The 72,089-nt window shown below is 38.5% G+C and overlaps 4 protein-coding genes across 4 annotated transcripts in view; 2 read left to right on the top strand and 2 right to left on the bottom strand.

Moving 5' to 3' along the window:
- Positions 1–3,239: 3,239 nt before the first annotated feature.
- Positions 3,240–14,216, top strand: LOC139742295 (cyclin-dependent kinase 10-like). The gene is made up of 12 exons (XM_071652874.1): positions 3,240–3,330; positions 4,191–4,387; positions 5,105–5,177; positions 6,643–6,714; positions 7,166–7,268; positions 7,963–8,165; positions 9,065–9,194; positions 10,004–10,127; positions 10,756–10,895; positions 11,456–11,508; positions 12,856–12,931; positions 13,726–14,216. The coding sequence occupies exons 2-12, from the start codon at positions 4,241–4,243 to the stop codon at positions 13,796–13,798; spliced, it is 1,194 nt and encodes a 397-aa protein (XP_071508975.1). The 5' UTR covers positions 3,240–3,330; positions 4,191–4,240; the 3' UTR covers positions 13,799–14,216.
- Positions 14,217–20,680: 6,464 nt separating this feature from the next.
- On the bottom strand, positions 20,681–34,679 carry LOC139742282 (adenosylhomocysteinase A-like). The gene is made up of 8 exons (XM_071652860.1): positions 34,542–34,679; positions 33,415–33,605; positions 31,327–31,555; positions 30,740–30,852; positions 29,815–30,022; positions 27,197–27,399; positions 24,132–24,326; positions 20,681–22,381 (listed from the first exon to the last, which is right to left on the bottom strand). Exons 1-8 carry the CDS (start codon positions 34,567–34,569, stop codon positions 22,250–22,252), a joined length of 1,299 nt encoding a protein of 432 aa, XP_071508961.1. The 5' UTR covers positions 34,570–34,679; the 3' UTR covers positions 20,681–22,249.
- Positions 34,680–37,641: 2,962 nt separating this feature from the next.
- Positions 37,642–57,508, top strand: LOC139742297 (V-type proton ATPase subunit d 1-like). Its single transcript, XM_071652875.1, has 7 exons — positions 37,642–37,830; positions 44,185–44,356; positions 50,648–50,826; positions 51,831–51,988; positions 53,859–54,035; positions 54,867–54,944; positions 55,944–57,508. Exons 1-7 carry the CDS (start codon positions 37,710–37,712, stop codon positions 56,103–56,105), a joined length of 1,047 nt encoding a protein of 348 aa, XP_071508976.1. The 5' UTR covers positions 37,642–37,709; the 3' UTR covers positions 56,106–57,508.
- Positions 57,509–62,403: 4,895 nt separating this feature from the next.
- The window catches only part of LOC139742298 (cathepsin Z-like), a 19,684-nt gene continuing 9,998 nt past the window's right edge, over positions 62,404–72,089 (bottom strand). Inside the window, exons 6-7 of the mRNA XM_071652876.1 lie at positions 63,740–63,829; positions 62,404–62,751 (exon numbers count right to left, since the gene is read on the bottom strand). Of these exons, the coding sequence (XP_071508977.1) occupies positions 62,638–62,751; positions 63,740–63,829 (204 nt within the window). The 3' untranslated portion in view covers positions 62,404–62,637. The remainder of the gene's footprint in view (positions 62,752–63,739; positions 63,830–72,089) is intronic.

A 72,089-nucleotide genomic window follows, 5' to 3' on the forward strand; every position in this document is an offset into this window, starting at 1 on the left:
TGGGGGGTTACCGTCCATCCTAACGAGTAAAATCGGATTTAAAATTGGCGTTTTTTTGGCATCGTTGCACTGTATATCGCCATTGACGCGCGCGCGGAATTTCAACTTTGACGGGCCCGTATGACGTCATATTGAGTCGGATTGACTTGAAACTTGGTAGAAATATTCCTTGACATTTCAGGCATCCGATAAATGTAAAAAAACGGGAAATTTCCATTGCATATGAGCTGTGTGTGCGAATATGTGCGCGCGCGTACGCGTCCGTCCAATTTTTTCAATTTTTCAAAAAATGTTCCAAATGGTCTGAAACGTGTGCAAAAAAAATTTGAGCTCGATTTGAGAATACAAATATTTCAACGCGCGCGTACGCGCACGTTTTAAGAGAAAATATGAATTTTGAGAACATGAGTAGAATGCGCATAACTTGATTTATATGTGACGTAAATTTCATTGCAAAATTCCATTCCATTAATGAGATATGAATGAAAATGTGTTTTCATATAATGACGTCATAGTGACGTCACGGTCGACTGATCACTATGATTTTACTTGATCTGCCGTCTTTGGGACATGATACATATATGGTATAAGTTTGACATTGAAAGGCAATGCACTTTCTGAGCTAACCGCTGCACAAATTTTGGTTAGAAATAAAGGAAAATAAAAAGAAGAACAAAGAATCAGTACAGATACAGAAGGTGATCCGAGAGGATACTCGGATCACCTAAAGAATAAAGAATCAGTACAGATACAGAAGGTGATCCGAGAGGATACTCGGATCACCTAATAAATTAGAGTGTATAATAACTTGTGTATTTGGAGCCTTAAATAAATCTACTGTGAAACAAATCGCCCTTATGGTAAATGCTGCTGAACTCGATTTACCAAAGATGATCGCTTTTTATCGAAAAAGCGAAAAATTTTGTCAGACAATTTAATTAGTAGACAGTTGTATTAAAATTGGGAACTTTAGATCATTTATGCTTATTTATATCCCAAATTTAGTCATATGTGAAGCAAAATTTGAAAATGATTGCCAGCTGGAATGAAATGTGGTGTTTGCAAGCACTTTCTACCGTGCATGAATTCAGACTAGCAGTGCCCAGGGCAATCCACATGAATTATTGATTAAGCATTCATGTGCCAGGGAGCGCGAGACTGACGCCTAGTCAACAGGTGGTTCAGGCATGTCCATTGTTCAGGGCCATTGTCAGCACACACTCACATACACATCATTGGTTCCTGCATGTGCGAAGTTCAGTTTTTGTACAGAGGGTTAAAATTTGACCAAAATCTGAAACCTTACTTCAAAATCAATCTTAGATCGAATGAAATTGATTTATGCTTTTACGTGCAAATTACCTTCAACCAAATTGTACACTATCCAGCTATTACTCATATCAATGACATTTTTATCGGATGAATAGTTTTTGAACTATTAAGGATCAAAAGTGGGAAATGTTTTTTGAAACACCTAGTACAACCACCTGTCTTAAAGAAAGAAAGAAAAAAAAACAGCCACATCCTGAAGAACTTGAAGAAGAAGCATGAATATTTCTTTCTTATAGGGGCCTAATCCCCATATAAATCCGTTATTGCACCTATAAGCCCTGATACCCACTGAAAACAACGAGGATTCAATTTATCATGCCAATAGCTCTCCTGGTTTTTTTTTTATTTTCCAACTTTGGCCTCTATTTTGCCTTTATCATTGTAGGGCCACTTGAACACAGTATCAGAAGTCTTGTCCTCCTTCTTTCCTTCCTGTCTATCCACATACACCCCACACTAAACCACACATAATACCCCATCATGACCAAGCCCCCATTACACTCCGTCCATTTCTTACTCTAATAGACAATTTATGTAGTATATATGATATCAAAACTTAAGGATGTTTATTTTCCTGTACAGCCTACAGTTACGAAACATTTTGGGCCTATTCACCACTCCCTGTAGTTAAGTTGTTGTTGTTTTTTCTCCAGAAAGCTTTGCAATTGTCAAGGCGATCTTTTGTAAACAAAGCATTCATAGAATTTGAATAAATGACAGAAACCGACTATTCATATTGTCTCGACGCTTGTTGCTATACTTTTGTGTGCTATAGGTGGACTTCAACGAAAATGGAAAAGGAGCACACAGTGTGGATACAATGCACTCCTACACTCTTAAAACTTCCGAGTCAGAACTGACCCGGAACTGGGTCCGCTGGGGTCATACACCGTTCCGGGTCAGAAATGACAAGGAATGGGGTCACATTATGACCCATTCAGAGTCATGAATTGGGTCAGGGTGATCCCATACGGGGTCTTCATAACCAAATTCCAAGTCATTTTTGACCCGGAATGGTGTATGGCCCCAACGGACCCAGTTCCGGGTCAGCTCTGACTCGGATGTTTTAGAGTGTATAAGGCGTCGAGAAGGCATAATTACTTTCTTATCATGGCTGATTTCAATCTCTGATTGTATGATTTTTCTTTTTCTCTTTATTGTCAACAATCAGAACACCTAGTAGAATTTTCAAAAGGAGAATTAAATACTGAGCAAACGAACGTACTCCAGGCAAGTCGACGCCTTAAGAGTGCATTTTGTCTACATTGTGTGCGTGCTTCTTTTTCCATGGTCAAACCAAGGATGATCTTTGTTAAAGCCTGCCCCACATAGTAACAAGCGTCGAGACGATATATATTTCTTTTCTTTTTGATGATGGAAATAAATACACTATTGAATTGAATTGAATTGAATTGAATACACCGCTTCTCCGTAAACTTCGGCGATTGGAAGATTCTTATTAGGCGTTTTCACATCAGCCCGATAAAAATCCAAGCTCGAGATATTTTTCGCGATCGCAAATTAGCGCGCTATTTCAGAGGGGGTGCACCCGGCGCACGCCCCCTTTATTTCTTTAAAAATAAAAAAAATAAAAAAATATTTAAAGAAAAAATGAAATGAAACCCGGAAGTGGCACCAGAAATATTAGTTTCCCCTCCCCCCTTTACAAAATTCGTGGATTCGCCCCTGTGGTGTGACAAGATGGTGCCAGACCCAGGGGATCGATGTAAAGCTGAGAGGTCTGTGGAGATCTCAGTGTTGATGTTCAGCTGGTGATTGCTGATCGTGTAATATTCGTCAGTAATTGAAGCCCGCCCTCTACGCACGCTTGCCGCAATGCACCGTAAATGCAATATGGCAGCCTCCATGTAGAATTGTGTGTTGGTTCTGCTACGAGCTGGACTGTTATTCAATTGCCACTATCTCTGCAACCAATCCGCCTAGATATCCCTTGTGACTCACCACGCAAGTACTGACATCACAAACACTAACGCTCAGGTACGAATTGCATTTTGTTTTGTAGGTTAGGTCTAACATTTAGCAGGTGTTTGAATAGGAAACGTGAATCAGTGCAATGCCTGGCCTGCACCTGTGCTTTCGTGTTAACGCCGCCCCGCGCACCCCGCGGCGCGGGGCGCTGTAACTAGTAACACGGTACAAGTAAGTGTTGGGGTCGCTGCGCTGGTGCGGTTACTCTCGTGTAAAGCCCGGTGAGGTGATCGCGAGATACCGTGCTCGAGCTATCGAGCTCGCTCGCGATCGCGCGCGGTATGTGGGGGTGTTTATATAGTAGGGTAGAAGTAGAACCCTCTACTGTAATGGTGTAGTGTAGCAAAGTTCTGTTCTATTGTTAGATGGATTCTACCAGGTAGACGTGGTCTACACTGTAGGCCTTAGGGGCACATCTCCAGGCCTCCTGTTTTACTGTTCAGTTTGGTGACACATACGGTATAGCTCTGCCTCTACTAAATTTGATACTCCCCTTTTTTTTTTGGGGGGGGGGGAGGGGGGAAATCATGATAGAAACCACCTAACGGTTACAATATTTTATGGGATTCCCTGACTGAAGCCAGACGCAGTCTCGAGTCTCCGCGGAACATATCTTATCAGTATCACTGACAACAAGATAGCCTACAGACCGATCTTTTATTTGGTCAAAACGGCAAGACATTGTCACAAAATTGTGTAGCGAACAGAAATATTGCAACCATGCCGACCAAGTTAATGTATAGGCCTACTAGGTAGAGTTGTCTAGATCACTATGATATGAACTATTTGATATTTATTGCATGTATTCTTTGCCCAGTGCAATGATACCATAGTATGAGTGATCACTGCTTGGTTTCCATCAACTGAAGCGGTCATCTTCTATCATTGGCTGATCTACTGAAACACTGCACACTGCAAGATGACTAGCCACGACAACCAGTCATCCAGCAATCTAAGGCGCCAGTCCTCAGAGAACAGCATGTCTCCAACAAGCCTGTCTGAAAAGGTGACCCACCTGACCTCCATAGCAACCGGTCAGCAGATGAAGATTCCTGACGAAGACAGAGTAAGGGAAAATTTTTAGGCCTATTTTGGTAATTTGTACAGAGTAGAACAGTGTAGATCTTTGATTTACCCCTTGGACTTCTAACGTTACATTGGACTGGATATTTCATGATTTGCCTCACTGAAACCTGCAACTTGATTGACGTACAGTGTACGTAAACTTTGTTGTTTAATCATCACTTGTGGTTTTATGATCTGCTTATTTGGCTTTCAAAAAAAGGAAGAATACAGAGATTTCTCTTTCTTAATGACATCTTTTGTCACATGACTGCAGAAGTTCATTTGAGCAGTCCCTCAGACAGTAGGCCTAGTGATTTAGATTTACCTGATAAACACCACAGTCAAAACATGTACTGAGAATGTACCTTATTGAATATTACATTATATTATTTCTTAGGGTTTACATGTTTTCCATGCACTCAGCAGAAATATTGCTACATATTTTAGACACTGCTCAATCTGTGGCATGAGCTTTGTCATAATTGATCACCTACATTGTATAGGAAGTGCCATGTAAACTATATAACGACCTGTGTTGTGGATCTCTCAAGCTACTTGCAGATTAAATGTACAGTTATACGTTCAAAGATTTGAAGTTAGGATGATATATTTGTGAGGCTTCCTTTCATGAGGTATGAGAATGATCTTTGGAAGTGGCAGCAATTTGATAAGTTATAAAATGTTAACTTCTTGTTTGTTTGGTGTTTTTTTACTCCAGCTTGGACTCTGCAGAAGTGTCTCTGAGTTTGAAAAGCTCAACAGAGTTGGTGAAGGGACGTATGGCATTGTGTGTGAGTACCATACATGGATCACATATTCCATGATGCAAATATTACCCACTTTCCTTTGTAGCTACAAGCAAAAAGTTAAGTATATTGTGAGATTTAAAATGGAAAATACTTGACCTTAAATTTGCATAGTTCTACTTGTGTGATGCTGGTTTGTTCTTGAATCAGCCATACAACTGTGCATGCAAACGTGAGATACATGAAGTTACCGTAAGATGTCAATTAAAATGTTTGTCATGTCCTAGTGAATCATGTCTACAGTAAGAAATATGTGCCTGTCACTCATGTATTAAATGCATGCCAATTGTTGTCCCCGCCGAACGAGTTTGAGCAGGGGACTATGAAACGGGCTCCGTACGTGTGTGTGTCCGTCTGTCCGTCTGTCCGTCGTAACGTCCGTCCGTCCGTCTGTGCGTCCGTGTGTGATCAAAATGTTCAAAATGCTACTCCTTTGCCATTTCTAACCCGATTTTGATTCTGTTTGCTTTATATGATAGCACTACATGGGAGCTTTGAAACTTCTATACAGAATTTCAGTTGTGACCTTTGACCTTGACCTTTGACCTATATTGTACATTTTGCTTCAAAATGCTACTCCTTCGCCATTTCTAACTCGATTTTGATTCCGTTTGCTTTATATGATGGCACTAGGTGAGGGCTTCAAAACTTCTACACAGAATTTTGACCTTTGACTTCTTTGACCTTTGACCTTGATTTTTGACCTATATTGTACATTGCCTACAAAATGCTACTCCTTCGCCATTTCTAACCATATTTTGATTCCGTTTGCTTTATGTGATGGCACTAGGTGAGGGCTTCAAAATATGTACACAGAATTTTGACCTTTGACTTCTTTGACCTTTGACCTTGATTTTTGACCTATATTGTACATTTTGCTACAAAATGCTACTCCTTCGCCATTTGTAACCCGATTTCAATTCCGTTTGCTTTAAGTGATGGCACTAGGTGAGGGCTTCAAAACTTCTACACAGAATTTTGACCTTGGACTTCTTTGACCTCTGACCTTGATTTTTGACCTGTATTGTACATTTTGCTACCAAATGCTACTCCTTCGCCATTTCTAACCCGATTTCGATTCCGTTTGCTTTATGTGATGGCACTAGGTGAGGGCTTCAAAACTTCTACACAGAATTTTGACCTTTGACTTCTTTGACGTTTGACCTTGATTTTTTACCTATATTGTACATTGGCTACAAAATGCTACTCCTTCGCCATTTCTAACCCGATTTCAATTCCGTTTGCTTTATGTGATGGCACTAGGTGAGGGCTTCAAAACTTCTACATAGAATTTTGACCTTTGACTTCTTTGACCTTTGACCTTGATCTTTTTACCGATATTGTACATTTTGCTACTAAATGCTACTTCTGGCGGGGACATATATTACGCACCGCGTAATTTCTACTTTTTTACTGTGAGTCACAAACTTTCCGATGTTTCTCTTCTCAGATCGTGCTCGTGACATGAAGAGCAAGGAGATTGTTGCCCTCAAAAAAGTGAGGATGGAAAAAGAAAAGGATGGTAAGGCATTTCTTAATGAGAAAGTTGACATCTGTCATTGTGTGCCTTTCACCTTGTTGTATAATGGCATTGGTACTTAACACTTGTTTGAACTACATGAAATATTATTAATTTTTGCCCTCATGTAGCCTGTTCATTAAAATTCTAAAATTTGTTGAAATAATAAAGCATTGTAACTCTTATCGTAGGAAGAAAATAAGGTGTGTTTTGAAGCAAATGCAAGTGTTATTATCAAAGGACATTAACTATAGAAGTGACTAAAAGGCATGACTTTTTTTTTTAATGTGAAGATGTATCTGCTTTAGTAATCTCATTCCTGAAGAAGTATTGAATACACAAACAGTGAGACTTAAGATATCTGACATGAATTGCAAATAATCAACATTGTGGAAGGTTAGAGTCATACTGCCGATGACACACATGTTGAACCATTGACCCTAATTGCATGCAGGTCTACCCATAAGCAGTTTGAGGGAGATCCATCTTCTCATCAACCTGCGACACGAGAACGTCGTGGAGCTGAGGGAAGTGGTAGTGGGACAGCATCTAGACAGGTCAGTGACCTTGTCCAAAAAATTAAAGTCACATTTGAGACCAGAGTTTTCAATGCTTATTTGGGACTTTCTTCTCCTCAACTTCATTATTTTGTTGTTGTTTTTTGGTCCTCTCTACCTTGTATCTCCTGTTCTCAACCTTCCATCCATTCTTGAGGGGACCATCAGAACATGTTTCTTCATCTAGGATAGTATTTATCTCAAACAAGTTTAGATGTAGGTGCAGCGTTGTCCTTGCTCAGATAAATGCCAAAATAGCGCACAAAATAACACATAAAATAATGCATAAAAACAAATGCCAGCTTATATAATTATAAGAGTTCCTGTAGAATTTTCTCAAAGGAAAAAAGAAAATAGAGTGAAGCTTGTGGAAAGCAAGGTCATCAGCTTAAAGATAGATGGGTGCAAGATGGTAAAGACCCAAGTGCTCGTTTGCCTGAAATTCTTGGCAAGTAAAATAGGATGGGCTACTCTCCATGAAATGTATAGGACACTTTTCCAATAATCCATTTAGGCAAGTGAGGATTTTTTATTTATTTTTTTTTTTTTTTGGTGTCCTGGGGTGTAACTCTTCAAAGCCTTTTGAGACAGTATCCTTCTGATCCTCAGTATACAATGTTTTGATGTGTTTCTGCATCAAAATAGCTGAAAATCACAATGATTTCATTTCTTTCCCCAAAAAATAATAATGTAGCATCTTCCTGGTGATGCAGTACTGTGAGCAGGACCTAGCCAGTCTCCTAGACAACATGCCTTCACCTTTCACGGAGGCACAGGTCAAGTGTCTCACCCTCCAGATGCTGCGAGGACTGCGCTATCTCCATGACAACTTCATCATCCACCGTGATCTAAAGGTGTCCAACCTCCTCCTCACGGATAAAGGTTGCATGAAGATTGGTGAGTACAGGTGGAGCTTGAAGGGATTCAACAGATATCAGGCAGCATTTCATGAAGTGTTCTGTCACATTTTTTTTTTCTGACAAATTTGCTATCAGCCAATCAGAAGCAAGGATTTCAGTAGCTTTTCATAGTTTGCCAGAAAAAAAAAAAAAAAAAATCTGACAAAACACTTCATCAAATGCGTCCGGTAGTTGGTGTGAGTGAGTACGGTAAACTGGTGTTTGTCTACACAGCAATATGGTGTGTTTTACCTCAGTATTAACATTTACTTTATGTTGCAGTTAGATGCCTATATTATATATTTTTATGTCAACTGTCGGGGAGGAATATTGTGCTGTTAAGATACAGAGGACTTTGTCACCTTATTGCGAAGAATGACAAAGTTAATGGTAGTGATCAGGTTGACAGATTGAGTGGACTTCCTTTGACCCTTTTTTATGTGTTGTATTTCGTGTATGATCCCAACTCAAAAAGAAACATTCCATAATGCATCAAGTAATTTCACTCAAACATGGCCATCTTGTGATAGTCTTGTTTATTTGTGAGTTCATTGTCATGTCTCTGATTTCACTGCTTTCACTAGAAAATAGTTATTAGAGAAGATGTGATTTTATGTGTGTTTTGTCTGACATTGTTGCCTTGGTTATATTCCCTTTTGTATGGCACAGAGAGGATGTGATGAAGTATGTGTATCATCACTTTATTGGAATTTATTATATGACAAAGGAAAAATAAAAACATTGAAAGAAATAATGCAATAGAAATAACAACATTAAATAACATTATTATGTCGATGCATTTTGCTATTATTGTTGATTAATGAATTCCTGCTTGTTATATTGGCATACTTTCCAACAATGTATATCATACTTTTGTCTATAACTTTTCTCATGTAGCGGATTTTGGTCTTGCACGAAAGTATGGTCTCCCAGTGCGACCTATGACCCCAAAGGTGGTGACCTTGTGGTACAGGGCACCAGAGCTCTTGCTTGGTTCACCAGAACAAACAACAGCCATCGACATGTGGTAAGGAAAATGAACCAGATAATATTCCCTGTGATATATTCATGCATTGACAGTGTTCATTCATGAATTAAAATTTTATTCGTGGTCATTCATTCGGATCGTTGGATAAAAAAAAAAAAGGCAATTGCCACAAAGATTATGTTATAGGTAGGAGAAGTAAACAACCAAATGAACTATTTATTTGAAGTGAAAAGCTGTTGACATAAAAAGGTTTTGATAATTATACTGTAGACAATGTTATTTCATGTTCCACACAAACTGAACACTGCAGCTCAGTGGAACAGTTATTTGCAGTATTGCAAACATTCAGATAATTGTCTGTACAGGAAATTTCTAGAACTGACCCAGCTGCTTCAAGATCTATGCAGACTTCAAACAACAGATTTCAAATTTGATGTGCATGTAGATAGCTTAGATCGCATCATATGTGATAATTCAGCAAAGAGCTGTTGGTATTCTTCACTTCTGATGATGGACAGTCAGTTTGTCAAAACGATTGAGCCCCATAGTGTTCTGCACAGTCCTTCAGAGACCTCGCATATGAAAGAATACCTCAGCAGTCCTCTTCAGAACTGTGAAATGCCTGATGAGCTTCAATCTACATCATACCATCTCAAACTAACATATGAACTATTTGAAGACTACATTGAATTTACACACACACACACACACAAAGAAGTCTCTGACAGGTGTAACCACTACTTAAAAGGATTGTGCTTGTGGTGTTGTTTTAGTAGTTGTTTGAAATGTGTTATGTATACCCTGTTTTTTGTTTGTTTGTTTGTTTGTTTTTTTAAATGCAACTCCAGGGCAGCAGGATGCATTATGGGTGAACTCTTGGCCAATAAGCCCCTCATGCCTGGAACATCAGAGCTCCATCAGATCAACTACATCATTGACCTCTTGGGGACGCCCAACGACAGCATCTGGCCAGTATGCTCACCTTTTCTCAGTGCACATATACTATTTAGTGTAGATAGATACATACATAGGTTGGTGGGTAGAGCAGATAGGAATAGATATAGTGATATAGCCATTAGTGAATTCTATTATGTACTGTCAAAATCATTTTAGCATATGATAATGAGAATATGAAAAATTCAGATAGTACCTATGACCAAAATTTATCTAAGTGCTTTACAAGGAAAAACAAAAATTTAAATCAACAAGTACAAAATAATCCATAAGTTGCACATATTTCATTGCTATTGTTCTCCAAATAAGTGGGTTTTTTTTTTCCATTTTGAAACTTTAATGGAGGTAGAGTAGGGAGGTTGTTCCAGAAAAGGGAAGCACAAACAGAGAAAGGATGATCACCATAACGAATGTGGGTGCAAGCATATGTTTATCTTTGTGCAAGATTATATCACCTGTTCAGATTTTGACTTGACTTTACTCACATTACATGAATTTCGCTTTCAATCACCCTTCCCTCTCCTTTTTGTTCAGGAAAAAAACAATTATTCATTTTTTTAATGTATCAAACTACAAAACAGTCAAACAGGGACACAACTATGATTTTATGTATGTGAGGATGTGTGTATCTGTGTTCTATCATCAGGGATTCTCAGAACTGCCGCTGCTCCAGAACTTCACCCTCAAGAAGCAGCCATACAATAACCTCAAGGCCAAGCTACAGTGGTTGTCTCAGGCTGGCCTCCGACTGCTCAACTTCCTTTTCATGTACAACCCAAAGAAAAGGTCTGTGCACACCAAAGGATACTGAGAGACATATTTGATAAAAGGGGGTCTTGGTTTAGTTTAATGAGCTGTAACCTGGGTTCACATTTTTTTTTTTTTAGGAAACCTAAATGTCAACCACCCCATGTAATTCTTTCATAGTAATGAATACAGACAATATTTCACTTTAGTCTTGTCATGAGCAGCTGTGAATTAGAAGAGGTGATAATTTCCTGTCTAGACTGGAGCATTCACACACAAAAATGGTACAGTTTCCATAGGTAAGCACGTTTCCTTGTAATGGCCAAATTTGTTATTGTTAACTTAATGAAATAAACAACACTTCTACAGACAAGTGCTCATAATGATTTTGTCAAATTAGTTAACAGTAGCAGCTTCAATTGTGCATGAAAATGAATGGGTACGCCTTTGTCATGTTATCGTTTCATCTCAAAATGATGTAGGATTTTCAGAAATCTTCACTTTCAGAGTCTTTAGCTTAAGAGGTGTTTGTACTCAGAATAATCCTTGCAATGAATATTTCTTTTCTTTATCTTTGTTGCTGCTGTTTTGATCTGCAGAGCAACAGCTGAGGAAAGCTTGCAGAGCTCTTACTTCAAGGAGCAACCACTTCGTAAGTTTGCCTTCTCTTTGTAATATGTCAACCTGCTATAGTATTGAGGGAAGACAATACTTGCTACCATTGAAGCATATCTCTGTGTGCGAAGTGTCATATAGAGATTACTCAAAGAAGGAAATAAAACATTAGACTGAGATAGGATAGTGGCAGAGGGCCTAATTCTGAAATTTCAAATCAACTTTAATAGGCAACTAAAGCAAGGGGGAGTCTTTGCAGCTCTGATATTCTGTGCTTTGAGTATACGTATGTGTAGTGCTATTATCAGAAACACTCATCTGTTCTTCAACTTATTGTGCTTTTAAATTAAAGCATGAATAAATAGAATTTTATCATGCTCTGTCATAAGTGTAAGATAAACAGCCATGCGTAAATTCAGAGGGTGTGCATGTTTATAATAATCTCTCATGTTTTAAAGGGATGGTACAGTATTGGTGGAGATGAAAATTGGGCTTTAACTTTTTTGCGAGATACCAAGAAAGCACTTATGAAATAGTATAGATCATACCATTTTAAGAGGAATTCAAAGTTTATTTCATGATAATCGGGTTTGGAATAGCTGAAACATCCAAAAACAAAGTAGAACAAAATGATCGTAATAAAATGTGGGTCCCACACTTTATTAGGATCACTCTGTTTTGGATATCTCAGCCATTTCAAAATCAATTTTCATCAAATAAACGTTGAAATCCTCATGGAATTACATGCTCTTTCATATTTCATATGAGGTTTCTCACTATCTCACCAAAAAAATGATAAAAACCTGAAGTTAAGTCTCAACCAAAACTGTACTATCCCTTTAAGGTGACTTCTTTGTTTTGTTTTATTTAGGGGTTGTTGTTTTTTTGTCCCTTTTACAGGAAAAATTTAAGTTCTGTTTTAGAAATGTGTTTTGTATTTTTTTTTTCTTCAAAATAGCATTGCAGTAATGTAATAAACGAACAGATTGCTTTATTTTACATATGAGGATATTGCTGTTATTTTGAACATTCTGATTCACACTGGAGATTTGATTCAAACTTTCACTGGTTGGGAGGAAGGACTCCTTCTTATGACACATTTACTCCATCTTGCACAAATTTATTTTGTGAACCCTTTAGTTTACCTGTCATTTACACACACACACACACACACATGTATACACATGCTTGCATGCATGCAACTACTGACCAGTTACTGTGATAACTTCTAGTGTAACCATTGTATAAAGTGCTATCTCTGTAGACAGTAAGTGGGATTAGCATGGCTCTTCCAGTCAGCTTCAGATAAGCCATATGAGCTAAATAGATTTTTTTTTGGTTAATCTGTATGTATCTGATTATCTTGTATCTCTTCTGTTTACAGCCTGTGATAAGGAACTAATGCCAACGTTCCCTCAGCACCGTAACAAGAGGAAGTCAGCCACTCGACCAGAGCATCGGTAGGTTTATATCCAGTTGTCCATATCGTTCTACCTTTATCTACTGTAAAACCAAAAGCAGTCATGACATAGAACTTTCACGAATCGGAGCTGATGGCTTTTTTGGCGGCATGAAACTTTCATGAAGTGTCTCTGGCCTTCAATGCATTGTGCAGACAAAACCTTTTGTGTGCATTTTACGTTCTCAAATCTAGGCTCTTTGCGAAAGTTTCATGCGTGCGTAAATTTCTGGTTAAACAATATTTCAAGTCAGTCTGTCTGTTATTGTTGTTGTTCTCTCAAACTGCCTATTCTATTTCCCTTGGACAGTGTATTGTGTGTTTTTATGCATGTAAGAGCACTTTTAAGTGCATATAAGAGCACTTTTAAGACTTTGAATAATGAACTTGTCGGTCTAGTCTAAGGTATAGCATGGTTTTAATTAATTGAGTTTTGTATAAAATGTATCACGATAAATTGTAATTATTGAAACTTGGCACTCCATGGAGCACGTGCTAGACATTGTCTAATTATCTTTGACAATCATGGAATATTACTGAACTTCATTCCACCCCCTGCAAATGATAATTTACAAACATATTGCTTTGTGTAAAAGGAAATTGATCATATACAGTTATCCAGACCACATGAAATCCTCTGTGCTTTTATTATTCTTATATCTGTTGACTTCAAAATGCATCACAAAATTACAAATCTCCAGAATACACACATATCACCAGGGAAGGAATTGGTTTCAGATGTGATATGTATACATTCTAATTGTATTGGAATTTTGTCTCCATTTTCCTCTGTAGGCCTGCACCTTATGGCAAGAATGAGTTTGGATTGGCCTTTGGGTCAAGTGATTCCAAAAAGAGCAAGAGATGATAGTGGTCCATGAAACTTTTGTTCAACAACACTTTGTTTGGTTGGAACATCTGAACTCGTTATTCTACGAGGAGTCGCTACACTCCATTTCCAGGCGGCTTCTCATCCTTGGTGGAGATTGAGGTGTTTGATACTGTGGGACTTGTAGGTTCCAAATGTTTGCCCTTACACCTGCTGTGAACATGCATGAAGAAGATCAGTGCCAGATGAAAGGAGTTCAGGTTCCATGTAATCGCTCCCAAATAAGGACCAAGAATTTATTGTTATTTGTGACCCCCTATGATATACTCAAACTGTCAAGGTCATCTAATCAGAAATGCTAACTTGTGACGAGTTCCCACCTCCAGTCAAACTCTATTCAACTTTGACACAGCAATTCTTTGCATCTGATGGAAAGAGATCTTCACCCCCAAGAGTTTCCAACCCTAGAGATTTTGCATTTCATACCATTTTTCTTTTGTACAAGAGGCAGTTGGAAGGTAGATTTCTCTTGATTTTGCAATGAGGTGAAGAACGCTGACCAGAATTGTTTGAAAATGCATCAAACTGACTGCATGTTTGAACTGCTACAAAGTACAGTAGGATGTTTGATATGGCATACTTTACCGCAGGGTACTGTCAAACCCTGGGTTACAGTATTGGTTAGTACCATCTCATGTTTGTTAGATGTACCGCTACTTGTTTCTCTTGTGGTGGCCATATTTTAGCAATTGCGATAACTATCCCAATGCAAATTCAGCGCTGTTATGATGTGTTTAATGTAATCACAATAATGATGTTAATGCCCTTTTTATACAATCATTGAGGGAATTATATGGAAAAGGTCGGGCCAGTCATTTGATCTGTGCAAGAAGTGGTATGAAATTCCTGATCTTTTCCTACAGATATGTAATTGATTATAATGGCTTACAGGGTTTTGAGGGAATGCAAAGGAAGTAACACACTTTAACTATAGCATTGCTGTATTACATGAAAGAAATTGACACTTAGAATTCTACTTTTGATAATGAACAGAATGTAATGCACTAAAAATTGTTTCCCCCCAGTTTTTTGTAACCCAGGGTACAGCATAAAAGAAAAGGTTGAAATCATTCAACAAAATCATGGACTTCCAATTGGTACCCCAGGGTATATCGTTTGGAAGGTACTTTATACACATACTGTAAAAGTGAAGTTTTCGCGGTGTTAAAGTTTTCGCACATTTCGCGCAATCCAAAACCAGCGCGAAAATAAAAGCATGCGAATATTTTTGCTTGCCATATGTTCCAGTATTTGATGTCTGGATTCCGCGGAATTAAAAACACATGAAACTCTTCTAACCCAGCTGAGCGCGAAAAATTAGTAGCACGAAAATATCCACTTTTACAGTAGTCTAGGAGAGAACATACACTCATACAGTGGCACTCTTAAAAAAAGCTAGATATTAATTTCTCACAAGACAAACATATGAGAAGTTGACTTCATTATGTTTACAATTTTTTGAGTGGAGTTGGTTGACAGAGATAAAATTATGGACATGAAAAAAGTGTCATGTAATTGTCATTGCACAGTAAAACTCTTTCAGAATAAATACGGCCATATGAACATGCAGTGGCCTCTGTAACTGTGAGTCATTTACAGCGGTTTTGTGATATGAAGTGTGTTTCTTGATAGTGGGATTGATAAGTGTGAAGACATGCTGGATTTTTTTTCTTTGCTTTTATTTTGTATTGTTTGTTTTTGTATCTCTGGCTTGTTACCAATACTCTACTATCACTAGGAAATCCTGTCATTACAAGGTCATCAATCCCTCACAATCTACTTTTCCACATCTACTTTGTTACTGTTCCTATAGTTTGCTTCTTTTCCTCAGTTATAATGTATCAAAATGTCTCATACTCTCTATGTGCTTTCTATTTGCATTAGCTGATGCAAAGATATTGGTTAGGTCAATGACAAATTCTGTCATTAATTGTGATGATAATTTAGTCCGACAAAGCAATGCGCTGATATAACATGGTATACAAATAATGAATGTTTATGAATGCAATGGACAGAATATTTCATGAGGTGAAAGATGAAATGTGACCTCACACCACAAAACAAACAAAAAGTCGCACCCCTTGATTTTATGTGAGGACTCAAAACAGGTGAAATGGGTCAACTATGTCAATCTGGAGTTTTTCATGTTTTATGAAAGAGCTATCTTTCTTCTACATTATTCTTTAGTTTGCTATCATAACACGAATGGGAAAGTGTGTTTTCAGCAGTTTTTCTACAATCCCTTTTTGGGGGAGAGTATAGAATCTAGAGGTGCCTTTTCGTTTCTTGAAATCCTTTGTACACTCTTCACTTTCACGTCCAATATAACCTTTTGAAAGGATAATGCTACTGCTTTGTAAGTTGGCATTAATCATGGACAGAAAGTGTTAATAGAACATGCTTAATTTCAGCTTAATCTTATAATTCCTTCATTGTTGTTGCTCCGGTGGTTGACATCCTGTGTTTTGTCCCTTTCATCGCCCAGCTAGAGCGGCTTGGTGAAAGATTAAGCGCTAGAATAAACCCTGTACTTCAGAGCCTCTTTTTTCAGTTCACACTTTTCCAGAGTGTTTGCTTTCTTTCCAGTATTTAGGTAGGTTAGGGTAATCCATTTGAATTGAGTTATACATCATTTTAAAGCTTAGAGTCTGCTCTTTCAGAATCTGCCCTTAACTAAAAATCCATTTCTTGCGACTTTTTGTTGGTTTTGTGATGCAGGGTCACAAATGATCCATTCAACGAGGCAAAGCTGAGTTGAATGGATCAATAATTTAATCTTTCACCGAATGAAATATTCTGTCCATTTCACCAGGGAGGTGAACCTCCCTGAGTGCACGAATATATTTGTTTTATATAACACCTAAAATAGATCCTTGTTTATTGATGTTTTATTAATTTAGAAACAAAAAAGAATGTTCGGGATCCAAGATCAAGAGAGTGCTCATTGATTGCTTTACGCCTGTGCAATGTCGCATATGCACTACAAACGCAAGCGTTTTACATGCATAGTGTGCCAGGCTCTCGGCATGCGTGTAATGGAGCAATATGGATCCAATATTGCACGGTTCATGGAGCCACAATTGCACGAATGATGACGTAATAGTAAAATGGGATGAATTATCATGAGCAAACAACCAATCAAATGACAAGGATCTATCTAGGAGTTATATAAAGATTGATATGTGTGTGAGGGTCTGGTTAGAGATCATGGTTGAATATCAACTATCAATGAGGAAACTTAATATTGTGGTCATCTATTGACCAGACTGGATACATGTCTAATGGCGATTAGATCTCAAGATTTCTTCAAGCCTACAAAATCGGCCATGACTGGCATATTGGAGCAATCCATGCTTCAGTTTATATACCCTGGGGGGGGGGGGGGGGAGTGTGTTTCATAAAGCTGTTCTTAAAGTTACGAACGACTTATGAATGACTGGAACATGTTCTGATATGCTATACTTATCAGAATTTCTGTAGTTCAGCACAAGAACTGATCACCAGTCGTTCTTAAATCGTTTGTAACTTTAAGAACAGCGTTATGAAATACTCCCCAGATGCTACCACTTGTGACACTGTAAGAGTTCAGAATTTGTACTTGAAGTGTCCTAACACCTCAGCGGTGCAAGTCCTGTGCAGCAAAGAAATCATGCACTAGGCAACAGGTTTTTGAATGGCAGTCACATAAGCAAAAGGAAATGCCCTACTGTAGCCTAGGTATCAAGATTACTGAGCTATATTTGGGCATATCTAACCTATAATGGCAGAGTATGACCCTCAAAAACTTCAAAGATGAAAAGACGTCATTGCCCTTCATCACAAATACCTGCAATACATGTCATAGTTCTGTAATCAGCAATTGAGTTGAGTTTGAGTTTGAGTTTGAGTTTATTTTATTTATACACGGAAATAAAAGCCTGCTTTCAGCTGGACAGCTGTTTTTCAGCAAGGCCGTGTTTCACATCGAATAACAAAGTATACATACACACGGCGAAAATGCAAACATATGCAATGATATACAATAATATATAACAAACACTGAACAAGTTACAAAGAAGATCAATGAGAAAAAAAGAAGAAAAAATTCAGATATTAAAAACAAAAGAGAAAATCAATATACTTCTATGGACACATTAAGGGATTTCCGCTAACTTCATGATCTCTCTCGAGAAACTTTTGATGTCACTAATTCTTCTTAAATGAACAGGAAGGTTATTGAAAGTTTTACATGCAACATATAATGGGCTATTTCGGACAAAATTAGATCGAGGTTTTGGCATCACAATTTGAGTATTTGAGTTTCGTAGAGTGTAATTTTCAAATGATCTGAGTTGAACACTAGAGGACAAAGTTGTTGGAGCAAGGTTATACAACAGTTTGAATATAAAGATTAAGGCTTGCTTTCCTCTTCTTTCTTTGAGTCGGTCGACCTGAAGAGAAGAATAAAGAGTTTCCCTATTGTAACGGGTGCCAACACCTTGCACCATTCTTAGGCATCTGTTCTGAATAACTTGCAATCGATGTAGTTGACCCGAGTGACCAGTCCTCCAGATTACACTACAGTAGTCCAAATGGGGTTGGATTAGAGTTTTGTGTAACAACAGGGAGGTATCCTTATCAATGTACTTTCTTATACGCTTGACTGCATGAAAGACTTTAAGCGTTTTGCTTCTAACGTTTTCAATTTGTGGGGTCCATGTTAGGTTTTCATCGAGAATGACCCCGAGATATCTGCATTCTGAAACTCTTTGCAGAGGTGTATTTTGAATGTTAAGATGAACATTCTGAAAATTTCGCAAATTCCGTTTAGATCCAATCAACATAAACTGACATTTGTTTACATTTAACAATAATTCGTTACTTTTAAACCATTCAAGAAGTGACACTAGGTCATCATTGATTGTTTTCTGTAAACAAGACGGATCCTTCGAAGGAAAATATAAACAAGTGTCATCTGCATATAGGGAAAGCGCACACTTCTTGACAGATTTATGCAGATCGTTTAAAGCTAAGATAAACAAAAGGGGCCCAAGAATGCTTCCCTGTGGCACTCCGCTTGTAACCGTCCTACTTGCTGACAAGTTTCCGTTTACCAAGGTTGACTGCTCTCTGTTAGTGAAATAATCACTGAACCAATGCAATGCTTGTGAGTCGAATCCAAGATATCTTAATTTCTCAATGACAACATCAAAGGAAATCAAATCGAACGCCTTTTCTAAATCCAGAGTAACGACACCAATTACATTTCCATTATCAATTTGTTTACACATTTCATCTGTTAAATACCACAATGCGGTTAAAGTGGAATGACCAGGGTGGAAACCATGTTGATGCGAGCTGAGTATGTCATTTTGACACAGGTAACAATATATTTGATTAAATACAATTTTCTCTAATATTTTGGACATTACTGGTAAAATTGATATCGGTCTATAATTTGATGGGTTGTCTTTATCACCACCTTTGTGGATAGGTGTTACACGTGCCCTTTTCCATATACTTGGAATTTTACCAGTTTTCAATGACAGATTTAGAATGTGGGTCAAAGGTTCGACAATAAAATCAATAGTATCTTTTATGATACAGGCAGGAATTTGATCCAAACCAGTAGCTTTGTTCCTCGAAATATTTTTTGTAACATTCATTACATCATTTGGAGAAATTTGAGTAAAAGTGAACTGAGATCTAATCCTAGATAAATATTGTTGCATATTTTTACCAAATTTCGTATTAGACTCCTGTTTTCTTCTAGCAGCCAAGCTTACAAAATGATAATTCAAAGAGGCCGCTATTTCTTTTGAACCTTTAACTTCATTTCCCTCAATGATCAACTTTTGAATGGGAGTATCACTGTTTTTCTTTGGCATTATACGTCGTATTGATTTCCACATTGCATTTGTATCACCACTATTCCTTACAATGCTTTCAGACACATAAGCTTGTTTTGCTCGCCGTATCATATCAGTTGCACATCTGTCACATGTGTTGTGTTGTGTTGTGTTGTGTTGTAGTTGTGCAAAGGTGGTGGTGTGGTGGTGGTGTTGTGTTTTGACGTTTGCCATCGGGAGAAATAGTTTGACTTCACGAGTCGTGACTGCAATGATTTTGAGCTGGAGAAATGCAATGGTGCTGTTGTGATGCATACCTACACAATTGCATGAAGACAACACATTACACACACAGACATGTACACACTTGTTCAGACATTTGTTCACTGTGTAGGGAGAGTTTCTAAGATGGTCTCAAATACAGTACATGCAAAAGAGATTTTTACTGCAGATTGCAAACCTCCTTCACATAGTCCCAAGTCTGTGTTTTCAAGTCACTTAGGAGCAATGAGCCATTTCAAATGCTTTTGTTATAATATTACGATCACCAATCTCATGCCACTATTTAGCAAGCGAGGACATCCAGTGACTATGGGTCCACCAGCAGCATATGAGTAGTGGTCCTCATATGCAGGCATTTACAAACATACACACATGCGCGCGCAACTATGGATCTAGCTTTAGGAAGACATCGCATGCTCATATCTTTTAAAGATATTATGAGCATGCGATGTCTTCCTAATATCAAGGAGACACATGACCTTGGGACGACAATTTGTGTTGCCTTAATGTTTTCAACTATCAGCATGCTTTACTGGCGGCATCGCTTACCTACACAATGTCCCCTTATGCAGAGTTATATATATTTATTTACATAAACATATAAATAAATATATGAAAGAAAAATCTAAGTTTTTCTCCTTGCCATCAAAAGTGGATTTAGCACCTTTTAGAAAAAAAAACAACTCTTCATATACAGTGTGTATATTAAGTACAAAACAGCATATACTCACTCTAAGGACACACAGTGATCTTGCAGGAGTATTGATAATATTTAATCAACAAGAACTGTAAATCAACAATAAAACAGACGCTTCTATGGCCAAGGACACAATACTCTTGGCCGTAGTACCATGAGATTACGAAAAGATAGTCCCTTTACCATTGACATGTTGGAATACAGCTCAGCGAAAATTTGGCTACATCACGAAAAATACAGTATAACAAAAACCAATCGCTTTACATTGAGCTGCCCAATTCTGTCAAATCACTTTTACAGAGATTACCACTCCAACAAGAAAGTTTCATACTCCACTGATGCATAACAAAATAGCAGCAGAAAAGTTAACATTGGTACAAAATCAAACAGGTATTGAGAACATCACAGACCCAATAGAATACTATGCAAGAAATCCAACATGGTATCCAGTTAATCCCTAAAAAGACCCTTCTAGGTCAAATGACTGTCATATTGTCTATGTAATATTCCAACTTTGGTCGAGTACACAAATACCCCTCTAATTTTTCATTTATTCATTTTTCTTTTTAACAGGAAATGCACTGAATAAGATAATGGAAGGTGATTCCTTCATGGGGAAAACACAAATGGAAGTAAAGTTGTGTTCCATTTCACTAGGTTACATGAATGGATTAACTGGTTGTGACATCATTGTTCCATTAGGGACTTTTGGGAGGTCCATGTATTACGTCATGAATTACCAAAGCGACATAAATACTATACTATAGTTTTTATGTCGCTTTGGTAATTCATGACATATTACATAGGTTCTGCCTTGGTACCTATCAAATTTTGTCCAAATTTTGGTTCAGCTGCAGCATTGAGTCATCAATTTCATTCAAAACACCTGCCTTCGAGGTAATCTCTCCTCCATAATATAACAAAACGGGCAAAACTTTCTGGGTTCATCGACATCCCACCAAAGTAGCTTTCTCAAGAGAGTATTCTAGAGTCCATATTCTTTGATTTGCTTTTGCTTCATTATTTTGCAAATTGGGCAGTAAGGAATGTCAGTAATCATATAAAACATGTAAGAAGCAACTCATCCTAAAAGTCACTCAGTGAAGCGGCAAGTGTACTTGTAAATTATACATTTGCTGTTTGTCTTTACACTGTCGGCGTATAAACGGATAATATCATTGACTGTATGTCCTCATTGTATTGTCCATTTCCTTCCACTTTGATTGGGAGATTGCAATGAGGCTATCAATTTAATGTGAAATCCTGATAAAAATATGAATGAAAAAATACTGCTACAGCATGTCTTCACATTTTTATTATCACATACCATTCACAGTACCTATGCAACTATCATTTCAGAGCAAACTGTACCAAATGGTGACTAAAAACACAAAACAGCCATAACTTTTGTTTAGTGGAAACCCAAGGACAATACACACACTCGGAGCTTGTACTTGCTTGGATCAGAGTTCTGAACTCTGCCACATGAACTGATGTGGGGTAGTAATGTTGTGAACATCAATCAACCCTTTAAAAAGTGCACAGCGGCAGAAGTTGCTTATAGATTTGGAATCTGGGGTGAAGCAGGAAGGGCGTTAGAGGGGATGGCTGTGGTTTGGGTTCCTAGTAGCGGTAGTGGTCTGGCTTGTAAGGACCTTCCTGGGGAAGGCCAAGGTAGGTAGCCTGGGAGGAGGTCAGGGACGTCAGCTTCACATCCAGGTGTTCCAGGTGGAGACGGGCGACCTCTTCATCAAGCTGAGCAGGGGAGGACAAAATGGAATGGAGAATAACTAGATATATCGCTACGGCGACTGATATGCCTCCACCATAATGCATGGTTCTCCTAATAGGTCTATAGTACAATGTCTTGACAATGTGTGATGACAGTTTCACACAATTGGCAAAATATTACAATGACAGGTTTGCCACAAATGTGCTGAATGTTCACTTTCCTAGAACTAGGTTCAATTGGATGAATGATTAAAATGTCAGAGTGCAGGTATTTGGGGAACTGATGATTTTTACTTGACTTTTGACCCTTTTATAAGTTTATGCATTGAGTAATTTTCAAGGTATTGAGAAAAAGTATAATTTCAGTATCAAATGGGAAAATAGCATTATCTAAACCTGGCCTTTGACCTTTGACCTCACAGTTCCAAAGAGGTTGAACATGCATAAATATGTAAGTTTCATGATGATATCTTGAGTTACTTTTGAGATATGGAGGAAAAAGTGCAATTCAGCACTTTCACTTGACCTTTGCCCTTTTGACCTTTTGACCTTTGACCTTTTGGCAAGAAACTTCCCACAGAATATATATTGGGTAATACATGCATACATCAAGTTAAAAAAACAACAAAAACCTTCAGGCATTGCATAAATATAAGGAAAGTGGTGATATTTTGAGGAGTTGACCTTGACCTTTGACCCCCTGACCTTTGAACCATGACCCCCAACTTCCCTAGATAATCACTGCTCATTGGAACAAGCATATATACTAAGTTCCATGAAGATACCTTGAACCATTTGCGAGATATGGAGAAAAACATGAATTTTCAACCTTTTTTTTCACAAAATAACCTGTGACCTTTGACCTTTGACCCCATGACCCTAAAATTCAAACAAAGTATTATCCCCCCAGGATATACCCTCATACCAAGTTTGATGTAAAACCACCACACGGTTCTTGAGATATCGACAAAAACAAAACGGGACGGACGGACGGACGGACGACCCGAAAACATAATGCCTCCGGCCACTTCGTTGGCGGAGGCATAAAAATTGTATTAAGATCAGGTTTACAGAGGCACCAGTGCCTAAAATGCTAAAGTCTTTATTTCACTCCCTGTAAATATGGTCTTTTTTCCTGTAACCTGTCTTGCATATTTCACTTTATCATGTTGTTAACACCCCAAGAATTGACAGAAGATAAGACACAGTAATATAGTAGGCCATACTGGAAGAACAGAATTATACTTTTAACAGTTGTACATATTTTTTTCATAAAAAATACATACTAATGTGACAAGAGCTATTAATCTACAGAAGAGTTTAAGCTACATTCATGGAAACTGAAAAAGAAAGATGTATTTCAGCTAATGTTTAAGTTTTAGCATATTGCAAATATGTTGAAATCAATAGGATCAAAGTCTGCTTGTTTGTTTGTTTTTCCCCATGTATTGAATATCACTGCACTGCAGCTTGAATTTGGGCAAATAAAAATATAAATGCTCAGTTGATTATTAATGAATTTAGAAATTCAGGGCACAGCTGACCTGCCCACAGATGACCAACCCACAGCTGACCAGCCCACAGCTGACCAGCCCACACAGCTGACCAGCCCACACAGCTGACCAGCCCACACAGCTGATCAGCCCACACAGCTGATCAACCCACACAGCGGACCATCCCACATCTGACCATGCCACAGCTGACCAGCCCACAGCTGACCAGCCCACAGCTAACAGCCCACAGCTAACAGCCCACAGCTTGACAACACACTCACCTTCTTTGGCAGCATGACCACTCCAACCTTGTACTTGTCTGGCTGGGTCCACAGCTCAATCTGGGCAATGACCTGGTTGGTGAAGGAGGCTGACATGACGAAGCTAGGGTGACCCATGGCACAGCCAAGGTTGACCAGTCGACCCTCGGCCAGTACGATGATGTGGTTTCCACTTGGCATCTTGTAGCGGTCAACCTACGGCACAATGAAGTCAGGGGGAGAGGGAGAATTAATTAGAACACTCACTTTACTTTCTTCATTGATCTACACATGTACATCTTTCTTTGTCATGCGGCAAAGTGTTAACCCGATGAAGACGAGTCCCAATATATACCCGGGCAGGTGTCTATGGGAAATGCGTGTTGTAGTAAAATCAGCCTGTCCTCAACGGGTTAAGGTGTTGTTTTAACTAAGCAAACTTCCTCTTTCAGCTTGACATCATTTAAAGAACTGAATAAAAGTCTCTTTTAAGATCTCTGAGGATAGTAAAAGCTCTATTTCACACTGGCTCTAAGTTAAAGTGAAAACTGTCAAAGACTTTCTTTTCACAGTCTTCTCCATTACTTCAAAATAATAAAAAGTCATCTTCTTTTCGGACAATAAGCTCCCTGTACTGGATCAGGTTTCCTTCCATTAACCCTAAAAAGACTGGGCTATTTTGGTAGCTTGAAAGACTGGGGGGGGGGGGGCCTCAAGGGCCCCCCCCTAAGATCTTGGCCGTGGATCGCGCGATCGCCGCGGAACTTTGCACAATGGTAGTGTGCGATGTAATCTACAAGATCGTGTTTTTAAATTTTCCAAAATAGACTTCTTTTATTTTTTTTTATTAATTATGATAATTTATGCAAGAAATCAGAATCTTTCATCTAAATCAGTAAATAAAGCTCCAAAAGTGCTCATTTTTGGTATAATTAATCTTTGTGGCATTCTTAGCAAATGTACTTGAAAAAAAATTCGGTATCAAAATTAATTTCTTATTTATTTTATTGTTTCATGAATTTCTTATGTATTTCTTTGTTTTTTTGACCTTTTGTTTTTGTTGTTTTTCGTAACAAAATTTGTCACAGACACTTTTTGAAGCATAATACTCTTAAAACAAACTAATTTTAGCCATTGAGAGTAAAAATAAGCATATTTATATGAACCATGTGAAAAAACTCAATTTGCATTGACTTTGTACACAAAATCACATTTTTTAGCCATTTTTGGCCTCACGTGCATGTACAAAAAGTCATGTAACTTCAGAACCGTACCCCCAGGCGTCACAAATTTGGTGTCAAAATGTGCGGGAAACTCAAAAGAAAAAAGTCATGGAGCATCGCGGCGAGAGCATTGCGTGTTGCAGAGTAATCGTGCGAAATGTCGAGGGGGGGCCTCCGAGGCCCCCCCCCCCCCCCAGTGCAGTTAGGGTTAAAGGCCACAAAAAAAAGTACAACAATTCTGCTTTTTTAAATTTCCATAGACATTTACTTATCTAGACCTTTGCTTCATCCAACATACTTGCATTATCTAACATAATCTCCTCAAATGCTATTCATTTTCTTCGAATTCTACTTTTGTCTGGTGAGACAGAATAATTGCAAACGTTTTGCAGTGCCCCATTTGTGTTTGACCTCAAAAGAGCCACCGGTAATACCTTGTGGGGCAAGATCCCCATAGAACAATGTAGACTGCTCTACGATTGCTGCAGGCATATAGCCTCAACAATGCTCCACCTGAAGAGCTAATTATGTGTGCATCGATACACCTTGAGGAAATGATATGCATTTCCTGGAAGTTTGCCGATGAAGGGCAGTGTTGAGATAAGGAGATATAAAAAGCAGCGCTGCACTTGTCTTAATCATTTTATCACATATTGACCGAAAAAGGTTTTTGTTCTTTTTTTTTTCCTACTGCAGCGCTGCACTTACCCTATCATTTCATCACTTGTTGGCTGAAAAGGTTTTTTTCTTTTTTCTTTTTTCAGAAAACCTTATCATGGGCAGACCACTTTGATATTTAGTCAACTCTGTGTAACTCTAATCTGGTGGCACTAGAGGATGAGCCTCAACATTGGCAAAACTTGATATTGCAATACACATACAATTTCCACATTTCGTCCAAAAATGCACATTAAACATGGGCAAAACTTAATTCTGAGTTCTGAGTTCTGACATTTGCTTCGTGTAACTGTACTGAATTGTTGTCACTGGCCCTGCAGTGGCCAAGGTCTTGCTAATGAAGCCAGTTGATATCACTGATTTCACATAACCTTCCTTATATTCCATGACTTAACATATACCCTGTATGAAAGAATGATAAAAGACTGAGTGGAAACATAGTTTTTTTTGTGGAAAAAAAACAGTCCCCCACATTAATGACACATGGTTGAGATTGTACCCAGACTCCATGCACAACACACTACATGCAACCACAAAAAGGATGTCACACCCCACTTGCTAGTCTAGTGGAAGCTGGGATGCTACGTTTTATGCTGGAAGTTCATAAGAGAAGAATGAGATGAAAATGATCAGATGCAAGATTCAGCTCATGGCAGATTGTGTTTTAAAGGAGATGGCTAGTAACTGATCAGTGGGAATCAATGGGAATGCTGGAGGATGATTTTTCCTTTTCTTGTGGGATTCATTAAGAGTACATTATATATCTACTGATGTGTGAAAATTATTTGCTTCTGAACTGTCCCATATTCAAGTAATGTGCAGTTTAATGCCCCGTCACTGTACAGGCATGCTAGCCTGGAACCATTAAACTGCAAATTACTTGAATACGAGACCATTCTAGAGCAAATAATTTCCACACAACAATAGATATATAATGTACTCTTAAATGAATCCCACAATTGGAACAATCATCCCTCAGCATTCCCACTGATTCCCACTGATCAGTTACTAGCAATCCCCTTTAAAGACAGACTGATTTTGCTACAACACCCATTTCCTATAGACACCAGCTCGAGTATACTCGAGTAAAAAAACAAACAAACATAAAATTACAAAACAGATCAAAGCATGACATAACCCCTTGAGGAGCATGACTATTGACCATGGGCCTCTAACACCACTAACCTGTGGCTTGATTGTCTCCTTGGTGGCGTTCTTGTTCAGCCAGTCCAGGTCGATCTCGCAGTCGAAGTGACCGATGTTACAGACAATGGAGTCGTTCCTCATTTGGCGGAAGTGGCGCTCCTGGATGATCCCCTCGCAGCCGCTGGCCGTCACAAAGATGTGCGCCCTCTTGCAAGCGTCGTCCATGGTGGTGACTTCGTAACCTGTGGTCAGAATTGAGGAAGACGGTTGTCTAGGTAACATGGTTATGGTCTGGCCTTTCTTATACATTGTATAAAGCTCTTCATTGCAAAGAATGGCATCAGTTTGAGTTGGTTACCTTGGCATGAGCTCAGCTTGGAAAATTACCAGAGGGTATGTTGTTGAGATTTGTTTGTAATCTATTCTATATGTGGTGCCCTTTTGAACAAATGAAGATTATATCACCCTAGGGATGCTATCCGCCAAGTTTGGTGAAAATTTGTTATGGGATTTTCCAGACAAAGCTTAAAATCTGAAAATTGGGCACTGCAAATCTGCCATGAACAAACTAGAAGCTACAGTCATTCATGTACTTACTCGTAGCACTAGCTCAAGTACTATTCCTTTATGGGGGGGGGGGGGAGGGGTTACCTGTCAAGTATGGTGAAAATCTGTCATGGGGTTTTCAAGAAGCTGAAAATGACAAAAAAGTTTATGCATGACACACACAAGATGCAAGGCAATGAATGATAGCCCGCCTGGCACCGCACGAAGAGCAATCGCAAAAAAAAAAACAGAATACGACAACATACAACCTCCGAATTGACTGTGTGATACATACACACACACAAACGCACACACATACAGATGATGCCTAATGCGGTATGCATAATGTAAGTTCATCATCTTTGAGATTACCCAACAAAGTGTGAGGCGAAAATTGCCCGCAATTCAGAACGCTTAGGGTTTGCTCCACACTAAGTTCGTCATGTGAACAGGGTGACTCGGAGACCAAAGTGCCATCAAAATGGGCATTGTCCCATGCTTGCTTTCCTGTTCCCAGAGGGGTCACTCTTGCAGGGGTGAACTCATGGTCAGAAAACGAGGGAATTTCAGACCACAATAACAATCCCTGCTTATCTTGGTGCCATTGGGGCCCCGGGAGGCCTTTAAGAAGGTCACAGAGCAGCTGCAGCAATATACATCTAATTTCTTGTAACTGCATTGTCCAGTTGGTCACGGCAGAATCAGATCTGATCAATAAACCAAACTAGTGAAGGCATTGGAGAGACCTCTGAATGACATATCTTTGCAACCTCTAAAGCCCATAAGCCTACAAGCTAGTGTGAGCTGTATGGGACGCAAAGTGTCGCACAGCTGTTTTATTACAAAATCACTCATCTTGTAACAAAATGAATATTTTATCAACAAAATGACAACATTTCATCAATGAAATGACTGACTTTGTAACAAAATAGGCCATGCAACACTTGGCCTCCCATACAGCTCTCATCAGCTCGCAGGCTTAGGTCGCACAAAGGGCATGACATTGGGCTTTAGAGAATGGTACTTGTGCATCATGTTGAATACAATAACATATCATCTAGTTTCTGAAATTTCTTTGCATGGAATGTAGACCTTGCTTTTATGCATCTCGTCATTTTTTATGTATATACAGAACTTTTGATACCTGTTTGAAGCATAGAAATTTTCAGATCTGCTTTATATACAATGTATGAGAAACTTTAATCTTCGATCCCAATTCTCCTCATAAAGCTCAATGAAACAAATCTTTTACAAGTTCAGATATAATTGAAATAGCTGATTACGTGTCACAACTTTTAGACTAAAAGCCTTCATTATGCTAAGTTACTGGGTATATATGCAAGTCCTATCTCAAAGCAAATAGAAAATCAAGCATTGTAAAGGGCAGGCACTGTGAGACATATAACAGGATTCCACTGGGCTTATTAGCCACTACTCATTTGCACAGGTCTTCCTTTCATCCGATAGCCAAACAGATTAAATGCAAAAGTGTGATGCAACCCCCTAGCTACCAACACAAAGACGCTTCATTGCACCTAGCTCGCATAACAATGGAAGGTACCAAAACATGACATTGTGTTGAGAAGGTCAAACATTGCTCAGATCTTGCCATATCATTCACTAATGCAGACTATCATTCAACTTTGACCTTTAATTCACTGCAGTTTCCTCCAGAGAGCTCTTAAAACACAGCACGTCAAAACTAAAAAACACACCCCTCACAGATCACTACACTGGCTGCACTCGGACAGTTTTTCAATAAAGCACAAAATTTGCTTAATTTAAAAAACAAAAAACAAAACACCAAAAACACACAAACAAACAAACAACTTAACATATTATCAGAGCAAGCTCTTTTCATGATTACAAAGCTGATCTCTAACATTCAGCTCGGAAACTTGTGATGTTCTCTTTTTTACCAGACTGCAAACTTGAGCAATGTGTCACAAGAACAATTAAAAAAAAAAATGGACAGAAATCTTTCCTTTCATGGTAGGGAGCATGTGGGATCCACGAGAAAGAAATCGATCACAAAAATGGTTTGATTTTAGCAATACTATTCGTTATAGATGGCCAAATGTTTTCTGGTATTTAATGATTTAGATACAAACCTTCCATTGAAGCCTGAAGGGCATTGATGGGGTCAACCTCTGTGATGAGAACACGAGCACCAAAGGCTCGCAGAGATTGGGCGCTACCCTTTCCGACATCACCGTACCCTGCCACGACGCAGCACTTGCCAGCCAGCATGATGTCTGTCGCCCTCTTGATGCCATCAACGAGAGACTCACGGCAGCCGTACAGGTTGTCAAACTTGCTCTATGTGCATCAATACCAGTGAGACAAATAACCAAATTACTTCACCAGAAAACCTTCATGGATCCTCATGAAGGTTACCCTCATTTCTCTGATCCTCAGATATCTTTTACACCATATATGTGTGAGAACAATTGAATTCAATGCAGCAAGGAAATGAATTTATCTTTTTTGTTCACCATATATCGTGTATATATTGAATATTTCTGTATATCATTCTTTTTTCTTTCCATCAATCGTATTTCACTCTTATTTACTTTGTTATAGTTGTCTTGTACATTTTTAAAGCTATTTGCAACTCTGTATTATTGAGTTAATAATGTGATATATTTTTACATTGGACTCCAATACCCAGAGGATGGGTTGTTGAGTGAAATAAACTTTCAAAACTTTTATGACTGAGGCTCCTGTGGTGAAATTTTGAAGAAATAGACAAAAATGACAACATCAACCAGTGTAAAACAATTCACAAGTTTGGGGGTCCAGTAGCTGTACATTTCATCACCATAATCTCATTCTGTAGAATTAAGAATATGAATTTTTGAAGTTCAAAATCAAGTGCTTCGGTAAATATCCAACATTTCAACTTCACTCCATGTGTGAAAACAATTGAATTCAATGCAGCGATGAAAGCCATTTATCTTGTAGCAAAGGGCAAGATATCACTACACAAGAATGTGAGTTTGTACAGAATTTTTAGCTACAGGAGTAGGTACACACCTTGGTGACTGAGTCATTGACATTGATAGCTGGGATTTTGAGGGATCCGTCAGCCATCATCTTGTAAAGGTTGTGAACACCGGTGGTGGTCTCTTCCGACAACCCTTTGATGCCTGAGGATGGGGATGGATCGATATAAGATGTTGGACAAATGAGGCATCACTGCTCATCAACACATTCAAATGTTATATTTGAAGACAAACAGAAGTTTGAAACAATGAATTTATTCCATGTATTATGCTTGACTACCGGGCAGGTATAAATATGCACATAAATTACCAATATACAAGGTTACTCTGTCATTTGACTAAATTTCATTCAAGCTTCTGATGTTGATAAGAGTGTAATGAGCTTTCAGACCCATTTAACTAAGTTTTGTTCCAAACCATTTCATTTTAAAATTTGTTTTAACTGTACACAAATTTGTGCACTTTCTCTTAAACTCCCAAAATTGATCGGTAGAAGAGTATGGGAACAAGAAAATACTTACAAAATAAACAGACAGAACGACTGTCAAATATACTGCAAAGAGAGAACTTTGAGTATCAGCAACAGCAGTTTCAGAAAAGCATTCTGGTATAACTCACCAGCAAGGAGCTCTGGGTGCTTGGTGTGCACCAGGTTGGTGAGATCACCACCATCATCCAGGATCATGTTGAGTGGCTGACCATCAGGGAAGATCAGGGTCTGCTCAATGCACCAGACGTATTCTTCGTCTGTCTCACCCTTCCAGGCATACACGGGCACCCCCGTCTTTGCAATGGCAGCGGCTGCATGGTCCTGGGTGGAGAAGATGTTGCAGCTGGACCACGTGACCTGTTCCATTTTTAAGAGGGGTGAGAAAAGTACTTAGGTTGGAGGAAGTGTGAAAAATGTTAGCATTACACAATGATGCAAAACACTTCCTCTACAAGCACTACACATGGCAAAGGCCTTTCTCTTGAAGAAAGTTGGTCTTCAACTGTTATAATGGTTCTTCGAATGAATTGATCTTGGTTTGCTGCCCAACACGGTACACTCGAAAACCACAAGTGCAGGTCTGCTAGAATGTATTTGCCCGTAAGCGAATGTCCATCAAAGAGTATGATAAACTCCAGTCAAGCAAGATTCTGTAGCTGCATGTGTGCAGCTAAGAAACAGTGGCTGTGTATAAAGCTGTAGGCAATTCATTACAGGGATTATGGGCCAGGCAAAATGTACATACAATGCTTGGGGTCCAGTCGGGTGGAACATCACACCAGGTTTCGGGCAGTCGGAAACCGACAATAAATTATTTGTTGTTCCCTGCAAGTTTGCATAAATATGAATCCCCGTGTCCTCTACTACTGTAAAACTGAATATTTTTGTGTAACTTTTTTGTGCTTGGCTGGATAAGATTGATTTCCCCTGATTTTAATTCTGCGGAATCAAGACATCTACTACTGGAACATAAGGCACGCAAAAATATTTGCCTGCTTTTATTTCGGCGCTAGTTTCTCGCTGCACGAAATGTGCAACAATTTCCTCTTTTACAGTAAAGTGCAGACAAGCAAACAGAATTCACTTACACTTACAGTGCATTCCAGTCAAAACGAACATGGTTAACAAAATTCTTGGTATAACAAAGTAAAAACATTCAGGTCCTAAATTATCAATGTCTCTTTATGTTCTTCAATGTTCGGCTATAACTTAATTTTGATATAACGAAAGAAAATCACATATTCTAAGACTTCACTATAACAGGAGCACACTGTGTTTTAATGTGGCATATATATTGACCTTGCACACTGGTTAAGTATTTCACCAGTTAAAACTAGTATAGAAAGTTGGCATGATTTCAAGACACAAGCAAACATCCTACAGCATTTTACTTTTTTTTAAATTCCTACTATGTAAGCCTGCCCAATTCTTCATGCACCATGACTCAAGAGCCTGGTTGAGGCAGGAACTGGAGGAAGCTTTCAACATGCTGGCAATGAATTGCCAAGCTAACGTACACCCCTAATGTAAACAACAGATAATACAAAGTTCACTTCAACCCAGATAGCTGCTTGGTATCAGGTAATCAGTTGTGAAGAGCAGTCACAAACAAGTCAGCTCAAGTGTTGAATTTTTGCAACGTCAGCATTTTTGCATTCCTTTTGGCATACGAGTCTCAACTATCAGCCATCAACAAAGTCTCTTCCTTCTTCCATCCACAATCCCCCTCCCAAGAAAATATTTCATTAAAATCTGTGCATATGATTAAAATTCAGACTTTCACCCAATCCCTGAAACCATCAATCCCTCACCACAATAGCAACTGCAAAAGGTTTTGATCAACTTTAGATATATATATATGCAAATCTAATCTTACCTCTGCTCCTAGATCTCTCTCTCCCCCCCCCCCCCCTCTCTGTCCAATATCTTATCTTTCAGCTTTCACTCAATCATTTCAGCTCTGTCTCCATCTCTTTCTGTGACACACAGAGTATACTTCTCTCAGCTCCTAGTTCTATCTTTCAATTTTTTTTTTTTTTCACACCCTCCTGTTGTCCCTCATGCCTGTAAAACTTCTTTGAAGGTTTCAAAAGAAAATTAGCTATCATACCTCTGCTCCTATCTGTCTATTTATATCCTAAGTTTGTACTCAATCCATCTAGATCTAGTCATCCCCCAAGTCTGCTACAGTCCTGTAAAAAGTAGAAGAGGCTTACATCTGCTCCTAGCTCCTTCAGAGTCTCAATGAGGACGGCCGTCTGGATGGTCATGTGCAGGCAGCCAGCGATGCGTGCACCCTTCAGAGGTTTGCTGGCTCCATGCTTCTTCCTCATCATCATGAGACCCGGCATCTCATTCTCAGCCAGCTCAATCTCCTTGCGACCAAACTCGGCCAGCTCGATGTCGGCTGTAGAGGTATTCAAATCAAGGGATTTAGTGGTTTGTATCAAACACTTCCAAAACTGATTTTTTAACATCACACATCCTCTAATACTGTTTGTGATTGATACAGTATTTACCAGTGACTAAGAATATAAGATTACAAATACATCACTTTATTGTTATGTCAAAACTACAGATACTGATCATAAACTTGTCTTTGGCGTATTCTAGACTTTTTTTTTAATAAGAGAAAACATTTTCTTTAATATGCTACTCTCCTCAAGCAGCATCAAATACAATACTAAGTCATTTTACATAGAAAACAAACATTTCTGGTTCCTTCCACAAGACAAGATAAATTAACTTCTTTTCTTCTTCTTTCTTAATGTTCAAAGGGCTATGCAAGCCTATCACAAAGATCAAAGATGATCATGTGAGGGTCAGGTAGGCCCGTACTCGTGGACTACTTCACTGGGCGTGAATTAACTTTTTCAGGAATGAACCAATGAAAAGTGGAAAAACTGGGTACCTGCTGGTTCGACCCATCTGTCAGACCAACGCAGTAGAAAAAAAATGGGTTATGTAATTTAAATTAGTGTGCAGCCCCGCGCTGCAAGCCAGTGGGTATGGCTATGATGCAAACTGATGAGATGTAAATATCAGAGTTCATAAAAAGTTGATTTGGTGGAGGTGGAAATTTCTTTCTTTCTTGCCATATTAATTTTCAACAATAATCGAGTGGATGTTTCTCTTTTGTGTGTGAGAGACTTGGTATGACACGGACATATGGATGCTACCACAAGATGGCGCTATGCGAAACGATCATCAAGATGGCAATCCAGGGCAGGAGATTCAAATGAAAGGCTTTTCACTTCCCTCTCTGTTCTACAATTGTTTCCTTCTCATATTGATTGCCTATCCATTCCGCAGAATATTCCTTCACCTTTACGATATTACTCACCAACTTTGTAAGGGGGTTTGGAAGACATGATGGTGCAGACTGTTGGTTACAGTTAGCTGACGATTTACACTGGCGAGTTGTACGCTGCACGCACGTGTGTTAGGCTCTGGCTAGCACGTCCGTCCTCGGCGGTGGCGCAGTGAGAAAGAGAGCGAGCAAGGAAGACCATCGGCATTTTCATGTTTTGTAATTTGCATAAGTCACGCCCACCGCAAGACGCTTCAACGATTCGGACAGTGCGCTGGTGTCTCAATAGTCTGGCTTCCAGACCCTCTGCCCATACTCTTTCGCTATTCATGATATTGACGCCCTCAACGTCGAAAACTAGTATAGTTTAAGTTGATTTTGTCGGTTGCCTTCGGCAAAGGCGGCGACTTCGTCGCCGCGGAGTCCAGTTGGCAAAGGGTCTGGAAGCCAGACTAGTGTCTCAACGAACGCACGAAGCGCACAGACCCTCGATCGAGATGACGATACAACTGAAATGCAAATTTCCATGATTTACTGGTATATACATGTATATGACTTTTGTGTAAGAAAGACATGTTTGAGAGGTAGTAGTTTTTTTTCTTTAATTTCATTTTCAAATGATCAGAATGATAAGAGAGACGCAATGATATAAACAATAGTCATGTTGATTAATCAAGATACATAAATGCTCGTTTGTATCAGTGCTCAAAATTATAGCGTCTCTAAGTTTCTAGTGCACTTTCATGATAATTAATTTCTCTTTTTTATATGAATTGAGAAACAAAAACAAAAGAACTAAACTGGGACTTGGCGTGCAAGTCATTTGGGAACGTGTGAGGCTATGATCTATTTAATTCATTTTATTTCCACTTGCAATAAATTCAATTCAATGTTTTATTGTCATGTGTAAGCATAAACAACGATTTACAGTCTGATTTCCAAGCATAATAAATGAGAGCATTACTCATACACAGTGTGATTACAGAAAATAACGTAAATGCACGCAGGAACACATTGGCATATTGAGATTAACATGACGTAACAATAAGTGTAGAGTTATTACACATGAACCTACATAACAATTTTGTGAACTCACAAACATCTGCAACATTTTTGTCAACTATTAGTATATAAATTGAGTGGCCGAACCATAGTTCTGACAAATTAATTAATGACTGAATTTTGAAGTAATGAAAAGAAATCAGCCCTGCAACCGTTGATATAGATATTATTTAAAGTGGAGTAAATTTCTCATCTTTTTGAATACCATGTTTTCTTACCAGGCCATTTCTCTAAGATTTATGGTACCTGTATCGTACTATTTACATCTCTCCGAATTCTTTTTTTTTTTTAGTGTACAAGTTTCAGATAATTGACTTCTGTTTTGATAAAGTAAAATAAGTAGCAAAAGACATTAAAAGGTGACTATCGTATTGTTAAGTCACATCAACTGATGACTAAAACCATGCCATCCTTAGTTTCATCCGTGTTGCTCTTTCGATTTTTTTTTTTTTAACAAGAGAGTTGCCTCATGTGTGTATGCTTATTTGTTTGTTTGTGTTTACATGCCCCCTTTTAGGCAATTTGCCTTAATAATAGTTTAGTAATTACCCACGCCGGAAGAGACTGCATGTAACGAACTTTGCGTTCAGCGGCAGTCCCCTCCATTAGCAACGATCTTAATATTCATTCTGTATGATCAGAAAGCCACAGTATTCATTGTCAATTTACAGTATTTTTTTTTTACCGCATTGTACTGATTTCGGGTTACTATATGTAAATATTTTGCGTTGTTGGAAATGAAATGAAACTAACTGCTGCCATGGAACTTCAAATGCGATTTAAAAAAATACTACTGTGTTATACGGGCAACAACGTCAGTTTTGATTCCAAGAAAATGGCAAAGCTAATGCACATGCATGCTTAGGCCTACATCACTGATTCTCAAGTAAAAGCCTAATCGAAGAAAGATGGAAATGAAGGAAAAGAAGGACTGACTTGAATCTAGGTAACTTAGATTCACATAACCTCTTGGTACATCTTAGTATTAGTATCATTATGCCATGTAGTGATGGCGTTCAATTATTTTCACATTAATAATCTACCTTCCTGGCATATTTAAAACAAATACATTATTATCATACCTTTGTCACGGTATTCTCACATCATAGCCAACCAGTATTACTTTAGTTACTTTTTACTCATTATCTATAGATTTGATGTATTTTTTATATGTCAAATATTTATCAAAAAATTGTAAATGCATTCTGCAATATGTGGAAATAATTAACTCCAATTTCTTTCACTATCCACTGCAAGTTGAATGGACAATATGGTGCAATAATTCAATATCGTGAACGGATTGTGTTTTGGTTAGTACATGGTGCTGTTTTGCAATGTCTGTGTACATCGTACTTTACGAAATAATTAATAACAGAGAGACTCTTATAAAGCCTCATTCTACCGCCGAAAAAGATACTCATGGCGCTGTAGAACAGAGTACATTTTGTATCACGTTACAACAGATATGTATCACGTTACAAGACGGGGCCCTTGGCCCCAGGGCCCCGTCTTGTAAGGATTTGTGATTGAGTCAAATCAATCGCAACTTTACGATTGAATGCAAATCCATCTTATAAAAAAGTTATGATTGAAATTAAGACGGAGAACTGCAATCAATCAATCACAGGTTGCGATTGATTGCAGCTTTCAAGATTTGTGATTGATTGATTTGTGATTGATTGATTTCTATCACAAGTTTTATAAGGCAGGGCCCAGTAATATTAATGGAGTTCAGCTTCATCGAGACGAGTGAGTGATGTAGAGACAGGTAGTTTTGTGATCAACGAATTGGGTACTGTGCGTGTGCGTTCCCTACACACATACTCCCCAGTCTGTGGGCAAACAGCGTACGCGATCAGCCCGTTCGTTTTCAACGCATCGCGAGAGCTAGAGCTGTGCGTGCGTGCACTGCATCAACTCGTACTCATCAGGTGCTGTGTAGGACTTGAAGAACATGCATATTGCGTTGAAGTCTCTACGGATCGTACATGTCACATGCATCGCGCATCAGCTAGGCGCTAGGCATCGTAGAGTTTCATAGGACAAGTTGATTACCGGGTTCCCGATCGGTAGATGTTGGAGGGATTTTCTTTTCTTTACCGAACTGTGGTAACAGCTGTTGTAGCTTAAGTTTACAAAATGAACGACGCGACTTTCAATATAGACGGTGGATATTTAGAAGGATTGGTCAGAGGCTTCAAGGGCGGCATTTTAAAGCAGACAGACTACGTAAACCTCGTCCAGTGCGAAATTTTAGAAGGTAAGTCTACACACATACACACACCAATGCAATGCCAATGGCAATGCAGCGTTGTGTCTGTCATTGACGGTGTTGTCATGTCTCGTGACTGGCTGGCTATGTACGATGTATAGCTAAATGTATGCCTATCGATATGGTATAGACCCTATAATTGCTGGACTTTTAGTTTTAATACATTCACATTCACTGTCCATAGTCTATCTATCTGTAATGGGAATAGGCCTAGAACCACTGCAAAATACCCTTCTATGAAACTGATGTCGATGATACAGTGTTAGTAGGCCTACCGCATACTGTTACTGCGACCAGCCTCATTGTTCATACGCATACGCTATATGCGTATGGGGCTGCTGGTCGCAGTTACGCATCCATATAGGCCTACTACCAGTTGTAGAATCTAGACCGGGGGGGTTAGAGTGGGATTGCTCTAAAGTCCTAAAGACCAACCTTGGGTGGTATTCTGAAAATCTTCCTAAGTTTCTTCCTAAGTTCCTTCCTAAGTCAGAAACTTAGGAAGTGCCTAGGAAAGACAGAATTGGTATTCTGAAATTTCTTCCTAGGCACTTCTTAGGCCAAGTAAAAAAAGAAAGTAGTTTCTCGTCCGGGTTTTTTGAGCAAGGCGATGAGGGAGGTCCTTACTATTTGATATCTTACTATTTTTTCAAGGATCGTCAAAATGAAAGTAATATGTGTTTCTCGTCCGGTAATTCTGAGAAAGGTAACGAGAGAGGGCTTTACAATTTCCTATATTCAATTTATGAAATGAAACATCACTCTGGTAGCTGTGTTATGAGACCAGGTCCCAAGTGTACGTCTTGCCTGCACTCTGTGCATTTTCAAACAAATAGATATATGTGCCATACTTGAAATGAAACTTCATGCATGCAGAAATACATTTGCTTTTTCTTTCCACTACAGATGTCAAGGGAAAATGACCATCTTAATACTGGTATTTAGTGTTGTAATGGCTTTTCTGATACCAGTGTACTTGCGATTCTGATGTATTGTGCTATTAATTGAAACAGGTATAAAATATGTCTTTCAACAAATGTACGACTGAAATAAATTCCATGATATTCAAAACACTAGCTTTATTTATTGGTGTTTGTGACTTTTTGTGTCCACACAGCTGGTATGTATATCTGCAGTTCTTCACAGTACAATTGTAGCACATTCAACTGGAAACTGGCTTGTACAATTGCAGATGGATGTCAAAATGATACTGATATGGCATTCTAGCATTAAACGTTTAAAGATGTTTCTTCATGTTCTAAAAAGACATTTGATAATCACTCATTATTTGGATGATGAATGATTGTATAACAGTACACACTACAGATGATACCACTCACGGCTGTGTCCGTGAATTTACATCGTGAAGAAAAGTATCCCGCAGAAATACGAGACAAACCAGAATCCGTGGAAAAGTTATTTATTTTGTAGATACACCCATTTAATAATTCTACATTTGCTGGAAAAGCGCATTCATTTTCTCTGCAAAATAGAATGTATCGCCGTGACAGACCAGGGGATGGGGACCCTGGACAGCTACAAAACACGCACACTTTGCCGATATACGGTGCGGCACGGCCACTGCACTGGCACCAGGGCCGGGAGGTGTGGACCTCCCTGCTGGCACCGTACCTTCCGACACTGCACACACATGCACATAGTCACAATGACATGAAAATGTATACAAACTCGATACCGTACAATCCTCACAAGCATTTGTACAGTACAATTCATCCGCTTAAAATATCAGAAACGGGGAAAAATACGAACAACGCGCGAAATATGCGTGGAATAACAGCGATTGTTCGCAAAAATGTTGCCGCTATCGCGTTCACGACGTACCGAGTGCGCTGTACATCACAGCCCAGTACAGTAGGCCGGCCCGCCGCGCCGCCCATCCAACTACTGAGTACTACAGTGCAGTTCGACTGCTTTGTGGGTCATTCCTTCTTGCCGATCGGCCGAGCTCGCAGTGTGAAATGCATGCGTTATTACATACGCACTACACACAGAAGCTACAGCTGTACTACAGTCTACAGCTATTAAAGTAGAGGACGCAAGGCGTAAAAATTAGAAATGAGACGTCACGATTGGTAGGTGAATTGTCGATCTTTTTTTTTTCGGCGGCCGAAAAAATAGTAAATATCAAAAAAGTCGATGCGGCAACTGAAAATCGATGCGGGCGGGGAGCGGGCTGGGACGAGAATTATGAATTTCTTGGTATTTTCAGCGCCATTTTGAAAATAGTAAATAGTAAAAAAATCGATGCGGCGGCCAAAATCGATGCGCGCGAGGACGAGAAACTGGTTTCTTTTTTTACTTGGCCTTAATGCAAATTAGGCCATCCTTATTCCCGCCCACGTCCTTTCCTAAGCCAATACGAAATGCCGTATCATAAGGTACTAACCGATGTCTGCCAATGACAATCGCATATTACTATGACGTAGGGTCAAATATACGAGTGCGCGGCATGTCCCCTTTCTCACGCTCATTTCGCGCATCAAAGTACATGTGCGCGCAATGACTGACAAGCGCGCCTATCACGATGCTTGCAGTTTGCTATTCTTAACAACGTACTTAGGACAGGGGTGGAGCTTTCCTAAATATTTTCCTAAAATTCTTTCCTAAGTGCATTCTAGAATACCAACTTCTTCCTAAGTCAGAAATTTGCATATTCCCTCCCCCTTCCTAAGTTTCTTCCTAAGTCTACTTAGGAAGAAACTTAGGAAGATTTTCAGAATACCACTTAGGAAAAAATCCTGACTTAGGAAGAAATTTCTTCCTAGGAAGGATTTCAGAATACCACCCCACTTGTTTTTGTAGAGAACTGTCCAACACATCAACATTGTACATTTGTTGTTGTTATCATTTTTGGTGTACATGTACATTGCAACTGTCATCCTCTATTTGCTACATTGCGTGTTTAAGAATGAACTTTTCACGCATGAGACTAGCCTGACCAGACCGCTGTGCACAGCACAGCAGTCTGACATGTACTAGTGTTTAAACGTACGTAAACGACTGTCCCTTTTGACGGCAAGACCACAAAAATGTCTTTTATTTTGTTTGATTTTAACAGTTATACCACCCACCTATATCGTATGTTGCTGATGGTTGAGTTGAATTTGGTGTTTTGTTGGTATCCAAACCTTATTGTTGAATTTTTCGGAGTAGATTTTGCGATGATTCACAAAATAAACGAACAGCCACGAACGCTCAACCCGAGGTACCGTGTTAGCATTTTACGTACGCCCGTGCGTTTCGTGTGTTACGTAAAGCTTGTCGTCTTCTACCATGTATTTCCGCGCGTGCTGCTCTCATGATATGACGTCACTCCGACTACATCCGACTACCTACGTTGTAGCATAGGAGAGTGATTGCCATTCAATAACACGCAGAAGATGAGGAGTGAAGCAATACGGACGCTCACAGACCTGATTTTAAGGACGGATTTCGGTAGGTTTTTGACGTAATTAAAAAAAAATGCGCATACCGATTATTGGATGATTATCATAGATTACGGGGATTCCTTATATTTTAGTTTTCCACGATTAAAAAAGATATTCATGAAGGAGTCGCACAACCACCACTGAAAAATGACAGCGTCTGCGAAGGAGTAGACGTGCAGCTGCTGTCGCTTCGCGACAGCGCCTGCGTGTAGTTAGCATGAGACTAGACGTCTACATGCAGTGGTTTTGCATTCTTCACTGCCTGGCTGGGCTGGGGATTTGATGATGTCCAATAGTGAAAGATACTGAAAAACCCGATATTGAACAAGATCAGCAGCAAAACGATGATACATAGATTATAAATGCACATTAGAGTTACAGCATTGATCCTACTCCCAGATACTGTATGCTTGCAAGTTGTAAATCTGTCTTGAGTCAGCAATGATGTGAATAGATAATTTTTTTTTAATAGATGATTGTTCAAACAATGTTGAAGAAAAATGTGCAGTAAATTTTGTGTAAAAAATCAAGGCATATCATGATATGGCATGCCTTTAGACCTGTTCTTCTAGTGAGTTCTAGAGTCTAGACTTGTAGAAGTAGAACGAGTGAAATCTAGAACTGGATATGATGATGATGTGACCACAGCTCAGTGGCTGCTCTGATTGAGAAGTCTGTTCCATGATAGGCCACTGAGTTTCTTCTTCTTCTTCTTCTGATTAAGTCTGCCTCCTTCAATAGACTGAAGATTCTTGCAGATTGAGTTTGATGTTGACCTGGCATTTAAAAGCATGCACTGTCAATGTACAAGTTTATGTTTATAATAATTCCCTTATCTTCCTGCAATCTAATTATCTTTAGATTTATAGATGCATTGCTTTTTTGCATGCATTCCAATTGCACATTACAATTGCTTTGCAAGAGCGCACCCTTCCATTGACCCTCATGTCCATTGTTAAAAGTAATCCCAGGGTATTATTAATGCACTGAAGTCACGAGTTAAAATGTCATGTACTGTCTGTATGTGTGTGTGTCATTGTGTGTGCCCTCTTGTTCTCAGGTAACTCAACACCAAGTAGAAACTGCATCAATATGATGTACATGGAGAACAGTATACATTGTAATCTGATGGGCATACATGCTAACAGTAATCAGTCATAAGTACACTACAGGGTACAGTTGTACACAAATTGTACACATATTTACATTACAAACAATACATTTTTCTCTCTCAGGTAAAGTGGCAAAGCTGTACAAGTATAATGTGGGCAGCAAAAACAGTTTTGTGAGTGTAATGAGTAAGGCATGGGATATGACTTGAGTTGAGATTCACAGGAAATGTTGCTTATCATATCAGTCACTTCCAATTTCTATGCTTGCTGTTGTGTGCAGTGTGTGCCAACAGGTGAGGCAAGCAAGTACAATACCATCAGACTGTTCATCTCCATGGAGAGTCATACAGGAAGTTGACAAGGAACTTGTTGGTAGTTTTGTTTTGAGTTTGGCAGCCACAGGTTTAGTTATGAATGAGATGTAGACATTGTACATTTTAAAAGTACAGCTGTACAGCACTGTACAACTGTACATGTGAGCAGGAATGGGAATAGTACAAATGATGTACATTTTATGTACTTAATCATCCAAGGTACATGTATAACAAGTTATAACCGTATCTGGTGTATCATTCATAAGTTACCTTTGTAACTTTTGTATAATGTACAGGCGTGTACATTGTAAGTAATGAGTTTTTGACACTGTACACCTGTATATCCATTAATAGTTCATTTTGAACTTGCTTAGTCTCTCTATCACTTATATTTATAACAGTGCAACTATGGTTATGTTTTTATCTTTTACTGTAGTATCCCATATTTTTTTTTCCAACCTTTGTTACATTACATTACTTAGTCCTTTTAAACAATTTTTTTTTTTAGTGTTATCAGTGCATCAATTCGACCAATGAACTAAACAAAATTAAAGTTCATTTACTACCACATAAAGAATTCATGTTTGTATGCTATTGACTCGAATATGAACATCTTAAATGTAGTATAAGAAAGAAAGTAATTTGCCCGGACTGGTACATTGTAGGTACACATATCCATGTACAACTTGTTGAAGTGACCACATTTGCATTTGGATTACCAAGGAAGCATTTGAAATGCTCATAAAATGAGTTATTGTAGCTACCACTTGTACTCTCTTCCAAAGAATAGGCAGTGAGAATAAAGTGTCTTTGGAGCAAAACTGCTGCCAGAGAACTTGAACATGGTACCTTATGCAGGGCTCGACACTAATGGTGGCCTGGTGGCCCGGGGCCACCAAAAATGAAAGTCGGGCCACCAAATTTTTAAAAAGGGCAAATTTGGTGGCCCGCCTCGGGCCACCAACATTTTTTGAAAAGTATGTCAATAAATTCGTAACTTTTTGCGCCGGAAATTAGCAGTTAAATTTGTTTAAAGGATGGATCAAAAGGACTGAATGAGTGCCTGAGAGTGAGTGTTGCAAGTTTGTTGAAGTTTATTTATGAGTAGATATGTCCAACTTCTAATTCTTACTATCATAAAACTTAAATATTTGACTCATTAAAACAAAGGACTTTTCGTGTTTTTTATTGTTTTTTCGGGACACCAAATTTTTCTCTCGGGCCACCAAATTTTTCTCTCGGGCCACCAAAAATTTGAAATTTAGGATTTTGGTGGCCCCGGGCCACCAAACAAAAAAGTTAGTGTCAAGCCATGCCTTATGATTGATAGTTGGTGTTGTTACGCATTTGGTATGAATTTATGAAGCTAAACAAATGTTGGACAGTGCTAGTATCAAAGCACAATGGAGATTATTTTCATTATGTTACGAAAATGACTTCTTTTCTAATGTTGTGATCTTTCTCCAGATTTGAAGCTTCACCTACAAAGCACAGACTATGGCAACTTCCTGCAGAACGAGCCATCACCTCTCACTGTCTCTGTCATCGACGACAAGCTCAAGGAAAAACTTGTGACAGAATTCCAGCATCTCAGAAACCATGCAGTGGATCCCATGTCCAAATTCATGGACTTTGTCACGTAAGCTACGTGTACAATTGTAGATGCTTTCCTTCTGTTGGAAATCATGTACATTGCAGGAGCATAGTCACTTACATTAGAAAACAAAATATTTTTTTTTTTTTTTTTTCCCTTCCACAGGGTGTTTTATTCATACACATATTCAGAAAGTCACATTTACAAATAATTTTTTAAATACAAAACATCGACAAAGAGTGGCCTACTGCACTTGTACATATAACATATAACTTATATCATTTTTTTTATTTTATTGGCAGAAATAACCCTGAAAACACTATGAATATCATGCAATTTTAATATTCAAAAGCACTTAATAAATAAAGCCCATTTCTTCACAAAAGTTTTTTCTCTACTATTCATTTGACTTATACATTTTTCCATCTCAAAATAACATTTTATCTCAGATATTATATGTTCGAATGACGGAACGGTCTTTTTTAATTTCGCTGAAAAAATTTCTCTTCTTATAACAATCATCATACAGTTTAATGCACTGTTGTTGAGACCATATAATCCGAATAACTTGTGTTGGTTTGTAAATACAATTTGTTTATCTATCTTCAAAAGTAACCATCGCTCAAACTTATTCCATATATTATTTGAATAAGGACATGAACAGAATATATGCATTATGGTTTCCTCACTGTCATTACAAAACGTACACTTTTTATCTGTTACAAAACCAAATTTTAAAAGAGCATCTTTCATATATAATATTCTATTGAGAATCTTAAATTGAAACCACCTCATATTAATATCAATAGTTGATTCAAAAGGAATTAAACAGTATAAAGACCATGTTTCATCATCAAGATCCAACATGCTACTCCACTTAACAAAACTGTTACAATGTTTTGACGTGTGTCTTAACAACGTTTGATAAATATCAGAACAACCTTTCTTATGTTTCAGTATTACATTTAAACCATGAGGAATAAAAGGGTCTGCTATTTTCGACATGCGGTTTTTTGCAAATGATTGGATAGAATTACACAGTCCACCGTGCTGAAGAAAGTTAGTTTGTATATCAAACTTCCTCTGAAATTCAAAATATGAAAGAAATTTTCCATCATTATCTAACAAATCATTTATAAAACGTACACCTTTTTCACACCAAGACTTAAAATATACAGTGTTATTATTCATTTTAATCAAAGGATTATTCCAAAGAGGCTGGCTTGCCCAATTATCATTTGTATTGATTTGTAGAAATTCTGAAAAAGCCAGAAGTACCTCTTTCCAAAAATCATTAGACATTACATTGGCAAGTTTTTTGTAGTACAGTGACCCCATAAATAAATGAAACGATACTGGTTGGGGCAAGAAAGAACGGAACATGTGGAACGTATAATTTTCAGTCTGCGGATCACAAATAAACCTTCTGATCCAGGATATTTTAAGAGATTTAGCATGCATAAAAATATCAATCATTTTAGTACCACCATGACAATATAGCTGGCACATTTGATTTCTATTTATTTTATCAGGTTTATTTTCCCATATAAACGAATAAAAACAACGATTTATATCTGTCAATGTTTTAAAATTTGGTTCAGGAAGTGATAACAACAAATAATTTAATTTTGACATCAATAATGATTTAACTACAGTAATTCTTCCTAAAACAGTAAGTGATCGTTTAGACCAGGAGGTCATTGTGTTTGTAATATCTTTCATTTTTTCACAATAATTTTGTTCAACCATTTCATATAATTTAACTGAAAATTCTATTCCCAGGTACCTAAAGTACCTACCCTGAAAAATCCAGTCAAAATTACAATCTTCCAATAATTTAATTCTACAATTCCGATTCTTTCCTATCCATATTATTTTAGTCTTTCTGGGGTTAATTCTTAAATTCGATATGTTAGCAAAAGTATCAAAAATCTCAAAAGCATCTTTTAGATCTTGATCTGATCCGTTAAGTGTTAAAAGTGTATCATCTGCGTATTGTAATACTTTAAAATTTTTTTCATTAATTTGCAACCCAACCACAGAATTTGTGTGCCTAATCATAATTCCAAGAATTTCACTGACCAACAGAAAAAGGTAGGGTGACAAGGGATCTCCTTGTCGACAGCCCTGTTCTATTTTGAATCTATCTGTAAAATAACCGTTCACTAAAACACTGGAAGTAGCATTGTTGTAAAACAACTGAACCCATTTTTTCATAGATTGGCCAAAGTTAAAAAAATCTAAAACTTTAAAAAGAAACTTATGAGACACAGAATCAAAAGCCTTTTCGAAGTCAATTAAAAGTAACAAACCTGGTATATCATGTAACTCTGTATATAAAAGTATATCATACAGTAAACGAATATTTTCACCAATGTATCGACCTTCCAAAAATCCGGTTTGATTTCCATGTATCAAATATGATAAAAATGTCTTAAATCTGTTTGCTATACAACCAGATGCCAGTTTATATATTACATTCAATAAAGAAATTGGACGCCAATTCTTTAGAAACTGTCGGGGTTGATTTACTTTTGGAATTAATGTGATTACTCCCATTTTTTGTGCTCCCGACATTTGTCCTGAAAAATAAGCATAATTTAAGGAATTTAACAAAAAAGATTTTATTTCCTTCCAAAAAACACGATAAAACTCCACGGTAAAACCGTCTAATCCGGGAGATTTATTACATTTCATATTTTTTAACACAGAGTATACCTCTTCTTCATTTAAGGGACCTTCTAATGATAACGACATTTGTTGTGATAGTTTTGGTATGTCAGAAGATGACAATAATAAGTCTAAATCTACATCTGTGGTTTCTTTTTCTTCATACAAACTGGAATAAAACTTAAACACTTCTTTCTGTATATCGCACTGATTCATAATAATATCATTTTCACAAAAAAGCTGACGAATTTGTCTATTAACATTATTCTGTTTTTCCAAGGTTAAGAAATACTTTGAGGGCTTCTCTCCTAATTCCATCCACTTAATCCTGCTTCTCATTGCGATTCTTTCATTTTCTTTTGAGCGTAATATTTCAAATTCTTCTTTCTGTTTATTTATTTCATCTAATATTTCGCTTTTATCATTACACAGTAATAATTTTTCTTCTAAATTTTCTATATTTTTCTCCAATTCCTTTTCTCTATCAATATTTTGCTTTTTAATATAAGAAGCGTAAGAAATAGTTTCCCCACGTATTATCATCATTAAAGTTTCAAAAAATAACTGATCATTAACAGTCAGCTGACATTCACCAATTACGTTGTCACTGTGATCAAACTGGACATTTCCCTTTGCATAAAATATAATTGTATCTTTTATAATTTGTTTAATTTTCTGAACATATATTTCATCTTTCAATAAAATATTATTAAATTTCCAAAACCCTGGTCCCCGTTTAAACTCATTAAGATTTAAACTAAGAGAAACTTTAGCATGGTCAGTACGGTAACCTGAAGAAATATCAGTGTTACAAACTAAAGAGAGCAATTCGGAGGATATCAAAAAGAAGTCTAATCTACTTTGTTTAAAGGGATTTTGTTGCCGCCACGTATAACATCTTTCATCCGGATTACATATTCTCCATGGATCACATAAACTTAAATCATTTTTCATTGTGTCTAATTGTTTTTTGGCCCTAGGGTTATTTACATGTACATAATTATATGTATCGAGGGTTGTATCCTGAACTAAGTTCCAATCACCACAAAGGATAGTATGTGGGTTTTCGAATTCTAATATAATCTTTTGAAGGTCAACAAAAAAATCAGGTTTATCAGTATTCGGACCATATAAAGATATAAATGTCAGATTATATTCATATAATTTCAAATCTAATATCACAAAGTTTCCTGTTTTATCTATCATAACTCTATTAACTTTTACTGGGATTGTGTCTTTAAATAATATGGCGACACCTCTTGAGATTGAGGTATTACATGAAAGAAAACATTCACCTTTCCATTCCTTACGGATTTCTGCCTCAGTGCTCGGTATAAAATGAGTGTCTTGAATACAACAAACATCATACTTTTTTGACTTCAGATAAGACAAAACATCTTGCCTTTTTTGGCTATTCGCTAGGCCACGACAATTCATCGAAATAAATTTTACATTATCCTGCATTAGGTAAATATACCTTCAGAAAACGTGCAAAAGGACAACCTGTGGAAGTAGTTTTCAAATGAATTACACACAATAGACTACAAAAGACAAATAGCAAAACACACACGGGAGAGGGCGTGCTAACCAAAACTCGGTTGCTTACCCGAAGAGTCTCAAGCGACCCCTCAACAACAATTAAAGATAAAATAAACCCAAAACCCCAAAAGAAGCTCCATGGGAACACCTACCCCCAGAGTACTTAGAAAAAATGTTTGCAAACCGAGATGCCACGAAATGGTGGCACCTCTGCGTGAAACAATTAAAATTAGCATGTACACACTGCTTTCAAATACTAGTACACCCCTGTAGCCCGCGTATGCCTCGTACCAACGTATTCGTGTCTGTCATGTATCTCGGGTCGAGGGAACCCTGAAAATACTTCAAACAAAACTACCATATAATGTCATAAACATGTATATATTATGCATACATGTATGTATAGACATATAATGTATAATAACACATCCATATCCATACACACACATGCACATACATGTATGATATACACTTTTGCAACCCAGTCATGAATAAACCAACCTGTGTGAGCATTCACAGGTGTTGAAAACCAACCTATCCCTTTCCGCCATGCAAAAACATAGCCCCATATTCAAAAGGAAAACATGTGGAATATCTGCCTATTCATTTGCACGTTCATGCATGTCAAAAAACATCACCCTTGGTAAACACGAACAATTCTCTGTTCAATGTCACTGCATATCAGCAAAGCAAACTGAAACTAACTCTTAAAGGGATTATACAGTTCTGGTTGAGACCCAATTTCAGGTTTCCAACATTTTTTGGTGAGATAATGAGAAACCTCCTATGAAATATGAAAAAGCATGTAATTCCATGAGAAATTCAACGTCTATCCGAAGAAAACCGGCCCCGAAACGCCCGAGACATCCAAAACAGAGCGATTCCAATAAAGTGTGGGACCCACATTTTATTACGATTGCTGTGTTTCACTCTGCTTTTGGATGCCCCAGCCATTCCAAACCCGATCCCCACCGAACAAACCCCGAATTCCTCCTAAAATGGTACGCTCTGTACTATGTCCCAAGAGTCTTCCTGGTATCTCACAAAAAGCCAAAAGCCCAATTTTCAACTCCACCAACACTGTACTATCCCTTTAACATAATATTAGAATCACTATTAACTTTAGCATCCATATTGTCTTGATTACACTGACCCCAAGTGATATCCACCCATAAAAGAAATACCAACCTCTGCGTGACACAATTGCAATTAGCATGTATCATCCCTTCACAGTACACTTGTATAACCGGTGTCATGCACAAACCGAGACGCAGAAAACAAAATATGATAACACTGAAGTAAGAAGTGGAGAATGAAAGGAGTATGATATCAGATGTTGACTGTATTGTTCATCAATCTACTGATGTACATACAGTGTACAAGTATTTCGAGCTCAAGCTGACTGAAATGCAAGTATCACAATCCAACGTTAGATAGAAAGAATTATATTTAGAAATGAGTAATACAGACAACATTAGGTAATCCATCTGTTTTGCTGTGGATCCTTGTAAAGTTCAACACTTGAAAACTTTTCCCTGTGTACAATGTACAGTTGTACACACTTCAAATCCTGTACATAGTGCTAATACTGAAAGTGGCAGTTAATGAGGTATGAGATGTGATGTTCACTTTTCAAGTTTGTTAATTCTGGCAGAATCTACATGTAGTCAGTGCCAGTCATTGTCAAATATTAAAATGTCAGTTTGTGAGACGACTTGTAGGAAATGGAAAACATGTATCAGATGTTGTAATGATGTTCCAATGTACACTGTATCTCGACTCTTATTCCCTTATTGAGTTTTCTTCTGTAAACAGACAAAATACTTTGTTCAGTTGATGGATTATTTATGGGGAGGGGGCAGGGGGGTCATCATGTTTGTGAGCCTAATTATACATGTAATGCTTACATAAAATTGCAATTTGATTCAAACACATATTAGTCCAAAATACAATGACATCGGTTAAACCCATGTTGTGACATGTAGGGTACATTTACTTTGGGACTTGGGGTGTATTTAAGGACACTGCATTTCATCCCGTGTTGTTTGCCAGGTATATCTTGCTGTTCAAGAGAAGTACAGCTTCTGACTAAAACATATGATTCGTTTTTTACGTTCAAATCCACAGGTACAGCTACATGATTGACAACATCATCCTGCTGATCACAGGGACACTCCACCATCGCTCCATCTCAGAACTCATCCCCAAGTGTCATCCTCTAGGCAGCTTTGAGCAGATGGAGGCGGTCAACGTTGCCCAGACCCCAGCTGACCTCTACAATGCCATCATCGTGGACACTCCACTTGGTCAGTGTGACTTTAAAAGTCTTACCACAGCACATGCGTTTGCACTCCATGGATGCAGGGTTTCTAGAAAATTGTAACATTGTTTTTAGATACAGCTGTATACTAAATTCATACTCAGTAGCTGCCAGATGGATGATTACATGTTGCTTGCTAATTTAAGAATGAAAACTTTACTTCTAAGAAAATATGAAAAATGTGTGTTTGACAATATTAACAGAAAAAGATAGGAGATCACCTACTGATATTTGTGATCTAAAAAATAACTCAAATCCAACTCTAGTGTAGGTTAATTGGTAAAGTGGTAAGTTGAGAAAACAGTCTACATTTTGTGTAAAATAGTGATGGAGAAAAAAAAAAAGATCAGCCACAGGCTTTGCACAAGAAAGAATGACCAGTGTGGATATTCAAAATTAGAGCTTTATACCCAATTATATTATCAGTCTTATTATAAAATAGTGTTCTATTTCTTTTATTCTCTGCTTTCTGGACTGTGTAGGATATTTCAGTTTGGGAATATCAAAACTTCTCTCACAAAGCATTCTTCTCATCTGAGAATTTTCTGCTCATATTATGGTATTTGATTTTTTTTGTCATCTATTTGTGACATGAAAAAGAGTTCTAAGCAATACAGCATTTTTGTCTCCCAATAGTCTACAGAATATTAAATCGTAAACCGACATGGGATGGAGCATTAATGCACATTTGATAGCTATCATTGCACTCCAAGAAATAGGCCATGGCATTATGCATGCAAATTATCATTGTAGTCATTGGTTGCAGTACAACATTCCATGAAGTAGATATACATTTGTATATTTGCTGCAGTAATCATTCTGTATTGAGATGGCTGTGAACACCATGTTACAAAATATAACTACATGTAAATATGTCATTAGTCTATGTTGAACAGGATAAAGTATAGACACCTGCTCGAAAGAGAAGATATGAATACATTATGTATTTGCCTTGTTAATGATTTCTCATCTTCTCTATCATTCCTGCAGCTCCTTTCTTCCAAGACTGCATCTCAGAACAGGATCTAGATGAGATGAACACTGAGATCATTCGAAACACCCTCTACAAGGCCTACCTGGAAGCCTTCTACAAGATGTGCAAGGACATCGGAGGTGCCACAGCAGACTCCATGTGCACCATTCTTGGAGTGAGTCTCCTTGTTTGGAGTAAAATTGTGATTTAAAGGCATAGTATACCATTTGCTGATGTAACAAAAACCCAGCATTAATGCTTTGAAATAGTTCTAAAATGTGAGTTAGGATAGAAATTACCACTGTAAAAATTTGAATCGGTAAAGTCAATGTTAAGTATTATACAAAATGTGAACAATAGTTTAATAATAATAATGTTTCCAGACTAAACCGTCTACAGTTAAGGTTTACTGACAAAAATACAGATACAGTGTATCTCCTTATATTTTAGGCTTTATTACGAAAATTTTATATGGTAGGACGTTTTGTGGTACAACAGACCTACACATACAGCGTATGCATAATGCATTAAATGTCACATCTTGAAAATTTTTTAAATCACTGTTCCCAGAGGTAAACAGAACCTTTAATTACCTTGAGACATATTAGCCCTCATCAGGTATGATGGCAAACACTTCCTAGAAGTAACTTCATTCATGTTTGGGGTTTGAGTATGCAAACATGTTAGAATACAATATTCATTAGGGGAATAACTGTTCTTTATTTTGACCTACTTGGAACAAAAAACAGATCAGAAAAACAGATGAAAACTTTACAATAAACTGGTAGATTATTGATGATGAATAGGGAGCAAAGATTGAAGAAACCAGATGATGCACAAAAAGGATGGAAAATGTTACTGCTCAGCTCAAAACCCCCAAAAGTAGGCTAAAATGAATTTCTACTTTCTACATAGTTAAGAAGAGTAGTAAAAAAAAAAATTCTAAGCTTTAAAATGATTATTACTTGTTGAAATCGGCCCAGCCTAACCCATTCCAAAAGTGATTGAAATGAGAGTTTGGCGGTGCAGTTCTGTCGAAATGGAAGAAAAGAGGATTTAGAATTAGAGTCACTTGGGTGTGCTGTGCAGAAATATGAAAGAAGATATATTCTATTTCCCAGTGAAAGTAGCGCTTGTTCAAATAAATATGGTTCTGAAAAACTGCTATTATTTCCATTTCTGTTTGGTTTAACGAAGACACCAAATTGTGACAATATGTAGAGAAAAGATTACTATTCCAGGTAAGACAAACTTTTAAAAATTTGAGTCATTTACCAAATGAGATGTTTTTGTCCATTGTAGAGAATCAGAATCACAGCTTTTTGTGGGTTTTATGCTGGGTGGTCACAAATGATTCAGGTGATGAATGGACAGCATTGATTAAAATTCATCGTTCTTGCACCACTGCAGTGAGGTAAAAAATTGACGTGTGTGTTTTTGAGAAGCTTTTCTGCAATAATCTTTGTTGTGAATGTCTTGCTGAAACTGCATGAAAATAACTCCCTCTTTACATGCAAAAATTAATGGGATACATATACAGCCCCCATACTGCATTGTACTGCTATGCTTTTGAAGTGCAATATTATGGCTCCTGGGCCGAGTATGAGACCACACAAATAGGGAATGGTAGGGGATTGAACCCCTTAAGAAGGCCATGCGATGTATGCAAGAAGTCCACCTCCTTCCACCCACTGAATGTGACACCTGCATTCGTAAAGATAATGGAACATGTCCCAATGCCTTCTGCAGCCATGGTGAGACATGCAGGGCATCTAGTGTAATGGGTTGTTTGGAGTTGTTTGCCTAGTTTTGGGTGGTCTTGTTGAAACAAATAAAAAAGAAAATTAACAGCTGAATAAAGAAAAAAAATCTATGATCATGGAATTGTCAGTTTATCAAGATTGCTTTTGTATCTGAACTATTTTTAGCCATGCCTTGAATTGTTCAACATATACAAGTTTCGATAAAGAGTGAGATATGCTCAGTCACTGTTGTTACTGAAATGTGATCCTTTACTTTCATCCATTTGTGCCACCTACTACCAGTTTGAAGCCGACAGGAGGGCCTTCATCATCACCATCAACTCGTTTGGGACAGAACTGACCAGAGAGGACCGGTCCAAGCTGTACCCCCGCTGTGGTATGCTCTACCCTGATGGTCTGGCTGCCCTTGCCAAGTGTGATGACTATGACCAAGTCAGGGCTGTCGCCCACAACTATGCTGTAAGACATTCTTTATCCCACACCATTTCCTTGTTTAACCTAGTTTAAGTTGTTTCATTTACAACTAGTGTATTCCACAGGGTGTCCCCTGTCTCTCCGTGTTGAAAAGTAGGTTAGATAGTGAAGCAAGAGAAGGATACCAGGTACCACACTGTCCATATATTTTGATGGTAATCATCCAAGCAAGGGAACTAAGCTGTACAGGAGCTTGGGCAACAAGATGTACTGATAGATGGTTACCTGCACCGAAGTTAGGTCAACCAGATTATTTTATTTGGGTTTTCTTAGATTTTTGGCAATCATTTCTAATTTCATTGCTTGTTTGTGTGTTTGTTTGTTTGTTTGTTGGGGAATATGTGATTGGGCAGATTGAGTGAGAAGTGCAATAATTTTATTTCATTGATTTGATTGTAAATTTGTTTCTCATGTTTTCTTCTTAAAAAAAAAAAAAAAGACTTATTGGCGTCATAAGGTGATGATAGTAGTTTGGTCAGGACAGACTTGTAGCTATGTCTCTGTGAGATTAACATTTGTACAAACGTTTTCTTTTTTTAGGAGAGAATATGGTCTCTCTTGTAAGTCTGTGGTTGATTTTTCCTTCCTTAGGATGATAAATGCAGAAGTACTCCAAAGCAGTCCATGACACCATACATGTTGAAATATTGTTATAAGTGGAACATAGCATATAACTTCCAGATATATTGAAATAGGAATAAAAAAGAAAAGAGGCTGTAGAAAATCTCTAGCCTTATGCCAAGAGCAGTGCCAAAAAAATCCTTATCGTCTGCCTGCTACTAACTGATACTACATCCATGGTTTGTATTTCCACAGGAGTACAAGGTGCTGTTTGAAGGCTCAGGAACCAATCCAGGCGAGAAGACCTTGGAGGACAAGTTCTTTGAACATGAGGCAAGGACACCACAGATGCTCTTTGTTTAGAATAAAAATAGAAATGTCTTCCCTTCCCAGGGAGCCAAGGAATTAGTTTCTGTATTATTTCATTTTATTTTGGAACTTGTGATTCTCAGGAACAGACATGACATTGTCGTCCTATTCAATGTGAAAAGTTTTTTACCTGTCGACATGCTCTTTAGCATTGTATTAAATATTGCCATGTGTTAATTCATTCCTTCATTTCATATAATAGTTCATCACAAATATTGTGGTCACATAATTTCATCAACTATCTGTCTGAAGCATGTCGGCATTTTGCATGTGTAATGCCATAAGAGTAAATATAGATTATCATTATAGCATTCATAGAAGTTCCTGGAGTTTTTTGGGACTTCAATAGGTTTGTTTCAGTTGTGTATAAAGAGTTCTGACGCAATGCTGAGACTTTACGTTAATCCGTTGACTTTACCCACTTCCATTGGTCAGATGAAGTTTTAGCAGGTGGACCAAATTTTCACATACTCTAAAGCAAGATATTTTCACTGCATGAAAATTTTTGCCAATTGGAGCCAACAGCCTTTTTGCTGCATGAAATTTGCGCAAATTGCCACTGGCATTCAGTGCATATAGTGCAGACAAGAACTTTCTCATGCATTTAGTTATGCGAATCTTGACATTCACAAAATTAAAATGTATGCGAACATTTCTGGTTTTACAGTAGATGAAATCATTCATGTGGTCATTGGCTACATGATATAAGTACCCAAGAGCTTGCTTGAATTATTAGGAGAATAGATGTGTAATGTGGATGCTAGGACTGCCATATGCCTGGTATGTATCTTTATAAATACATTGATAACTCCCTATGTCATTATTTGTGCTTTGTTAATTTGATGTTGTTATTTTGGGGTGGGGTTGGTGATATTGGTAGCTGCCATCACATGGTATTCTATGACAGATGAAGATTGTATGTGAGGTTTTGACTCTTACAACTTTTCTCCCCTTTGACAACAGGTCAGATTAAACCTCAACGCGTTCCTCCAGCAATTCCACTTCGGCGTCTTCTATGCATACGTCAAACTCAAGGAGCAGGAGTGCCGTAACATTGTCTGGATCGCCGAGTGCGTAGCTCAGAGGCAGCGTGGGAAGATAGACAACTACATTCCAATCATGTAAATTAATGTATGATAGTAAGAGTACATACAGCAAGCAATCAATCTTTGCTCTGCTTTTATCATTGATTTGACAAAGGTGAGATTTAGGGGTGGGGTTTGTCTGGGCAGGAAGGACATGCAAAATGAAATCTCTCGGTGTCCGTATACTGCTTTTGGACAAGTGAAGTCACGTACGTTTTTGACACAGGCATAACCATGTTAATGACCCAACTCATTTTATGTGGTGGACTAGACATGGAAAATGTTTGAATGTCATCGTTTATTTTTCTCTTCAAGTTGTGACAGTAATCATGTGCAACCTGCACAGCGTGGTATTGTTATGTGATGAAGTGACAAGCTTGATGGACGGATTGATCTTGACATCGAAGCATTCTCCCATGTCCGCTTTGTCAAGTTTATCTGTTCAAAGGCCCCACCTCTGGCCATGTGCAATTGGATTAATTGCTTGCTGCTAACAGCCAAATGTTTATTAGGAACTGTTCATGGAGTTATGTTGGCAGAGCGTATACTTATATATTGTTAGAGTGGTATACATTATGCATGCTATAATATATATCAAGTTTGTTCCTAGTATGTGGATGGTGCGAGATATTGAATAAGCCCAAAAAAGATATAGGTGCCACAAGTGATGTGAAAAGATCATTGGTGGTGTCTGTCTGTAACAGCATTCCTGTGTATGCATTGAGTGTAGATGGCATTGCAGTCAATCTTTCTGTTTAATCCTTCACAACATTTATGTGGTTTAGTTTTCTAGACCCTTGAGTTTGGTCGCCATGAAACATTTGTGTCATTGTATACTAACATACCTCCTCTGGTTGCTGGGACACTAAGCAACATTGTTGCTGTAAATTTACAAATTGCATTGCCCTGTTTTGGTCGGCTTATTCCTTGTTTTTTTTTAAAGATTTTTTTTCTCCATTTTCTGCTTTGTATCAATCCCCTGCAGAAGCAAAGCATTTTGAGTATTCCCACGTGAGTCATAATATAGGTTTGTTTTTCATAAGTTTCATATTTATGGTATTGCTGGTATTGTCTCATAAACGTGTGAAAGCTGTAATTCCTCAGATATGTTTCTTGACCCAACTTCTGATTAGCATCGCCTCCATTTTGTGTTGTTAGATTTATCAAATGAGAATGCTTATAATCCATGTATTGTGTAAATTCAAGTAGGCATTTATTACCCCCTACATGTTACGTCTATTACATGGCTTCCCATGTGCAATTTAACTGTTTATATCTTATGTGTTCTATCAATCTAGAACCTCAACATCGTGTTGAATGAATTTTTTTGCCAGTTTACCAGTTTGTCACGTAAGCAAAAGTATGATGTGCTGTGACTTCAGAAACTTGTGGCTCTAAGCCACAGGACCTTAAAAATCATGGGTAGGCAAGTGATAAAACATCATAGAGAAACTGTATATTTTTATGTTTTGTAGCCAAGCTAGCATCAATATTTGTATTTGTGTTTGTATTTTGATTCTTTCATTTAGTCATATTTTCATTCCAAACACAGTACTCTGAAGCATGTTCTCATTAAGCATGTACAGTGTATATCATAAACCAGTTTTGTGAAGGACTGGATGGAACCCGATATTATGTTAGTCATAAAACATGTATTCCCTGAAATTCACTAATCCTCACATATCTGACAAGCATTTAGAAGTGACATAATGAAGTCATAATCACAATATTTTGTGTAATTCTCCCTGTCAAAGGTACTGCAATGAATCAGCCAATGGTTTGGTGTGTACTGCATCTCTCTACCTTTATCTGTCCAATGCTGTGTGATACTTTCTGTTATGATTAGAAGCTGCCAATTTATTTTAAGTGAATTATAACAATTTTCTCTGTCAAAAATGACACAAAAAAAATAGAAAAAGATTAAAGACTTTAAGTGATGGTAATATGCCCACCCAAATCAAATCTTCACTTAGCCCTTTGCATAGAATTTCACGAACAGAAGTAAAAGTACAGGTAGATACAATATGCAGAAGCTAGGGTAAATTGTCCTCTCTGTTTCATTTGGTCAGCAATATGTGCATTTGCAATTTCCAAATCTTTGGTTTTCTTTTTAAGTACAAAAGAAGAAGATGATCAATAATTTTCAAAATTCTGCTAGGTTTATTTGGAGACATTGATTTATCCATATGTTTCATGTTCCAGCTGTGTCAAATTGCAGTACATTATATCAGGTACCATTAGTACTTCGTGCATATTTCTAGAGCTGTTTGGTTTTCCTGACCCAAAAGGAGGCTCTTTGACGTCAGAATGAATTCTTTAGTCCTAACAAAAGAATATCAAAGCCTGTCATACTTAGCCAATCATTGTCTACAAGATGTGTGAAAGCATCTCCCTGAATGCTCCTTGGTGTCATCTATGATTTGATATGTAAGTGCTGGCAGCCCCAATTAATGCCACAATTCTTTACATAACTTTGCTGGAATTATTGGTGTAATTCACATTTGTTAATTGTATTAATTGTGTCAATTTGTTAATTAATTCTCATTCGTTTATTATGATAATGATCATACTTAGGGAATATTAGTTGTTTCATAGATCAGGAGACAGTTCACTTTGTATAAGGAGGGCTTGATGTCTACAGAAATTGGGAAAATCAGAAAACGTACACACCAATGACATTGAGATATTCTAGTTGTTGTTGTGGGTTTGTTTGTTTTTTTTTTTGGGGGGGGAGGGGGAGATGGTTTGGTTCGTTTTAATTTAGTTTGTTTTTTTTTTGTCCCATGTTGGGGAACAGTACTGTGGGGTATTTTATGTGTGGCCAATATTTTGACTACACAGTATATTCCTAAGACATTTTTTTAATGGGAGAAACATGATCGCATTGTTTGTTGTTAATGTACGTGCATGAATATCAATAGTAAGTAAATGTCAGAGATATATTGTATTACTTATTATACGTGAAATATATGTGGTGTAAATGATACAAAAGTCAAGTTTAGGGAGTCTTCATTGTCTGTTCGATAAGAATGTGTTAGACAAGAGTTGCAGTGAGAGTAGATGTCAGTTGTGAGTGCATTGTCAAACTCTTATCAGGTAGGTACATTGTGTTATTAAGCGCTTTTAGTAATAGAGATGTTGTAACATTACTCATAGGACCATCAGAATACATGTATAATGTTCACCTAGAAAATAGTGTGAGATGTGACTTTCTTTACTGAAATCCATTGCATATAAAAAGACGATACAAATGATCAAACACTGAAGTCATCGACAAGATTTGAAAGAGGCATGAATTTACTTCAAAGATAAGCCAAATCAAACAATGTTATGCATGTACAATTTATTCATAATGCTGCAGAGCCATTGCTTGGCATTTATTACATAGAAAGTCTTCTAAAAACGTTAATAATGGGTTATTATAGAATGGGTAGCGAGAATCCTGCGATCTGATTGGTCGAGAGCTATGTGTTCATTTTTACTGGCCGCACGCTGAGTCACAGTGGTAAACATGTTATCGCGCACTTAGCAAGAGTACGCGTACTTGTAACAAAGGTTCGCGCACTAAAGCAAGCGTTCGCGCACTCAGCTTGGCCATGCATCCAGTATACAAATATACCAGGCCTGAGAGGCTCTGGTTGAAACTATGCGCATGAGGTGACTTCAGTAGCACTATTTTCTGAGGGGCGCAGCCCCGAAGAAAATAGTGCTACTGAAGTCACCGAAGGCACATAGTTTCAACCGGTGCCTCGAAAAATTGGCCTGGTATATTTGTTTTATATCCCTCCCAATGAATTTAAGAGTATTCGACTGCTGGTATTCTGTAATTTACCTCTTTTTTAAGGGCATCTTGCTTTACTTTTCAAGAAGATTGACTAGTCATTCACGCTCGGGAAAGCAGCTCAGCAGGAGGGCAGCGCGTACGCGTACTATGAAGAGACAACTGCGCGCTCAGCCGCTGAAGTGTACTCGGTGCATTGCTGTACAACGTACTGGTAAACATGTGCAAACTGCAAACTCACTACGCGCTTCATACATGCAATACGCCTATCCGATCTGTCAACAAGTACGTTCGGTTGCCAGGGCGGTGATGTGCGTGCTCGAGCTGATCAACGATGTGACTGTGAGCTGCAGTTGATTGTGTTTTCTGTCGTCTTTCTACCTAGCTGTCATGTCTGTACATGAATATGGACTATCATTTCCTGTTAAAATGCAAGTATACTTTGTAAATTTGGGTAGCATTCAGTAACAGCGTATAAGGTTAGAATAGGCACTGGAAAAATTCTAGCAATTAAAGCATCGAGTGCCACTGTAAATTCGTGTGATTCGTACGGTGTTCTAACGTAAACAGTGAACAAGTTAGACTCTAACTTACTCGTTAGACACTCTAAAAAATAATTATTAGGAATGAGATTACGGGAAATAGGGCCTACTGTTAGACAGGTAGAACTAACGTATAGGCTTAACTAGCGCTAACGTTAGAGCAGGCCTACTATCTACTGCAGTTTCGTTTGTCAACATCTTTTGGGTTGGTCGCTCGAATTTAATAGTGAACTGGGGGACCAACTTTCAAACGGCGAAGCATGAACTCCCCAAAAACCTACGGTACGTCGAAGAACCCTAGCTTGCTTATTGTTGTCTAATTATAGATCTACGATATCGCCTACTCTGTTGTAACGTAGAATGAGGGCTTTATAAGAGTCTGAGTCTGAGTCTCGTAACCCGTGTCGCATTGAGTGTATGCGTGCCTTGTGGTTCTCGCGAAGTGCAGTGATCTAAGGCGCCCCGATACCCATTCATTTGTACATGAAATCTCTCGCGAAGCGAAGGTGCTGCGATACCCATTCATTTACACGTGAAATATTTCGCGTCGCGACGCGAAGCAAAAAAGGCGCGAAAATCACCAGCGTGGTATAGTTTTTACCATTTCCCTAGGGAGTATAGTCTTTTTCGCGCACTTGTATGGTAGAATTATGTTTTGTTGTTTACAGTGCTCTCGACCAATCAGAGGACGAGATGCATTTTGTGAGGGATATAATAAAAACTTATGCATGGCTGGCCATGCATCCAGTAAAAACGGTAAGTACGGGTAGCGTTTTTTTTAAAGACGGCACAGATTGGGGCATGGCGCGTGTTAAACCTATGGGAAAAACGTTGGGTTAGGGTTTTTGGTTATGGTTATGGTTAGGGTTAGGGTTGGGGTTAGGGTTAGGGTTAGGGTTAGGGTTAGGGTTAGGGTTTGATGGTTAGGGTTAGGATTAGGATTAGGGTTAGGTTTAGGGATAGGGTCCCCGATAGATTTTTAGTTTCCCCAATCTGTGCCGTCTAAAAAAAACACGCGTACGGGTATGCATGCCCTTTACGGAAAGCCAAAACGAAATGCATCCAGTAATTTTGTCATCGGGTAACACGATAGAAAACTGGGTTTTTGACAAGAAAATTACCCATTCTATAAATCAAATGACGCACATGTCTTTTCGTGCGTCAGTCGGAATATAGTGTGCATGCGGTAACTATGGAATTTAGCCTAAACCCACTCGGCTTCGCCTCGTGGGTTAAGCATTCCATAGTTACCTTATGCACACAATTCCCGACTGACGCACTCAGACCTGTGCGTCATTTGTATACTGTCGGACTGTAGGTGTAGACAAATTCCGCATCGCCCAAACTATTTTCCATTACGACGTTATGCACCTTTTTCCCTTTCGCTCTACAATAACGTAGCACCAAGACGCAGCATGAAATTTGTGCACGCTTTGATGCAGATGTTTGTGCTTTAATTCATACATGACTTATGTTCCTGCAAAACGTATTTGTCAGTGCAGTCCTCTTCAATCAGTAATCACAGCTCGGGGTAACATGATTTCTGGCCTAGATGTAGTACTGTCAAATCTGGTAAAAAGACACAAGAAGCATAAACAGTGACATTGCAATACGTAAAATTACTGACAGATGACATACTAGTAGCCCTCTACAAAAATTGATGAATAGATTTTTTAAAAATCACCCAATCACCAAATCCACCCCACCCCAAGTCGCTCAAATTTCAATGCTGGAATGCAAAATGTACAAAGCAAATGAGAAATAATGTACGTGTACACACAAAGAACAAACATAATTGGTAATGATGTGAGTTTCATCATCTGTGAAAGACATCAAATCAATACGGAGCATCAGTGTCATCGAAGCTATCGATAGTCACTATAAAAATGTATATATGTATGCATGCATGCATATGTCCGTACATACATGCATACATACATACATACATACATACATACCGACAGACAGACACACTGTATTTGCTCTCATGTAAGCTCGGAACGATTTGCAGATTGGTTACAGAGGATTTAGATGCAATTAGAAACACGACAAAAATCATTTGTTATACACTGCGAGACGACTAACTCGTCATGTCTTAACATCAACATCCAACACCTCAAATCGAGTACCGGTATAGATCAATACCTCCACATTTCAGTGCATCATGCACTGGGATGAAATATGATAATTAAAGGGTCACATCCAGTTCTTTTAACCCGGTGGATTCTGGAGAACTGTAGCTGTCCATGCTACGGTAGAATGGGGTCGGCGAACGCACACTGTGATTCGATGCCCAGGTTGTAATTATTGCCTTGTCCTCCTTTGTATTCGCTGGTCACGATCCTGAACCAGCCCCCTTCACCCTGAACGACCCAAAACGAAACATGAAGAAATATTCAAAGAATAAATAAATATCTGCGTAAAATAACACTCACAGTAGGTCAAATAGGGGAAATATAGTTAAATGCATTTCACGTCATTTATGCAAGTTCAAGATAATTCATTCCTTTGTGATTTTCAAAAGTTTGCCGTGTTGGTAATGAGTTTTGTCAGTTACGGCATAAAGAAATCATCCTCGTCATTAAACCATCAAATATATTGAAACCTGGGTCATCAGTTAAATAGGTCTGCTTCTCAACGAAATGACAATGATTGACTAAAGACATTCTCGTTATCATATTCTGCAAATGATGAAAAACAAATATACAACACGGAGAGACGAGTGAAAGGGGAAACAGAAGGCAAAGACAATGAGATTACCAACGAGTAAGAAATTTTAGCCCAAGTATGATTCCCCCCCCCCCCCATTATGATAGCAATTGCTAGAATAACAACTATCACCAGTAAACAAGGACGTGAATACTGATGCCTAATTTCTCTCGAAATTGGCAAAACGGGAGGGTTTACAGCGTCAAGTCGAAATTTCATTTGGGCTTTGACGATTTATTAAGAAAGGATGACTGGTGTATTGGTTGAAGTTTTGTCTGTAGTATAATATCATCAGTCTGCAAACTAAAATTCTTGGGTCTGGGAAGGGTCAATATAGGCTATGTAGGGCTAAATAAAGGATAGATATGTATGATTGCGTATAGAGATCTGTAGGGAGCTGTTTGTGTTCAATCGTAACTTTCACTGAGATTAGTAGTTGTGATAAGAGATGTGTTTTGTGTTGTCATGTTTATTGTACAGATGTCAATGGAATCAAAATTTCTATGTCACATCACAGACCAATAAAAGATGAATCTGAGATGAATTACCAGCACCAATGAAAAAAGATTCATTCTTATCTTGTCTATCTTGTCTACAAGACAAGTACTATTACATGACGATGTATTTTCACCGTTGGCTTACCCATGGCGTTCCCCAAGAGTTCCTCACTACCCAGAATTCCACACCGGAACTGTCCACACCCCAGCCAACTACAGACACAATGTGGTTTATCTGTGCGTACAAACAGAAATGATAAATAGATTAAAGATAAGAAAACAAACAGATAATTATTATGAATCGCAACGAGCCGTATTAGGTATATACCTCATGAGTCTTATATTCATTAACTCAGTTTGAAGGAGACCTCCGGATGATTTTCAGATTTTTATATTTGAACAACTATAAATTAGTTATACTGAGGACAGAGTTTCAGAATGTATGATAATTGGGATGAAGAATAAGAATAATTTTCAAAATTTAGAACAAATTTGAATGAACAAGGATGATGACATGACAGAGTCACCATAAGAATGCATAAGTTGGGGCTCAAGGAAGCAGAACAAAAGAAGAAGGCATGCACAGATTATACACAGGTGAACTTGCAAGCAAACGGTATTGTAATGGAATTACACTGCTACATTTCTGAAATATGTGAACCTTCTATGTTATCATACTTGTTTAGTGTAATTTTTGTAAGGTTTTTCAAAGTATTGTTTCTCTGCTCAAGAACCACAATAAATTCCACAAATCAATACGTGGAGTTGTATACTTAGTATTTATGCACTACATGAATGTGCAATTATGAAAATCATCTGGAATGCTCCTTTAAATTTACTTTCATATTTTTTCAACAAAAAATAAACAATACATTGTGGTAACATAAAACGGGTACGTTCGTTATACCGAAGGTTCATGAATGCAAAATGAAATAAATTTCGTTATTCAGAGGGTTTGTTCTTCTGAAACACACAAATTCACCATAGCTTTAGAGGTTCTTTAGTCAGAAAACGAAAAAGGGTCCGTTAATCCAAACATTTCCTAGCGTAATTCCAAATGTTTGATATTCGGAAGGTAATCCCAAAATAAAATACAGTTCATTATCCTAAAGGTTCGTTAATCCGAAATTAAAACAGGGTTAGTTATTCCAAAAATGAAAAGAAGTTGCGTATTATTTTATATAGCAAATTTGACAAGGGCATCTTGTCTTGTTGCCTCTCAACTTCCTATCAATTTTCACAAGAAAATATAAGACAATTTATTTTTACTGCGATCTATAAGGCAATTGACCCCCCTTTTATCTACAAATTTTACTACAATTTTGTAAGCTAAGATTTTCTTTATTGACGGTACTGTATTCATTGGCAGCTTGACAAAACGTACAAAGTCCACAGAATAATTATTGTAGTAGTATTTTATTTAGAGAGCTTAAGTCAATTCAATTCAACTTCTGATGAGGTCGGAGGCCAATGACAAACCAATTACCATGATGACTGTATGGGCAGATCCAAGGGGCGGAACCTGATAAAGATTTGGATTTTATCATGTTTGTTCTTTTTCAGTTTTAAATGAAGGTCTACTTTTTAGCCCATGTACACAGGATGTTACAGGACATATGCAGTTTCTATGCCATCATAGAAACTCATTCTCAGTATACTTACAATACGCATGATATACAAACACTTTTATTGCTAGGTATTCTTTAATTCGATTTTCTTTATTAACGTTAAAATCATATTCACATAAAAATGAATGCCCACATAAAGATGTGACAGCAGTCAAATCCCACTTACTAATGCCGCTTGATGACATACGCTAAGAACAACATTGTAGATAAGATTCATGTGAGAAGAGTTTGTGGAGGATTTTAAACTATCCAGTATATTAATAAATATTCTTTCGTGTTTAACCTCCAAAAATAAAAAGTAATCGGTTGGGACAACACACTAATATCAACAAATGTAAACAAAGGAATTAATTGAATAATCGATTATGTTCTTTTATTATTAAAACAATAAAATATCAGATTCTCCAGTGGATTTTTAAACCTGAACTTGAAATTATATATGTTTGTAAACAATGACAAAAATTGAGTATGGTTGGGGCACCACCTATCGACAGGGCACCTTCCCATCGACACCCTGCGTATCATGGCTGTTTGCGTATAGAACAAAAAAGTACGCGCGGGATTAAGTGTCATTAGCTATAAAAACAATAAAAACGAAGAAACGAAAATCAAACTCAAACAAACCAAGCTAAAAATTACACATCCGATCAGTAACGACGCATGGCTGTGAAATTCACGTGTATTACCTATGGCCTGTGAAATTCACGTGTATACCTATGCTGTGAAATTCACGTGTATACCTATGGAGGAGAGGGGGTGTCGATCGCAAGGTTCCCTTTTTAGCTGCGCGAAGAAAACGGAACGCACGCACTAAAATTGCGCTATTTTAAAACGGAGATTCATAATCAACGAGACGGTCACGACATTCAAAACTGCAGTATTTATGGCATATTTGAGGTAAGAATTAGGCGGATTTGTATTATATTTTTAGAATAAACAAGCTACAGATCCTTAGGGTGTCGATACGTGGTACCCCCAACCCTACTTAATAATTGTATTAAGATTCAAAATAAATCTAATAAAAATAAGAGACCACGTTTTACACTCTCTGAGAACTTCAATATAAACTCATCTAATTAAAACCTTACATAGATCACTTTACACTGTAGGAATGCTCTAATAATAACCACTAAAAATAAAACAATTGAATGTTAATCTTTTATAATTAAAAATATTATTAAATAGATCTATATACGAACGGGTGGCCAGGAGAGATCAGGCTCTGATGAGAAATAAATGTCCTTGGAATAACTACGTTGCAGATAGGAGACAGTGCGCGGCGATAAACGGTAGCGATCCGGTAACGATGCAACAGGTAGCGATGCAACAGTTGAAATAGCGATAGTGATGTAACAGTTCCAAAGAAAACAAGATAGTGATGAGGGAGAGTTCAGAAATAGTCAGGAAACGATGAGATGAGATTAGATGAGATGAGATGATATCAGATGAGGTGAGGTGAGATGAGATGTTGCAGAAGAGATGAGATGAGATGTTCGCAGAAGAGATGAGATGAAATGAGATGTTGCCAGACAGATCAAAGAAATCGCGCGATGATGAACAACAAAGTCCGAAATGAAAGTGTCTCTGAAGGAAAAACGGTGGCAAGCTCTCTCCGTAATAAGATCAAAGAAATCGCGTGATGATGAACAACAAAGTCCGAAATGTAAGTGTCTCTGAAGGAAAAAAAAAACGGTGGCAAGCTCTCTCCACAATAAATAAAAATATCGGGAAATTATAGGATCATCTCCTGCCTTGAATATTGACCAGTAAGTAAGTAAGTAAGTAAGTAAGTAAGTGAGTGTGTGTACATGAAACAAGATATCTATATCTTTCTTAAAAAATGTCCGCAAGACAATGCGTTAATAGAATCTCACGTCTTAGCAACGACATAACAATACTAAAACTTGAGCGCGATGCGCTCAGACAACGCACAAAAAGGCACGCCTCAAATAGCGCAGCGCTCATTATTACTTAATAATAGAATGCGCATAAAACTTAAATACAGGTACATACGTCATAATACCTGTGGCTAAATCACGGACAAAAATAAGAACATGCTACATTAGCCCCCTCCTAGTCATGACTTGCTGAAAAGCCAGGAATGACGAATTAAAAGAAATAGTAGCATGTGCTTAAATCTGAAAAAAAAAATTATCTTGCAAAAGAAACAAAACGCTTTGGGAAATGCACATGTCGGCCAGATCGAGTGACCCGAACTGGAGATTTGGGAGGAGGTGGAGTGGGAGTTTTCCCTTTTTCCGTAGAGGTTGACGCAGGAGAAGCAGAGACTTTAGTAGTCTCCCTAGGCTTCTGCTGGGACTTTTCCTTCGATCCCGAAGGATTCTCAATGAATGCCGGTTTTAGGCGGTCAACACTCACAGTAGCTCTTTTACCGAGCTGATCAATGACGAAGTATTTGGAAGTGCGATGCTTGACCTGGAAGGGACCGGCATAGGGTGGTTGAAGGGGTTTTTGTACATGGTCTTGACGTACAAATACATGTATGTACATTCTTCCAAGGCTTTCGGGACAAAAAAGGTCTTGGTAGTTTGTCGGCGTGTGTCAGACGGCGACAGTGTGGTCATGTGATGCCTGAGCCTATGTACATAGTCTGTGGCGTCCAGGGGTTCCTTTGTTGAACTTGGATTGACCATTTGTCCAGGTAGCCTGAGCGTGGTTCCGTAAACTAGCTCAGCTGGTGTTGACCCGACATCCTCCTTAACTGTGGCACGTATGCCCAGGAGAACGAGGGGAAGATACTCATTCCAGCGGTGAGGTTCAGGCTGAGCCTTGAGAGAGGCTTTGATCTGCCTGTGCAATCGTTCAACAAGTCCATTGGACTGCGGATGATACGCAGTAGTACGTACTGAGGTACTGCCTATCAGGTCGGACAATGTCTTGAACAACACAGATTCGAATTGTCGTCCGCGGTCGTGGGTAATGGATGAAGGCGTTCCAAAACGGGAGATCCATTCTCCAACGAGGACCTTGGCGACTGTTTCTGCAGAGATGTCCTTGAGGGGAAATGCTTCTGGCCAACGGGTGAATCGATCTACTACTGTCAGTAGGTAAGTAAAACCTTGCGAAGGAGGCAGGGGTCCAACTAGATCGATATGGATGTGGGCAAAGCGTGCATCAGGGGTAGCAAAAGTGCCAAGAGGTGCTCTGGTATGCCTGTGAACCTTTGCTCGTTGGCACTGAACGCATGTGCGCGCCCATGTGCGGACGTCTTTGTTGATCCAAGGCCAGACATAACGCGTGGCAATGAGCTTCTGTGTGGCGTTGATGCCTGGGTGGGATAGTCCGTGGATTGATTCAAAGACTGCCCGTCTATGTTGTTGAGGTATGTACGGACGTGGTTGTCCAGAAGTGACATCACACCAGATGTAACCAGCTCCAGAGGACAGGGGAACTTTTTCCAATTGCAAGGATGAAGTGTCGTTCAGAAGCGACTGCAGTTCTGCGTCATCTTGTTGATCCTTTGCAATTTTGTCGAGATCGATGTCCTGGGAAGTATGCAGGGCCATGATCGGGATGCGTGAGAGAGCATCGGCAACCACATTGTCTTGACCTTTGATGTGCCGAATATCGCTCGTGAATTGCGAGATAAAGTCCAAGTGACGAATCTCTCTGGGTGAGTGTCGATCAGGCTTTGAACGAAGGGCGTAAACCAGAGGTTTGTGATCCGTGTAGACCGTAAACTCGCGTCCTTCCAGAAAATGACGAAAGTGTTTGATCGACAAGTAGACAACAAGTAGTTCACGACCGAATGTGCTGTACCTAACCTCAGTGGGTTGGAGTCTCTTGGAGAAGAAGGCTAGTGGTCTCCACTGCCCATCGAAGTTCTGTTGGAGCACTGCCCCAACAGCGGCGTCAGAAGCATCGACCATGATAGCGCTTGGTCGATCTGATGAAGGGTGTACTAACATCGTTGCATTAGCGAGTGCCTCTTTGACCTTGCTGAATGCAGAAGTACACTCCTGAGTCCAAGGCATTTGCTTGGAAGAGCGTCGAGGATGCTTGCGGAGTAAATCAGTCAGAGGTGCAAGGACGTCAGCACAATGCGGGACAAAACGTCGGTAGAAGTTGAACATACCAAGGAAGGTACGCAGCTGCTTCAACGAGGTAGGCTGAGGGAAGTCCTTGATTGCATTCACCTTCTCTGGCAGAGGGCGACAACCATGGCAGTCAAGATGATGGCCCAGGAAGTGAAGTTCAGGCTTGCCAAACTCGCATTTCTTAGGGTTTATGACCACACCATACTCTTGTAAGCGTGCAAAGAGTTGCCGCAAGTGTTCACGGTGCTGGTCTGGTGTCTCGCTAGCGATCAAGAGGTCGTCAATATATGCATAGACGAAAGGTAGATCCCTTGTGACACGGTCGATAAACCTTTGAAAGGTTTGTGCTGCATTACGTAGGCCAAATGGCATCCGCTTGAAGTGGAAGAGTCCGAACGGAGTAGTGATGGCAGTTTTTGGTACATCTGCCGGATCAATCGGAATCTGGTGGTAAGCTCTGACCAGGTCGATCTTTGAAAAGATCCTTTTTCCGACCAAGTTAATTGCAAAGTCTTGCAAATGTGGTATTGGATACCTGTCAGGCACTGTAACGCGATTCAAGGCACGGTAGTCTCCACAAGGGCGCCAGTCTCCTGACTTCTTTGGGACCATGTGCAGAGGGGAGGACCATGAGCTATCAGACGGCTCAATAATGCCGAGATCCAGCATGTGCTGAAACTCATCCTTGGCTATTTTGAGTCGATCATCAGCTAGTCGACGAGGGCGAGCAACGCATGGTGGGCCCTTGGTGACGATATGATGTGTCACGTCATGCTTGATGGGTACGTCCTTGTATAGCGGACGAGTGATGTCGGCGAATTCAGTCAGGATCTCCTCGTATGGATTCGTCGGTTCAACCGGGCTCAACGTGAGATGAGTGCCAGGCGAGGTAACTGGACCTATAGCAGCAACAGTCAATTGTGTCGTTGAGTCCCTGAGTTGCCGTGCACGAACATCCACTGTCAGTCCAAAATGATGCAAGAAGTCAGCTCCTAGCAGTGGTGTGGTTACGTCAGCTACAACAAAGATCCACCGAAAAGTTCGCCGAAGGCCTAGGTTGAGGGTGAGAGATCTTTGTCCATAAGTTCTGATAGTAGATTTATTCGCCGCCTGTAGAGTGTAATGAGAAAGGGATTTGCGATCCTTTTCAGAAGCAGGAAGTACACTCACAGTTGCTCCGGTATCCACTAGGAATCTCGTCTGTGAGGAATAGTCCTTGACATAGAACAGGCGGCAGGCGGTGTTCCCAGCTGGTATTGCCGCGTCTACTGGCTGGGATTCGCGTTTCCCGCCGGGGAAGATTTGTCGATCACTGGGAATTTACAAGGTTGATTGCATCGCTTTGCTTGGGCGCCGAAGTGATAATGATACCAGCACAAGTCTCCGACTGACTTGCGGTCCTGGTTCTGACTGCGCTCTCGACTTGGGCTACGATTACGCCCTGACTTTGCTCCTCGTGATGTTGAGCGTGAGCGTCCTTCTAGCTGAACCTGAAGTCTGTCAACTGCTGAAACTAATGCGTTTACCTTAGCTTCAAGGTTTACGTTGTTGCTGATGTTGACTGCCATAGGCTCCTCATGAGTCACAGGTGCCGTCGCGGCGACTTGAGGAATGTGCACGTCCATGATGCGGTCAGCTAGATTCGACAAAGCGTCAACAGAAACTGCGTCAACTGATGCCGCCAAGACAACTCGTACGTTCGGAGGTAAGCGTTGTAGGAAAAGCTCCTTGAAAATGCCTTCCTCGAGGTGACGTTCTCCTAGCAGTTGGCGCATTCGGCGTAGGAGCTGAGACGGCTTCTTGTCTCCTAACTCTTCATCACTGAGAAGGAGCTGTACTCTCCTCTGTTCTGATGCAGTTGTGCGTTTGATTAATTCAGCCTGAAGAGTGGCGTATGGCTTATCAACAGGGGGATTGATAATGAGGTCACGCACCTCCACTGCTATCTCCGGCTGGAGAGCCGAAACTATGTGGTGATACTTCGTCTGATCGCTAGTAATATTGCGGGTCGCAAACTGAGCCTCAGCTTGACCGAACCAAACGATTGGATCAGCTGGCCAAAAAGGTGGCAGCTTAACTGATACATAGCTTACTGCAGGCTGTACGACTGCAGTCGTCTCATTGGTTTGTTGTGGCATAGCCATGACTAGAGGAGACTAGATATTACACAGATAATATACAGATAATGTACAGATGATATACAGTTGAACCTAGTTTACAATATTAGATATGTGTGTCTTTCAACCGATCACGTCGGGGTCACCAATGTGGAGGATTTTAAACTATCCAGTATATTAATAAATATTCTTTCGTGTTTAACCTCCAAAAATAAAAAGTAATCGGTTGGGACAACACACTAATATCAACAAATGTAAACAAAGGAATTAATTGAATAATCGATTATGTTCTTTTATTATTAAAACAATAAAATATCAGATTCTCCAGTGGATTTTTAAACCTGAACTTGAAATTATATATGTTTGTAAACAATGACAAAAATTGAGTACTTAATAATTGTATTAAGATTCAAAATAAATCTAATAAAAATAAGAGACCACGTTTTACACTCTCTGAGAACTTCAATATAAACTCATCTAATTAAAACCTTACATAGATCACTTTACACTGTAGGAATGCTCTAATAATAACCACTAAAAATAAAACAATTGAATGTTAATCTTTTATAATTAAAAATATTATTAAATAGATCTATATACGAACGGGTGGCCAGGAGAGATCAGGCTCTGATGAGAAATAAATGTCCTTGGAATAACTACGTTGCAGATAGGAGACAGTGCGCGGCGATAAA

Source organism: Diadema antillarum, unplaced genomic scaffold, assembly GCF_040938485.1.
Source record: "Diadema antillarum isolate AM-2024a unplaced genomic scaffold, OU_Dant_1.0 seq00000994_RagTag, whole genome shotgun sequence".
NCBI lineage: Eukaryota > Metazoa > Echinodermata > Echinoidea > Diadematoida > Diadematidae > Diadema > Diadema antillarum.

Bases quoted from the DNA above. Each gene is read 5' to 3' on its own strand.
- LOC139742282 (XM_071652860.1), bottom strand. From the start codon at position 34,569: ATGTCTTCCAAACCCCCTTACAAAGTTG. The intron at 33,606-34,541 runs GTGAGTAATATC...ATACCTCTACAG, and splicing joins CAAACCCCCTTACAAAGTTG to CCGACATCGAGCTGGCCGAG. The intron at 30,853-31,326 runs GTGAGTTATACC...CCCCATCCTCAG, and splicing joins GCACCCAGAGCTCCTTGCTG to GCATCAAAGGGTTGTCGGAA.
- LOC139742297 (XM_071652875.1), top strand. From the start codon at position 37,710: ATGAACGACGCGACTTTCAATATAGACGGTGGATATTTAGAAGGATTG. The intron at 44,357-50,647 runs GTAAGCTACGTG...TCAAATCCACAG, and splicing joins AAATTCATGGACTTTGTCAC to GTACAGCTACATGATTGACA. The intron at 50,827-51,830 runs GTCAGTGTGACT...TCATTCCTGCAG, and splicing joins CATCGTGGACACTCCACTTG to CTCCTTTCTTCCAAGACTGC.
- LOC139742295 (XM_071652874.1), top strand. From the start codon at position 4,241: ATGACTAGCCACGACAACCAGTCATCCAGCAATCTAAGGCGCCAGTCC. The intron at 6,715-7,165 runs GTAAGGCATTTC...AATTGCATGCAG, and splicing joins GATGGAAAAAGAAAAGGATG to GTCTACCCATAAGCAGTTTG. The intron at 11,509-12,855 runs GTAAGTTTGCCT...TTCTGTTTACAG, and splicing joins CTTCAAGGAGCAACCACTTC to CCTGTGATAAGGAACTAATG.